This window comes from Thunnus thynnus, chromosome 10, assembly GCF_963924715.1.
Source record: "Thunnus thynnus chromosome 10, fThuThy2.1, whole genome shotgun sequence".
Lineage (NCBI taxonomy): Eukaryota > Metazoa > Chordata > Actinopteri > Scombriformes > Scombridae > Thunnus > Thunnus thynnus.
In genome coordinates, this window is record NC_089526.1 from 9634193 (window position 1) to 9694617 (window position 60425).

The 60425-nt window shown below is 36.4% G+C and overlaps 4 protein-coding genes and 1 pseudogene across 6 annotated transcripts; all 5 read left to right on the forward strand.

Annotated features, from left to right (window-relative positions):
* Positions 1–503: 503 nt before the first annotated feature.
* Positions 504–23665, forward strand: LOC137191044 (sialic acid-binding Ig-like lectin 5). Of its 3 annotated transcripts, none has more exons than XM_067600852.1 (9): positions 504–781; positions 1645–1711; positions 1951–2298; positions 2435–2746; positions 16937–17194; positions 18757–19059; positions 19765–19843; positions 20614–20713; positions 20815–23665. In XM_067600852.1, exons 2-9 carry the CDS (start codon positions 1666–1668, stop codon positions 21235–21237), a joined length of 1869 nt encoding a protein of 622 aa, XP_067456953.1. In that variant the 5' UTR covers positions 504–781; positions 1645–1665; the 3' UTR covers positions 21238–23665. The 3 variants fall into 3 exon arrangements, with proteins under 3 accessions (XP_067456953.1, XP_067456952.1, XP_067456954.1); XM_067600851.1 differs by lacking the exons at positions 504–781; positions 1645–1711; positions 1951–2298; positions 2435–2746 and adding exons at positions 13912–13944; positions 14807–14873; positions 15113–15460; positions 15597–15908; XM_067600853.1 differs by lacking the exons at positions 504–781; positions 1645–1711; positions 1951–2298; positions 2435–2746; positions 16937–17194 and adding exons at positions 13912–13944; positions 14807–14873; positions 15113–15460; positions 15597–15908.
* A 7693-nt stretch (positions 23666–31358) lies between these two features.
* LOC137191045 (free fatty acid receptor 2-like) lies at positions 31359–32889 on the forward strand. Its single transcript, XM_067600854.1, has one exon. It carries the CDS (start codon positions 31374–31376, stop codon positions 32289–32291), a length of 918 nt encoding a protein of 305 aa, XP_067456955.1. The 5' UTR covers positions 31359–31373; the 3' UTR covers positions 32292–32889.
* A 3192-nt stretch (positions 32890–36081) lies between these two features.
* LOC137191046 (free fatty acid receptor 2-like) lies at positions 36082–37030 on the forward strand. The gene has a single exon (XM_067600855.1). It carries the CDS (start codon positions 36087–36089, stop codon positions 36996–36998), a length of 912 nt encoding a protein of 303 aa, XP_067456956.1. The 5' UTR covers positions 36082–36086; the 3' UTR covers positions 36999–37030.
* Positions 37031–45907: 8877 nt separating this feature from the next.
* On the forward strand, positions 45908–46850 carry LOC137190572 (free fatty acid receptor 2-like). Its single transcript, XM_067600121.1, has one exon. The coding sequence runs from the start codon at positions 45908–45910 to the stop codon at positions 46784–46786; it is 879 nt and encodes a 292-aa protein (XP_067456222.1). The 3' UTR covers positions 46787–46850.
* Positions 46851–52325: 5475 nt separating this feature from the next.
* LOC137190658 (free fatty acid receptor 2-like) lies at positions 52326–53105 on the forward strand (annotated as a pseudogene).
* The last annotated feature ends 7320 nt before the right edge of the window (positions 53106–60425 follow it).

Here is a 60425-nt window from a genome sequence, read left to right on the forward strand (position 1 = left end):
CAGAGCTTTATAAGAATATATTTATTTTATGGCACACACACACACACGCACGCCCAAACACACAGGCTTTAAATGGATGTAAAACAGATTAGTTCAGCAATTTATAATTATTTTCAACATTGACTAATTTGTCAGTGATTTTTCAATTAATGGACTAACTATTTTTGAATGAAGTGATTATTTGTTTAAACTATATGTCAGAAAATAGAATGTAAAAATAGTGAAAAATGCCCTTTACAATTGATTGCTTTACAGCTGAAAATTTAAAAGATATTCAGTTTACAATGATAGAAAAATGAGAAAAGGAGAAAAGCCTCATACTTGAGCAGAGAATGCACCTGAAATGACTTGAAGAATCAGTCAATTACAAACTTAATGATTTAATTTTCGATCAGCACTAAAACACAATTCAGAAAGGAAAATTAAGTTTTCATAAACATTTATAGAAATTTAATTTCATAGAATATCTCTATGTGTACAATTAGACTGATTATCAGTCAGTTTTAATGTGGTAGAAACATCATCAATTATTTCAACTCCACAAAAAAAGCCAAGACATTTTTCTTGCACGCTATTATTAAATGACTACAGTAACTTTGACAGCATATTTAAGAAAAACTCTGCGATACAGTTCAGCTCTGGGGTGTAATATGAGCTGCAGAGATCAAGGTAAGATATAGTGATTTGAGAGTTCCTCATTTTCAAGTCTAGTTGTGCAGGCTTTTTTAAAACATAACTTCACTTCTGAGGAACTTGACTTCTTTGCAGACATCAAGAAAACGTAAGTCATGACTTCAATATGGCAAAACTAACTATTAACACTGAACATGAAGACAATATGATTTTCTCTAGACATAAACTTTAATTCATAACTTTAAATATACTCCTCTGAGTATATTATTTACCTAAAACAAAGACAGGCTTCAAAACAGTTTGAGTGTAATGTTCATCAAATGTCTCTCACTTTGTTGCATATCACTTCCCATTTTCCTCTCTTTTGTCATTTCATGCTCTGCATCTTGTTAAGTATAACAGATGTTTTTCCGTATGTCATGAATGTTTTTTTCCATTCTATTTTATAAATATTACATATTAAAATAGCTGAACATTTATCTCTATGTTAGGATTAGATGGCAACATTGGCCTTCTCTCGAAACTCACCATGACCACAGTTACTAAATTAATCCGTCAATATGTCACATCAGCACTTGTAAACTAATATTTACAGTGTTCATTTTAAAAGCAATAATGTACCAGTGTTTTCTACAGTGAGTGAACAATTAGTTTGCTGTATCGTTAAGTTTTCAAGATCTGCATAACCACTAAATTTAAATTCATGACATTCAGTTGAGAATTTTGAGAATCCAATAAAATGCTCTGTGGAAAAACTTTATTATGGTGGATATTTATTTCCTTTAAAGCTATTGAAGATCAGTAATATATAAATAAAATTTTTTTTCTGTGACCAACTTGCTGTCATTCATTTTCACACAGAGCAGCACAGCAAACATCTATACATTAACCAATGTTTCAAAATGTGACATTTCATACTGAGCTTTAAATTAACCCTGCTCTAAGATTCAGAGGAAGTTAAACAGATGAAAAGGTTCATATATTTGGCTCATTTCATCCCTGTGTCTCCAGACTCCATCTCTCCAAACAAAGATGGTTCGAGCTCTGAATCTCCTTCTCACTGGCTGTCTGCTGCAAGGTGGGTTGAAATTCATTCACATCTAAAATTGGCAGCTATTTTATAAGAAACTGAATTTAATGATTTTTTTTACTGTTATTTCTGCTTCTAAAAATCACTCTGAAATCAAAGCAAGGTATAGCTTCATTCATTAACTTGTGTTGTTGTTGATAAACTGTATTGCCAAGATTTCAGAAGGCAGCAGTAGAGCACTAAAACTGCCTTGCTGTGATAAAGTATTTCCTTGTTTTGTTTTTCAGGTGCCCTGTGTAGGAAATTGGAGGTGTTCATGCCAGATGCTATAGATGTTCTGAGTGGATCCTGTGTGACCATCCCCTGCTCCTTTGAAATACAGGACAAATTTGATAACGACTTAGACAGCACATGTAAAGCTATATGGTATAAGAATAAAATAATCATATTTGATAGCAGCACTCCACCACAACATACCATCAAGGGAAAATTGACAGGAAATTTACTAAAGAAAGACTGCAGCACAACCCTCAATAACATGCATCCTAATTACAATGGCAACTATGAATTTAGACTGGAGTGTAACAATGGTTTGAGATTTACTTTTCCGAAACAACTGAAAATTAATGTCACAGGTAGGTTTGATACCAATCTACTCATGTAGAGCTGCTTTGACCTCATTGTATTTACTGCAGCTTGCAAATCAAATGGTGAGGCTTAAAAACATATATGTAGTGACTAATGTCGTGTTCAAATGTGCCTTCGTATCAGATGTTCCTCCCACACTAACTCTGACTCCGCCCACACTGAAAGGGAAGGAGGGAACCTCAGTGAATTTGACATGCCGTGCTCCAGCTCCCTGTCTGTCTCATCCTCCAACTCTGACATGGACCCCCAGCCTGGGTCACAGTCGGGAGACACTGCAGGAGAAGGAGGACAAAACTAAAGTCATGACCTCTGTTCTGACCTTCACTGCCTCTCACCTCCATCATGGAAAGGAAATCTCCTGCACTGCTGCATACAACAAACAAGATGGCAGCACTGGACCATCTGTAAGCAGAAGTGTAACAGCTGATATTTCATGTGAGTTGTTTCCTCCTTTGTCAAATTGTTACATTACAACTGACTTGATCTATTGATTCAGTTTAAAGTCTAATTCATCAGTTATAAACAGGAACCTCCAAGCACATAATACCATGCAGTAAACTGTAATCCAGGGTCTAAAGAAAGTGTACTCATTGTAAAGAATTGTTCCTTCCAGACTGTTACATTAATGATTACACTAATGATTTTATGTGAACACAGTAATTTAATGTTATAATGTAAAAGTCCCGCACTCCAGCTCTAAAAGTTCTAAAGTCAGTGGCTCGTTTTTCTGCAAGGCTGAAAATAATCTTGGAGTTGGACAATCCAACAACAGTCAAAATGATGTTCAATGTATGTATCATGTATCTGAATATATTTCTATCTGAATAGGACCTTGCTTGAATTTACCACTATTATGCACTTTCTTGGCCATTTTAGGTCACCTACCTATCGATTTTTATTTTATTTTTGGACTTAATGAGTTGACAAGAACAACATTATTAGCTTTGGTCTTTGTGAGGCTAAACCATTTCCATAGCAGACACAAATTGAGTATAGACCCTGTATTAATGACATGCATGCAAATTTACAGGTGGGAGGACGTGCAGAAACATACAAGCAATAAGTCTAGCTGTTGTTGTTTACTGTAACCCCTGTGAAATTCTAGTATCATGTTGGTTAACATGACTTGACTCTAAAGCTTTACTAGGACAAATGCTGTATAGGGACAGATATCAGAAAATGCAATGTAACACTAACCAATAACGTGAATTATTCATATAACATACTATTCATTATCCGTGTTTCAGATTTGCCCCAAAGCATCACAGTGTCAGTCAGTCCCTCTGGTTCAGCACCAGAGGACAGCAATGTGACACTGACATGCAGTAGTAATTCATGGGGACTGGAAGTTTTTTAAAGATTAAAGCTCCTAAAGCTTCTTTTTTCTGCAAGGCTGAAAATGATCTTGGAACTGGACGATCCAACAACAGTCAAACAGTTTTTCCATGTATGTATCACATGATTCAAAAGTTTTGTTACGTAATGCCAGGCTTATTTATTCATTATGTAAATTGATTTACAAATTCTACAATTAATATATAAATATGTCCATTAAATGTTTTATTTAGTTTTTTTTTTATAGATCTCTTAATTTGATATACTTAATCATAGATTAATTTATAAATTATATAAATCAATCTCTTACAAGTTACAAGGGCTACAATGGGAATCATCATTCCACTCAAAATCAAGATCACAATTTTCTCCCACCATTCTTAAGGACAGTATTTTTCTAAGACAATATAAATAAATATAAGTAATAAATATAATAAATAAATAATAATACATATAAATATGATCATTGGCCACCGGTAAAGGACACGCTGCTTTTTACTTAAAACAGACAGCTCAACTTATCGTTAACTCTTTAGAACACTTTTCTATTGTGTTTAAAAAATAAGAAAAATTGTAACTAATAAACAGCACACCTGTGGCCAGACATAGCTTGTGCTCCAAAACATGGAAGCCTAGTCCAGATATGAAGAGAGACTGTTTTCACCGTAGGGCTGGGACGTATATCGAATTAATTTGATTCATTCATGTTGTTTTTGCACAATGTGTAAAATGTCTACAATGTGACGAGTTATTGCTATATACAAAAAGGTTATTTTTAGTCAAACGTAGATGGTAGCTGGCTACATTAGCTGTTTTAAGTCACAACATTCCTGTAAACTGTGACGTGATTAGTTACACTACATCACGTAGGTCTATTGGAGGACTTGCAGTATCTACACGACATAACCATTTTAGTACATGACACACTCAGTTTGCAGGACTGTCGTGATTCAAGGTGGCTAGTTGTCTCTGGCTATCTCGTAGGGAATTTAATGCTCACATCTACAAGAGGGACAGACTGAAAATGACTCTTCACACTGGTTTATCTCAGTTTGTGTTTGTTGAGGAGTTATCATCTCTGGTAACAAGAGTTGAAACACTGGGAGTCAACTGACCAGTTTCCAGTTTCTTCTTAGCAGACTGCAGATATCAGGCTGATGTCTAGAAACACAAACAGTAGCAGATCAATTAGTGAGTGGACTTTTCTGCCCTGTCTGTGCTGAAACTGATTATTAAAGTTGATGCCAGTGCTCTACTTAGTTGAAGCATCTGGTACTGACAGTCTATATCTGTATGGGATAACCTGTATTTTATGTATAATGATGACAGCCTTGCAGGTGGTGCAGGTCTTTCATTATTCCTGCACAACTATGTGAAAAAATATGATGTTTCAATCCTGTATTTTGTAGGCAAACAAAAATCAAGAAACAAAACTTGATTAAAATTATGAAGTGTGAACCCAAGCTTAAAAAAAACAACAAAAGTCAAGATTTTATAGTTTGGCCATATTGCCCAGCCCATATTTCACAGTATTTCACTGCACTGAGTAGCATTTCTTTAGCAAAGCATTAATCCCTTGTTTTGCAATGGTGACCAGAACCATATCTGTGGCTGAGTTTAGGTGATGAGTCATAGCCTCTGTAGTCCTTTTATGCTAAGTGGGATGTTTAAGACTTAGAGCGACATGCATTTTCTGCCTACATTTTCCTAGACTTTTTAAGACATTTCAGGTGGTTGTACAAATTTGTGATGGTACTTTTGGTTGAAAAGTAATGTTCTTTCCTTGCTAATACAAACAGAATTGTTGTCACATAAAATGAGATAACATAGAAGCCTGAATCAAAATTGTGATAATATTTCAATTTATAGTGTGGCCTACTAGTTACAAGTTAACCCACTTGTAAAACTAACCTAACCCTGGCTACAAATAGTGTCTTAATTCCTGGTGTACAGGGTTATGGTATGAGCACAATGATGCCCCCCAGGGTGTCCCAACAAGAAAATTATGGACTTGGAGAAAACAGCCCTTTGCTTTGACTAATAACACCCTCACCTGTAACTACTAGTACGCCTTGTAATTTATTTTTGTAAACTTGATTAAACATGACTTCACTTGTCTCTTAACTTGTCTTTTATACTTTCATTGCAGTTGCTCCAAAGATCCTACCCTCATCTGGTTGTACCAAACCTACAGGCCAGATCATCTGTTCCTGTGAGAGTATGGGAAACCCCTCTCCCAAGTTACATTGGTATTTGGATGGGTTACCTGTCAATAACTCTGACAAGTTTACTATCAGCATTAATCTTGTGAATGGCACAGCTCTGGTGAAAAGCATCATTATTGTGAATAAACCACAGAAGAAAGATCTTTCCAACTTGGTCTGTCGTAGCACCAACTCTCTGGGATCTGCCAGTCAGAAATGTTGTGTCCACAGTGCTGAGTATCATGAAGGTGTGTGTTTAGCAGTTGTTTGAAATATGACTGAAACCAAATTACAGTAGAGAGACTTTTGATTAATATGTAAATGAGCCCACATAGATGTTTCTTGGATTTTTTTTTTCTTTAAAGGTGCAGTGTGTAGGATTTAGTGGCATATAGCAGTGAGGTTGCAGGTTAGAACAAACTGAATAAGCCGACCCCCATCCCCCTCCCCTTCCAAACATGTAGGAGAATCTAGGGTGGCCATGAAACTTGCAAAAAACTTAAAAGGCCCTATCTAGAGCCAGTGCTTGGTTTGTCCATTCTGGGCTACTGTAGCAACATGGCAGTGCAACATGACGGGCTCTGTGGAAGAGGACCCGCTCCCTATGTAGATATAAAGGGCTCATTCTAAGCTAATGAAAACACAATTCTTATTTTCAGGTGATTATACACTAAGTAAAACACACTTATGAGTATTATATTCCATTTCTGCCAAGTTCTACTCACTGCACCTTTAATACCAACAACTTACACATATGGTATACCTCTTTCCTGATAAAAGAAAGAGGTATATATAAGGAAGTAGTAATAAAAAAATACTTTTTTTATTGCCAAGCTTAATACTTTATATAATATGTCTAAACATCAACCAGTAAAATGAATAATCTTCAACCCAGCAGTATTTTGTGTATTATTTTATATGTGTGTTTAGTGTTTTCAGACAATTTCCACAACAGGGATTTGTAGTGTAAACACAACAGTTAATGATGGATATGATCTATATTATTTTGTGTCTTCTGACAAATCATTATGGACCTTATTTTACAGTCCTTCCCTGGGCTGTTGCTGGTGTATCTCTGACTGGGAATGTCTTCTGCATCATCTACATGATGTTGCTTTGGTATGTTAATACAAACAATTTTATGATATCAATATACATTTATGATATTAAAGCTATATAGTACATGTTTTAGGAATGAGAATTTTACATGACTTTCTCTGTCTTCTTAAAAGCAAAGCAAGAAAGAATGTGAAGCCAAATGAAGAGGACAGAACTTACATGTCATTGGATAGAAGAGACATGTCTCCAGAGTATGATGTTATAGGCCAAACTCCACGCTGATGATGGCTTCTGGCTGAAACAGTTTCTGTCATTTCTGTTCACAATAAAAAACAATAAGTAGATGGATCAGTGAGTGCCAGTGTTTTGTTTTGTTTCATCTTCACCACTACTGTGCACCTGATACTCTACTCAAGATTTGGAGCTGTGAGCTGTGCGCCGCTTTGTAATAGGCCAAACTTCAAAATGACTGTTCTGATTTCTCTTTGTCATTCTCTTTTATACTACATCCAAAAATACTATTTAAAATTTCCACTTGTTTAGATCAGCTTTTCATGATGATTATTCGCAACATGGTGTGGGTAAAATGACATGAACAAGTACACAATGCAAGGCAAAACAGCACTGCAATAGATACTTCAATTCAGGAGGTTTCAGTGAAATTACTGTTGAAACTGAATTGCAGAAGTTTACTGTATGGTAATCTTTAGTCACAAGTGTATGTGTCCACATTATTGTGTAGTGCAGGTCTGTGCTATCGTTAAGTTTGTATTAATACCTGCCTTAAATGTTCTTATGGATGCTCTTCAATCATGTTCATGTGTTTTCATGAGTTGTTGTTGTTGTATTTCCAAACTTTTAAAGATGAATGTTATGTTTCTTTAGTTGTTGCATTTTTATGTCTAGCAAATTAGTAAATTGTGGCGTGACCTCTATTTCTGTTATTCTGTGATTCTGCTGTTAATTATCTAGGGTAAATTGGTTGAGCATTTGACAATGTTACTGTGTACAATGTGTCACAATAAATGTTAATTCTGCTGGCCATCATGGCTTCTCAAGCTATTATTTCCTGCTGTTTGTTTTCAAAGATCACCTGGACAATTTAAGACTACAGCTCTCAGATGAGTTTTGAAAAGTCTTCATTACCACCTAATAAGTCCATTTGTTGTTGTTTCACAACTGCTAGATGTCACATGGCCGATGTCAGTAATTGCAATATATTTCTCAGGTCTCAAAGGGCATGAGGACCTATCTTTTTGTTATATTATAATTATTTTCAGGTACTGTACATGTATTCATATCTATAACTGAGATTGTATGGTGTATTGTGTAAACTCAGGCATGTTGGCAGTAATTGACTTGGTACCAGCACTAGTAGTTACTTGATAGGCTTTGGTCTTTGTGCTCATGCTAAATGCTCATATCAACTCCTACTTAGAATTATAACATGAAGACATTGCCATCTAGATAGAAGTGAATGGTTATTTCCTCCTTTATCAGCATTGTTAGAATAAGCTCACAGAGGTGAGAGGGAAGAGGCTGAGAGAGCTGTTGAAATATTCTTTTGAAAAATTTAGAGGATTACTTTGGATTATATCAGGCCTACCTGGACGAAGATCCAGTTTAAGAAGCAAGCACAAGTATAACAAATAAGAAAAAATACCTATGAAAATGTAAAAAAGAGAATTATGTATCTAAGAAAACATAGTTTCTTTGTTTTCAATTCTGGTCAGGGCAGTTATTTGCAATTATTTATTATATTTATTATATGGTTGGCTTCTCCCACCAAGTAAAGCAAAAATGCCATGAAAAAAATTACATCCTAGCAAGAATGAAAATAATTTACCCTAATGTTACGAAAAACTGTGCTTCTCAAAAACACCAAATTTCTATGAGAGCATGTTAATACATCAAGTAAAACGTGACATCTGATTGAATAAATCTGCTGTGAGGTTCTTGCTAAGTTATTATGAATATCTGACCTATGTAACGACTCAGAACCTCAGAACCCAAAAGCACGATACCAGAGACAGGAGCAGAGTCCAAAATACTTTAATCAGTCCAAAAAAACAAGCAGGGTCACAAACCAGGCAGACAACTCCAAGGGACTAAGGCAATTCTCAAGAACGGGAAACAGGCAGGATCTAAGGTAACAGGCAAGCAAACAGGTAGGTATAGAAATGCTGGAAGGCTAGGTAAACACGCTAGACAATCTGGCGAGGGGCATGTGAATATGGACCAGTATATAGGGAATGACTGATGAGCCAAATGGGATCCAGGTGAGGAGATGGGTGGGGAAACTCAGGTGAGGGGAATGAGGTTATCTGCAGGGCAGATGGGTGTGGCAGGATCTGCAATGACAGGAGATTTAGAGATCAGGCAGGTGAGCAACATGAATTGTCCCTAAGACGGTGAACCCGTGACAACCTAGTCGAATTGATATAAGGGTTGGGCAGCTGGGCGATGCCATCGTGTATCGCTTATGGCTGACAGTCATCGACCACTGAGCCTCCACCATCGTAACATTGTGATAGAGGTCCGTCCTCTAACTCTTATTGGCTTTTGATTCACAAAGATTTCATTGCACTTACAGTAACGCAATGAGTGTAGTTAGTTGTGGTCAAGTCGGCCTTGTTAACTTTCTCTTCTCTGCTCCTCTCAGAGAACAGACACTCACACATGCACAGAGCACTCAGCCCTGTTCGCAGTGAAACGGAGGAGAGGAGAGAAACCTAGCCCGACCATAAATGAAAGCAAAATGCAGCAGACGCCCACCCTGAGCTGAAATGAGACAAGTGCACATAAAGGTAACTAACATGTATAAACAGTGTCTACTGTGTTTTGCTCTCATTTATCGTCATCCTCTGTTTCACCGCGGGTGCGGCTGAGCGCTCTGTGTGTGTGTGGGTGTGTGTCCTCTGAGCGGAGCAGAAGAGAGACAACGAACCACGTGAAGTACTCGAGTTGACAACAACTACACTCGTTATGTTACTGTAAGTGTAATAAAAGCTTTGCAAATAAAAAGCCAATAAGAGTAATTTATTTTTAATGTGATGGAAACAAATTAGCATCATCAGTTATTCAATTCTAAAACAAAGCCAAAGAGTTTTAACTGTATGATCATGAACAGAGATATAAGTGCAGTAAGAACCAAAAATGTCGTGGTGCTGTTTCGTCATTTGTGGTAATGATTTACACATACTTTCCACTTTTGCAAGTTCCTCATTTTCAAGTCAGTTTTAGCAGGTTGTTTGAAAATACAGCCACACAACTTCTCTTTGCATCTTTGATGCATCTGCCCAACGAACCTGATGAAAACATACCTACACCATACCTTAAATATGGCACAACTTCATTAGAATTTCACAAACATGTCATATGGGCCTAAACACTGCTTCACTGGACCTTAGATTTACAATAATGAGATTGCCAGGTGCAAAGTAAATGGACAAAGTACCCAATGATTGGGGATGGATTTTCATATTTAGCAGTAACTAACTTAGTACTTACTTGATAGGTTTTCCTCTTTGTGCTCTTGCTAAATGGTCATGTTATTTTACATTAAATCTCTAGCAAGGCTGCATTAGGATTTGTCTTGGAGAACTCAAGGCATTTGCAACTGCACATGTCCAACTGTGTACATTTAGTGCAATCAGTTGTCTATTTATTCCAACTATCTTGAGTCTATGTATGGCTGCTATACTATAAAATGGCATTATTTTAAAATCTCACGTATCAATCATTGTTTTTCTTTTACCATGCAATTGCAGAAGTATAATTCTTGCATTTCTAGATCAGGGTGATGTGGCAATCATTTTTGCCAACACTTGGTGCTGTTATTGGTGTTGGATACAGTATATGACAAGCAGACCTTGGCACAAGCATAGTAAACAAATAGTCCCAGTGCACTCCAACTTCAGGCCCTCATTAGCCTTTTTAATAGCAATTACTCATCAGTGTTAAGCGTGTGGTGTGCCGCAAGAAAAAACACAACCCAAAAAAGGAAAATATAAAATAGAACAGCTCTGTAGTAACCCACTGTCTCTACTTTGGAAGTAATCTTTTGCAGTAATTCAAATAATTACTGAATTTAAACTCTATTTTTTCTTTCTCTCCTTATCCTAAAGGAGGCTTTCTCTCCTTATCCTAAAGGAGGCTTGAAAATATTCAGATGTATTTGAGAAGTTTCCATTTTGAGTAAAGAACAAGAAAAAGAAGTGACATCCTTCTACTACTGTTTGTTTACGTAGCCTCCAGGTCTGCTGGAAGTCTGCCAAAGGGCTGTTTTCGGGAGCTGGCCGATTAGAACAGAGTGGGCTCATTGAGAAGGGACCCTTACAGAGACAGGAGCTAAAACAGCCTGTTTCAGACAGAGGCTGAACTGAGGGGCTGCACTAAGGGCCAGTAGATAAATAAGAAGCTTTTTGAACTGTAAATCATGCAATGATATACCAGTAGAGCCCCAGAATATCAGGACATTTGTGTGAAGTCCCCTTTAAAGCGAAACTCCACTGATTTTACACATCAGAGTCTGTTTAGCCTACAGGTCTTCTATGTAAAAGAATATGTTTAAAGCCTACAGAGTGCAGAGAAGCAGGGTGGACAGCCATCACCTACTCTGTGGAGGTAGGCTACAAAGGCTTCATTGGAACATCTACACAGTGCCTCCTGAAGACTTTGGGAGTGACTGGGATCAAGGTAAAGTTGGCAATCAGGGAGCTGACCAAGGAAGCAGAGCAAGCAAGCCTCTGTCTTGAGCTGAGAAGAAAACATAGGGCATGGGGAAGACAATGATCTCTGAAATTATTAGCAAAGGAACTTTGTCTGTCACTCATTTAAGGGGTTACTGCTATCATAGAGAGAAAAACAGAAAACACTGTAAACCTCACCAGCATAATCACCTCTCAGAGGACATAAAAGGAAAACATATCAACTTCTACTTAGAGTTATAACATGAAGACATTGCTATGTGGACAGGAGTGAATGATTATTTTCTCCTTTATCAGCATTGTAAGAATAACCTCACAGAGGTAGTGGGGAAGAGGCTGAGAGAGCTGGAGCTATGGCGACCAGGTCTCAGGGATTTTAAAAACCTAAAGGGATTACCTTGGATTATTTCAGACCTACCTGGACAGGGTGAAGAAGCCAGTTCGACAAGCAAGCACAAGTTTAACAAATAAAAGAAAATATCTATGAAAATGTAACATGGAGAATATGTATCTTAAAGAAAACATGGTTTCTTTGTTGTCAGTTCCTGGTCAGGACAGTATTTTGCAATTATTTATTATATTTATTATTATACGGTAGGCTTCTTACAGCCAAGTGAGCAAAACTGTTATGAAAAAATGACATCCTACCAATAATGAAAATAATTTACCATAATTTTACAAAAAACACATTCAATATCATTCATTATTCATAGTGTATATTGAATGTGTGTCATTCTTAAAAACACCAGATTTCTGTGAGAACATGTTAAAGTGAAAAGTGACATCTGATTGAACAAATCTGCTGCGAGGTTCTTGCTAAGTTCTAGAAGTGAAATTGATATTAAACATTATTAATTTAATTGATTTACTGCCAAATTTGCTTGAAGGAGGCCACCAAAGGCCACTTCTATCAGAATGTTTTCCTTGAGCTTGACTTCTGTTTTGGGTGTGCACAACACTGAATACTAAAGACACTTAAAAGGAGAATTGGTTTCTGTAAGTGGAACTGCCAATTCAGTTTTAACATTCACTAATAAAGACATGTGATGGCAAATCTTGATGTGTACTACTAATCCATTTGATTATCTGTTCTTAATGTGATGGAAACAAAGTAGCATCATCAGTTATTCAATTCTAAAACAAAGCCAAACAGTTTTAACTGTGTGATTATGAACAGAGATATAAGTGCGGTAAGAACCACACGTGTTGTGGTTCTGTTTAGTAATATCTAGCAAAAATTCTCACATACTTTCCACTTTTGCAAGTTCCTCATTTTCAAGTCAGTTGTCAAAGGTTATTTGAAAATACAGCCACACAACTTCTCTTTGCATCTTCGATCCATCTGCTCAACAAACCTGATGAAAATGTAGGCTACATCATAACGTAAATATGACACAACTTCATTAGAATTTAACAGTTTCTATATAGGCCAAAACACTGAAAAATAATAAATTCAGAGCAGTATAAGAATATATTTATTTTATGGCACACACACACACACATGCACGCCCAAACACACAAGAAATTTTGAGCAATAGAGTTTAAGAGAATGACTGGTTCAAATGTGCCTTCCTACCAGCTGATCCTCCCACATTCAATTTTCACTCAGGCTTTAAATGGATGTAAAACAGATTAGTTCAGCAATTTATAATTATTTTCAACATTGACTAATTTGTCAGTGATTTTTCAATTAATGGAGTAACTATTTTTGAATGAAGTGATTATTTGTTTAAACTATATGTCAGAAAATAGAATGTAAAAATAGTGAAAAATGCCCTTTACAATTGATTGCTTTACAGTTGAAAATTTAAAAGATATTCAGTGTACAAAAATAGAAAAATGAGAAAAGGAGAAAAGCCTCATACTTGAGCAGAGAATGCACCTGAAATGACTTGAAGAATCAGTCAATTACAAACTTAATGATTTAATTTTCGATCAGCACTAAAACACAATTCAGAAAGGAAAATTAAGTTTTCATAAACATTTATAGAAATTTAATTTCATAGAATATCTCTATGTGTACAATTAGACTGATTATCAGTCAGTTTTAATGTGGTAGAAACATCATCAATTATTTCAACTCTACAAAAAAAGCCAAAACATTTTTCTTGCATGCTATTATTAAATGACTACAGTAACTTTGACAGCATATTTAAGAAAAACTCTGTGATACAGTTCAGCTCTGGGGTGTAATATGAGCTGCAGAGATCAAGGTAAGATATAGTGATTCAAGAGTTCCTCATTTTCAAGTCTAGTTGTGCAGGCTTTTTTTAAAACATAACTTCACTTCTGAGGAACTTGACTTCTTTGCAGACATCAAGAAAACGTAAGTCATGACTTCAATATGGCAAAACTAACTATTAACACTGAACATGAAGACAATATGATTTTCTCTAGACATAAACTTTAATTCATAACTTTAAATATACTCCTCTGAGTATATTATTTACCTAAAACAAAGACAGGCTTCAAAACAGTTTGAGTGTAATGTTCATCAAATGTCTCTCACTTTGTTGCATATCACTTCCCATTTTCCTCTCTTTTGTCATTTCATGCTCTGCATCTTGTTAAGTATAACAGATGTTTTTCCGTATGTCATGAATGTTTTTTTCCATTCTATTTTATAAATATTACATATTAAAATAGCTGAACATTTATCTCTATGTTAGGATTAGATGGCAACATTGGCCTTCTCTCGAAACTCACCATGACCACAGTTACTAAATTAATCCGTCAATATGTCACATCAGCACTTGTAAACTAATATTTACAGTGTTCATTTTAAAAGCAATAATGTACCAGTGTTTTCTCCAGTGAGTGAACAATTAGTTTGCTGTATCATTAAGTTTTCAAGATCTGCATAACCACTAAATTTAATTCATGACATTCAGTTGAGAATTTTGAGAGTCCAATAAAATGCTCTGTGGAAAAACTTTATTATGGTGGATATTTATTTCCTTTAAAGCTATTGAAGATCAGTAATATATAAATAAAATTTTTTTTCTGTGACCAACTTGCTGTCATTCATTTTCACACAGAGCAGCACAGCAAACATCTATACACTAACCAATGTTTCAAAATGTGACATTTCATACTGAGCTTTAAATTAACCCTGCTCTAAGATTCAGAGGAAGTTAAACAGATGAAAAGGTTCATATATTTGGTTCATTTCATCCCTGTGTCTCCAGACTCCATCTCTCCAAACAAAGATGGTTCGAGCTCTGAATCTCCTTCTCACTGGCTGTCTGCTGCAAGGTGGGTTGAAATTCATTCACATCTAAAATTGGCAGCTATTTTATAAGAAACTGAATTTAATGATTTTTTTTACTGTTATTTCTGCTTCTAAAAATCACTCTGAAATCAAAGCAAGGTATAGCTTCATTCATTAACTTGTGTTGTTGTTGATAAACTGTATTGCCAAGATTTCCGAAGGCAGCAGTAGAGCACTAAAACTGCCTTACTGTGATAATGTATTTCCTTGTTTTGTTTTTCAGGTGCCCTGTGTAGGGACTTTAAGGTGTTCATGCCAGAAACTGTAAAGGTTCTGAGTGGATCCTGTGTGATCATCCCCTGCTCCTTTGACATAAAGGATGAATATGACAAAAACTTAGACCACACATGTAAAGCTATATGGTATAAGAACAAAGAAATCATATTTGATAGCAGCACTCCACAACAAGATACCATCAAGGGAAAATTGACAGGAAATTTACTAAAGAAAGACTGCAGCACAATGCTCAATATCATGCATCCTGATTACAAGGACAACTATGAATTTAGACTGGAGTGTAACAATGGTTTGAGATTTACTTTTCCGAAACAACTGAAAATTCATGTCACAGGTAGGTTTGATACCAATCTACTCTTGTAGAGCTGCTTTGACCTCATTGTATTTACTGCAGCTTGCAAATCAAATGGTGAAGCTTAAAAAAATGTATGTAGTGACTAATGTAGTGTTCAAATGTGCCTTCATATCAGCTGATCCTCCCACACTAACTCTGACTCCGTCCAGACTGGAAGGGAAGGAGGGAACCTCAGTGAATTTGACATGCTCTGCTCCAGCCCCCTGTCTGTCTCATCCACCAGCTCTGACATGGACCCCCAGCCTGGGTCACAGTCAGGAGACACTGCAGGAGAATGAGAACAAAACTAAAATCATGACCTCTGTTCTGACCTTCACTGCCTCTCACCTCCATCATGGAAAGGAAATCTCCTGCACTGCTGCATACAACAAACAAGATGGCAGCACTGGACCATCTGTAAGCAGAAATGTAACAGCTGATATTTCATGTGAGTTGTTTCCTCCTTTGTCAAATTGTTACATTACAACTGACTTGATCTATTGATTCAGTTTAAAGTCTAATTCATCAGTTTTAAACAGGAACCAGGAACCAAGCACATAATACCCAGCAGTAAACTGTAATCCAGGGTCTAAAGAAAGTGTACTCATTGTAAAGAATTGTTCCTTCCAGACTGTTACATTACTAATGATTTTATGTGGACACAGTAATTTAATGTTATATATATGTATATATATGTATATATATGTGTATATATATTTATATATATATATATATATATATATATATATATTTTAATCCTTGTTGGTAGACATAAAATGCATCACTAACGGTGTGCCAGCGTGGCAAAGTCACTACACACACCAGATTTAAAAACTTGAAATACAGAGATATTTACCTGATGGTGATAGGCTTAATCAGCATTTTGTGAACTTGTTTGATAAGGGCTTGAATGTAACAGACGTTCATATGTAAAAGTCCCGCAATCCAGCTCTAAAAGTTCTAAAGTCAGTGGCTCGTTTTTCTGCAAGGCTGAAATAATCATGGAGTTGGACAATCCAACAACAGTCAAAATGATGTTCAATGTATGTATCATGTATCTGAATATATTTCTATCTGAATAGGACCTTGCCTGAATTTACCACTATTATGCACTTTGTTGGCCATTTTAGGTCACCTACCTATCGATTTTTATTTTATTTTTGAACTTAATGAGTTGACAAGAACAACATTATTAGCTTTGGTCTTTGTGAGGCTAAACCATTTCCATAGCAGACACTAATTGAGTATAGGCCCTGTATTAATGACATGCATGTAAATTTACAGGTGGGAGGACATGCAGAAACATACAAGCAATAAGTCTAGCTGTTGTTGTTTACTGTAACCCTTGTGAAATTCTAGTATCATGTTGGTTAACATGACTTGACTATATAGGGACAGATATCAGAAAATGCAATGTAACACTAACCAATAACATGAATTATTCATATAACATACTATTCATTATCCGTGTTTCAGATTTGCCCCAAAACATCACAGTGTCAGTCAGTCCCTCTCGTTCAGTACCAGAGGACAGCAATGTGACACTGACATGCAGTAGTAATGCCAACCCAGCAGTGAGGAACTATACCTGGTATAGTGCTGACGGAGGCCAGGAGATTTTCATGGGGACTGGAAGTTTTTTAAAGATTAAAGCTCCTAAAGCTTCTTTTTTCTGCAAGGCTGAAAATGATCTTGGAGCTGGACGATCCAACAACAGTCAAATAGATATTCAATGTATGTATCACATGATTCAAAAGTTTTATTTTACGTAAAGCCAGGCTTATTTATTTGTTATGTAAATTGACTTACAAATTCTACAATTAATATATAAATATGTCCATTAAATGTTTTATTTAGTTTTTTTTATAGATCTCTTGATTTGATATACTTACAAGTTACAAGGGCTACAATGGGAATCACCATTCCACTCAAAATCAAGATCAAAATTTTCTCCCACGATTCTTAAGGAAAATATTTTTCTAAGAAAATATAAATAAATATAAATAATAAATATAATAAATAAATAATACTAAATATAAATATGATCATTGGCCACCAGTAAAGGACACGCTGCTTTTTACTTAAAACAGACAGCTCAACTTCTCGTTAACTCTTTAGAACCCTTTTCAGTTTGTAGGACTGTTGTGATTCAAAGTGGCTAGTTGTCTCTGGCTATCTTGTAGTGAATTTAACGGTCGCATCTACAAGAGGGACAGACTGAAAATGACTCTTCACACTGGTTTATCTCAGTTTGTGTTTGTTGAGGAGGTATCATCTCTGGTTACAAGAGTTGAAGCACTGGGAGTCAACTGACCAGTTTCCAGTTTCTTCTTAGCAGACTGCAGATCAATTAGTGAGTGGGCTTTTCTGCCCTGTCTGTGCTGAAACTGATTATTATACTTTATGCCCATGCTCTACTTAGTTGAAGCATCTGGTACTGACAGTCTATAGCTGTATGGGATAACCTGTATTTTATGTATAATGATGATAGCCTTGCAGGTGGTGCAGGTCTTTTATTATTCCTGCACAACTATGTGAAAAAATATGATGTTTCAATCCTTTATTTTGTAGACAAACAAAAATCAAGAAACAAAACTTGATTAAAATTATGAAGTGTGACCCCAAGCTTAAAAAAAAAAAAACAAAAATCAAGATTTTATAGTTTGGCCATATTGCCCAGCCCATATTTCACAGTATTTCACTGCACTGAGTAGCATTTCTTTAGCAAAGCATTAATCCCTTGTTTTGCAATGGTGACCAGAACCATATCTGTGGCTGAGTTTAGGTGATGAGTCATAGCCTCTGTAGTCCTTTTATGCTAAGTGGGATGTTTAAGACATGTATTTTCTGCCTACATTTTCCTAGACTTTTTAAGACATTTCAGGTGGCTGTACAAATTTGTGATGGTACTTTTGGTTGAAAAGTAACGTTCTTTCCTTGCTAATACAAACAGAATTGTTGTCACATAAAATGAGATAATATAGAAGCCTGAATCAAAATTGTGATAATATTTCAATTAATAGTGTAACCTACTAGTTACAAGTTAACCCACTTGTAAAACTAACCTAACCCTGTCTACAAACAGTGTCTTAATTCCTGGTGTACAGGGTTATGGTATTAGCACAATGATGCCCCCCAGGGTGTCCCAACAAGAAAATTATGGACTTGGAGAAAACAGCCCTTTGCTTTGACACCCTCACCTGTAACTACCAGTACGCCTTGTAATTTATTTTTGTAAACTTGATTAAACATGACTTCACTTGACTCTTAACTTGTCTTTTATACTTTCATTGCAGTTGCTCCAAAGATCCTACCCTCATCTGATTGTGCCAAACCTACAGGCCAGATCAACTGTTCCTGTGAGAGTATGGGAAACCCCTCTCCCAAGTTACATTGGTATTTGGATGGGTTACCTGTCAATACCTCTGACAAGTTTACTATCAGCATTAATCTTGTGAATGGCACAGCTCTGGTGAGAAGCATCATTATTGTGAATAAATCACAGAAGAAAGATCTTTCCAACTTGGTCTGCCGTAGCACCAACTCTCTGGGATCTGCCAGTCAGAAATTTTGTGTCCACAGTGCTGAGCATCATGAAGGTGTGTGTTTAGCAGTTGTTTGAAATATGACTGAAACCAAATTACAGTAGAGAGACTTTTGATTAATATGTAAATGAGCCAACACAAATGTTTCTTGGATTTTTTTTCTTTAAAGGTGCAGTGTGTAGGATTTAGTGGCATATAGCAGTGAGGTTGCAGATTAGAACAAACTGAATACGCCGACCCCCATCCCCCTCCCCTTCCAAACATGTAGGAGAATCTAGAGTGGCCACGAAACTTGCAAAAAACTTAAAAGGCCCTATCTAGAGCCAGTGTTTTGTTTGTCCATTCTGGGCTACTGTAGAAACATGGCAGTGCAACAGAGATATAAAGTAGATATAAAGGGCTCATTCTAAGCTAACGTAAACACAATTCTTATTTACAGGTGATTATACACTAAGTAAAACATACTAGAGTATTATATTCCATTTCTGCCAAGTCCTTTCTGCTAGTTGGTTCTAAGTTCTACTCACTGCACCTTTAATACCAACAACTTACACATATGGTATGCATCTTTCCTGATAAATGAAAGAGGTATATATAAGGAAGTAGTAATAAAAAAATACTTTTTTTATTGTTTTAATATGACCTCAAGTAACAACTCACCAAGCTTAATGCTTTATACAATATGTCAAAACATTAACCAGTAAAATGAATTATTTATACATCCTAAACTGCCATTGTACCTTGTATGTTTATATTCAGGTCCATTGATGTTGCCAGTCTTCATCACTACAGTTGTTGCTCTACTAGTAATAGTATGTGCTCTGCTGTTTGTTATCAGGTAGGGTAACATCTTGAGATAACTAAATGTTCACATGACAGTTTTTGTGTTACTCTTTGACATATTTTTAATTCTGAGTTTAAATACTGTCTATGCAGTGTTTTTTGGGGTCCACATCCATCAGAACAAATTTAACAATTTACATTTTTGAGCTATTGTATATCACTTCTTTGAATGGTTAATTTCATCAAATCGTCACGGCAAAATCAACATTTATTAACACTGATAATGTATAATTGTGTTTAGCCAAATGATGTCAAGACTATCAAGAGAACTTTGCCTTTATATTAAGTAAATTACCACTCCCAACACTGGTGGGTAAATTAGGTTTCATGTAAATCAGCACTATTCATCAACCCCCTATATAAGGAATGCCCATCATAACCCTGTTGGTTAATTTCAACTTTTGACCACTGCTCCTCTTTGCAGATGCAGTTTGTGTTTGCCATATGTTGTTTTGATTTTCCAGACTATCTCCTGCTACCATATTAGAGGATTTGGGAGTTGTTGTTTTTTTAAACCAATGCACATGCAACTTGACAACACATGATTCAGTCTCTTAAAAGCTGTCAAGTTGTCTCATTTCACTTCAAAAATTCAAATATTAAAGTACTGACTAACAACCTAATGACCCACCTTTGTACCAGTGTTTGTAATCAATTTTAACTTTCTTAGTGATGTCATACTGTTGACTTATAAATGAGCTGTGGGAAATATGAGGATGAATCAAATAAACTCATGTATGTTGAATATTCTACTGTATTTTTCAGGGCTCAGAGGATTCGCCATAAACTTCCAAACTTTCAGTGCAAAGGTGACACCAGCACAGTTGCTGTGAGCCAACTTCTAACAAGTGAAGAGGGAAATGAGGTACTTTGACTTAGAACTAGGCAGTTATCTACTTTGGGTAATTAAATTAAATAGGGGTTAGCAGAATGTCTGTACCACTGACGTATTCTCTTTAATTGTAGGTACCCAACACAGCAGATGAGGACATTTATGCCAACGTCAGTGTACTGGGACAGTCAAATACAACCATCTCTGAGACAAACAGCACTAACTTGCCACGCTCAGAGATAAAAAATGCAGACGGAGACGATGAAAGCTCAGTGGAGAAGGAGAAAGAAGAAGAACGCAGCAGTGTGATTTACTCCAGTGTGAACTGGAAGAGGGAGAAGAAGAAGGGGAAAGACTCTGGGGACATGGATCAGCCTGGGAGGTCCTATCTGGAGGAGGAGAGGTGCATGGCGGGAGACATGTGCAGAGATTTTGTAAGCAACGCAGTGGAGATGGGAAACTTATATGATGAGGTGGTGCCAAAAATTGTGAAAAAGGAAGCGGAATGTGAATATGCCGAGGTTAAATTTAAAGACAAGAATGCTATGCACAAATAGTTTCCAGGTCTATATTGTTGTGCTTAACTCTGAAAAATAATTTTCAGAATGTCTTGCTCTCTTGTATGCATGGATTTTTCTTCTGTTTTTTTGTTGTTGTAGTTTTTAACCAAACTACAACATGGTATCCATTCTTTTTCTTGACTGATTTCAGATTTTTGGCTGGAGTGACTCAGGCACCGAGTAACTGATGAACAAAAGCATTTAAAAAGTCTTGCAGGAAAAACATGCAACTCATGTAGGTGTTATATCAGGTTAGTTCAGGGCAGCTGCTCTGCACGTGCGCTTGATTTTACTGTAAATTTCAGCAACAGGATGGAGATAAGCCTCTTGAATTTACACCCACAATGCTGTCAAAGCTTTCACTCACAATTTCCACTGAAGCCTCCATAATCATCGACTAGGAAAGAGGCAGAAAAAAGGTGCATATAGGTATGAGGGAAAGCACACAATAAAACTACCCCAAATAACAATCACTCAGAGTGAAAAATTAGACATCCACAGATAGAAACAGATGAAAGAGCAGACATAATTAAAAGATAGGTAATTAGAATAGTCATAATTAGAATTAAAATAAGTTGTTTTTTTTTCAAATCAAACATCCCAAGATATGAGTGGAAAGTATTGTTCTTGCAACTGCATTTATAACCTTTTTTTTTTTTTGACTAGAACATAGCTTAACCATGTTATGCAATATGCTACTTCAGCACACTTTTACAGTAAATATTACTGGGACCACTACAGAAAATTGCAGATGAACATTTAATATCCAGAAATTCACTTTATAGACACCACTGACTATCCATTTCACAAATTTGCCACAATTTTACACATTGACCATATCCAGTCCAGCCATATACTAGGTTTTGACCTAGTCTTGTTTGTCACATAAGTGGAAAACTCACATGATAATTTAAACAATAATAAACATTTTTAGCTATTTCTAATATGTTAATGCAAAATACTATAAAACAAATATTCACATTTATTTTACTTATATAAACTGGTGTTCAGCATGTGTAAATGAAGAGAGAGTTAGTTAGTTTTTGCTTGTGCAAAAGTAAAAGGTTCCTGGTTCCTTGCATAGTGTTTTAAATGTACGGTACAATAACTGGTGGAGTGTTTAGCATTTCCCTTTTTTAGGCTTTCTCTGTGGTTTTCTGTCGTCAGGCTCACTGCTTTAAGTCAGTTCAGCAAGTTTCCTGTTTGAGACTAAATAGAAGAGGGGGTTGTAGGGGGCATTAGGCGGTGATAAAGTGGTGGACTTGAGCATGTTAGCTGATCGATGAGCCATCACAGACACATTAATTCAGCAGCTCATCTGGCAAGATATGAACTCTTGTCCATAACACTCCAAGAAAAACATGATTTTTTTCTTAAATACATAAGTTTTAATGTACATGCAGTGACTTAATAATATATGACCCATATGGGTCACTGTTAGAAATCTGCTCAGCATTTTCAACATTTCAACACTCTTGTGCCACTGTAAAAGAGCATTGTGAAGAAATGATGCAATACAAAATTATCATATTCTAACTATAGAAACATTGTTACAGCTGCGGTGTTTCCAATATTAAAAGGTCAAAAGGTCAATTACTGAATGGTGTATAGCTTCTTACTTTCTTCATGGGGATTTCTTATCTGCTTAGACTGATAAGCTTGTTTACTGGTAGTATTACGCTTTATCTGTTTGTATCTCTGGTTCTGTTGCTGAGTAACATTTGAAACATAAAAATGTTATCACAGGATGTGTCTAATATGTCTAATACAAGTGTCATCTTAAAAGGTTACACCAACCTTTTGTGAATTTGGCCTAGAAAAGAAAGAAATATCCATACTGTAGATTTAAAAACAGCTTCAAACTTGCATTACTCACTCTCATAATCAAAATACCATATCATATCACTGTAATATACAACAGAATACAGCAATTACTGCTGCTTTTTAACAATTATTAAAATTATTATCATAACCTTGTTGTATATTTCTTCTTCTTCTTGTTTTATTTGTTTCTGTGTCAACACATGGATGAGCTTAATTTTTTTTCTCACAAAGTCATTATTGTGTAACCATGAAGATATACATTTTTGCGATATTAGATTTTAAAAATTAGTATGGCTTTCTTGATATTGTAAAAAGTTTTGCAATACATTTTCTATTAACATTATTTGCAATTTAGTGTATCTGCATATGAGAAAAAAAAGGGTGATGTATGGTACATCACCCTTTTACAATACTGTACAATACTGTATCTGTGGCTTTCACTACAATAATATCTCAGTCTTCTTTATTATTACTGAAGTCAATTACTAATCAAACGCAGGAATTATTTTATTATAAAATTTTGCATCTTTCACAATGTTCAATGTTCACAATTGGACATGGGTGTTACACCAGCAACAAGCACACACTGGAAAATTCAATATGGTACATTAAAGCAATATTTTAACTTGGTTTCAGAGGAGTCCATTTTTTCTCCAGTTGCATTGGTATGAATTCCATCTGAGATTGTAATGAAATTGGTGAAAACATACACAGATCCACATACTGCAATGTAATTCTGAACAAAATAAATAGAGAAAGTCATCAATTTAGTACTTAGTACAACTTGCGTGAGATGTGGGGGACATTGTCGACGTTGTCATAACCCAGCTCCTAGGCCATGACAAATATGGGAATGGACACAATGGATGGCAAAAAAGTAAAGATATTTATTATAACAAAGTAAACAACTGAAGCAGTAATTTGCAAATATGGAGCGTGTCAGTCAATAACATCAGTCGTGTAAGTGTGGGTGTGTGAGTAATGAAGTGTAAGGTGTTGTGGAGCAAAAACAAAACCAGAATCAAACAAAACAAAAGGCCTGCGGCTGCTGGCTGGTAAGAGAGTCAAGGTGAAAGAGAGCCCGAACAACGCTGGGAATTGGCATTTTATCCTTTATGGCAGCATTAGGCACAGGTGCTCCAAATTCGGCTGGCTGCCACACCCACACTCTCCCAGGTACCTTTATAGACAAAAATATGATAAACACATTACCACACCAGCATCAACACTCCTGAGACAGGTCAGGCAGGGAACGTCACAACGTGCAAACACGTGTAATACTGTAATACGTGTAATATACTTTCCTCAAAAAATGGAAATGGTATGTACAACACAAATACAACAGCTGTTGTCAGGCTCTGATACTATCCATAAAAGTGTATGACTCATAATAGATTACGGTAGATTGCAGGAAACTCAGTTTGTGGTTTTCACAGTAATATCTCTCCGTGCGTCAGTGTGTCAAGTTGTGTATCACGTATTTATGTTCTCATTCATTTCTAAAAACAATGTCACAAAACAGAACAACCACAACTAACACTTGTTGTCTGTTATAATACCCCTGTCACCTCACCCTACTCCTCCTCTCACCCTACAAAGGCATCTCAGTGCTCCAGCAGGTGAGATGCTGGAAAATAATTCTATCCACAACAATCACTGCTGTGGAAGGACGCTGTGTTGCGGTACCATGTCAGACACAACCTCATTCTCAGGTCATCTGGTACTAGTACCATAACCTAAAGTATCCTGTGGTGTATGACGGATATTCGCCCACACTTTGTGGAAACCCAGTTCAGAGGATGCACCTCAGTACTGGGTAAAGCTGCAGAGGGAAACTGCACCCTTATGATTGATAATGTGCAGATAACAACCTTCTAATGTATGTGTGGATCAACCCAGAATCTACAGCAAATCACATCAATTCCATCATCAAACTGTAACTATCTTATCAACAGATATGCTGTTATTGCAGCCTAATGCCTGGGACACACAGCCTGCGTGAGCAGCGTGTCTTGAGGTTTGTTTGTGGGAGTGTATTTGGCTCATCTGGGGAACACTGTGTCGTCTAGAGGGATTTTCTTTACTTGGAGCAGTGACAGCAGGGCTTAACTGGCGGAATAATCAATATAATCAATAAAAAACCCTGTCCTGCATGAGGAGTGTATGTGGCTGACACAGAAGTAGTCCAAACCAGATCCCACCATGTCTGTCAGTAAGAAAGCCGCTTTCACCTCACATATTATCATTTATTTTTCACAACTGAGCACACGCTTCTTAGCCTTTTTCTGTCTAAACTAAATATAAATAAAGTTTTATAATGAAATGATATGAGACATTCCAGACCCGGCATTATGGGCGGGCATCCAGGAATTTGGCCCTCCCAGGAGAAATCAGCGTTAACACCATTTTAATGCACCGGCTTACCCATTGACGTGAAAGGGCCCACAAGGAAAAAAACAAGGAGGAAAAAAATAATTCCTGCCTCATGCGTATTTTTTTTTTTTTTTTGTCCATTTGTGGTGTTTGGATTTAGAGCGAAGTGAGACATCTGTCCTCGTGTTTTGTACAAGCGACAACCTCTGGGGCTGAAAAATGAAGCTAACGTGGAAGTGCCAAAAACTGCAGTTCCTTGTATGGCCACTTGAGGCTAGCTCAAGACAAAGTGAGTCTGTCCCATTGACTGTATATAAAGATGGACGTCATGACAGCTCCCAAAAAGTGAAGCTGTGAACTGGAAACAGGAAGAGCGCCAGGCTTTGAAGCAAATTTGACATAGCGGCCAAACTATGTAATTACAACGTCCCGTGATGCCCACAGGCCCAAAACAACTTTTTCCCATAGACTAACATTGTGAAAGAGACGTCTGGAAATCAGTGGATACATTTTTTTGAGCGTCAAAGCCCCCACGAAATGACTTGTCTCACTATCAGAATTTCATCCAAACAGTTCAATCACATTTCAAAAGCCTAGAAGAGCTGCAACTTTCATAGGAATGAATGGGGTCCCGCATCCAACGCTGTATCCAGTTCTCTTTATATATCCATGATTGAAGCCAAATTTTTTTCATTTTTCATTTCATTTTTCTGCAAAACCAGGAGGAAGATGTTTTAAAGGTAGGAACAGACTTTAATACCTGAGGTTATTGATTGATTCGTGCAATATTCTTATGCTTGTGCCACTTGTGAGTTGTGAGTGGAGAGAAGGATGCATGCAGGCTTCACTTGCCAGTGTTGTATGAGTTTTGTTTTTGGACAATGGTGCTCCCTTTTATAGTGGCCATTTAGACTTTATGGCACTTGAACTTATTAGGCTTACTTTCATCTGTTAATGTGAGTGTGTGTGTGTGTGTGTGTGTGTGTTTTTCTTTCTGTATGGTGTATGTATGCTTCACTATCAGCTTATAATGATTATATGACTAATATTTAGTTCTGCAACAGTCATAAAATTAAACTGCAGTCATGAGTGATTATTGATGCATTATTGTAAAATAAATAAAGCGTGGCCAATGTTTGTGCGGGTTGGATAGGGCAATAATTGAGTCGAGAGGGGGGGGGCTCAGTTTCTTTCCTTACTATTAACGGCCATTATCCAAGTCAAACTCTTTGTAGAAAGATAGGGCTGGCACTAGCAGCACCACAGCAGCAGTGCTGTCTGTGTGTGGACACCACACATGTGTGAGCCACAGCACTTCTGCTCAGGTAAACACAGGTTAGGGAAAGATCATGGTTTGGGTTAAAATGATCACTCTCGCGAGATCTTTCATGGGTAACCATCTAGACATGACCATAATCAAGAGCACTGACACCCAACCAGAGATAACATAACTAAGCTAACTAACACAATAACATCTACACTATGAAATTAAGCACACACAGCAAGAGACCTGTTGCCATGTGTACCCAACCACAAACATTCATAATGTTGGCAAAACATGGAAAGCAGATAGACGCAGATGTGAAGCAAAATAATACCATAGTTAAAAAATACGCTTTACCTCCCATTCTAATAAAAACTGGGTGCCAAGTAATGGTGAACCATCTAAGGAAAACATTAATAACCGTCAATTTTTTATTTTAATTCTAATTGCTTAATAGAGTACTTTATTGACAACAGCTTAACATATACGTCTCAAGTTGGGGTCAAAGAACATATGCAAATACATTACACAACACCAACACGTGAGCATGTGCAGCACATGCAAATCTAAGATAAACAAAAGGGAAAATACATAAGCACAATATTGCCAACCTATTATGAATTTATAGATAATCAGCCAAATTATTATTTGGTATTACTCCGCCATGAGGGTAAATAACAGCAAAGACACAATTCATGTCTAGTATGCAAGAAATTAAATTATTTTTGACGTAACTGCTGTCACTAACAAAGCTCTGTCCTATAAACAAGACTGTATAGCTTCTGTTTATAATCAGTGTTTGAGAGTGTGAACCTAAACAAAAATGCAACACAGAATACAGTGAAATTCTTCAGTCAAGGGAAAACAAACCGCAGCTGTAGTTGCACACTATATGTTACAGCTCCCATGCTACAAGAGACAACAGTTTAGATTAAACTGATCTTGCAAGAAATACAGCTGTGGAAACTAGGAAGTAGGTTTTCTGGGGTGGTGTATTCTAATAATATTGAAATAGGCTCATTATCTCTCTAGATCATTTTAAGATCAGAAAAGATGGAACTGTAATGAAAGCACAAAGAAACTACTGTAGTTTCCTGTAGCAGCAGAAGAAACAGCAAACAAATGGAGGATAGAGAAACAGATTGCATGCAATAAATTATGTTACATAGTGAGAACATAAATACCATTATAAAAATTTAATTTTTAAAAAAATATTTTATTTCCTCTATTGGATTGTACTCAGTAGCAGACAGGAAACATGGGGAGACACTAAATACCACTGGGTGAAAAGCCCTGTAAAGACTTAATAGCCTTCAATCATTTTTTAGGAAGATACATTTCATGTTTTTAGTTTGATGACAGTGTATCTTTGACTTTACTTTATTAGTTTTTAAAATCATAAACCCAAGAGGCCAGAGAGGTTTAATTACTTGTTAAGTAGCGAGACTGTTTCACTTCTATTTCTCTAGATCCCCCCATAATCCTACCTGAGTCCTCCTGCCACCTGATGAGGGAGGTTCTGAGGTGTGTCTGCCGGGCTGAGGCATCCCCTAATGCCTCTATATACTGGACTGTGGATGACAATGACACTCTCCCATCCTCCGTCACCTCCGTCTCCACCAATGAAATGAAAAATATAGTCTCTGGGAAAGTAACAGTGACAGTATTTTTGTGTATCATCTTTCCTAATAAAGCTGTTTTCCTTTTACAGCTTCTTTGCTGTGGTTGTTGACTTTGATGCTACTGGGAATTGCTTTGTTGCTTGGATGTGCAATGTTCATTTACAGAAATTATTTCAGAAACAGGTTAGTACACTTTATACCTTGTCACAGATTATGGTTGTGTTGTGATGGTTAATCCTTTTATTGTTATTATTTTTACCCACTGACAACCGCCGACCTTTATGTGGAACACTGATATCCTTTTAAGGCATTGAAGCTGTAATTGTGTGTTTATAGTTGACGATAATTTAATTCAAATTTGCTGAATTCAAAACATGTTTGTATATTTTTTTAAGGCCACAAAGTCTATTGGACAATGCACAACAAGACCAGAGATACAGAAGTCCACACAGATAAAGAAAATTATTTTATCTCTCATTCTCAGCACAAATTCTTGGCATTATGTGTTGAAATGATATTCAATATGTAGTGAAAAAAAACGTTATGACCTTTTAGTAGCCTCTTTTCATTTTTGTCTCTCTTCTTAGAACTTAAATATAGTTTTTGACAACATGGGCCATATATTGATACGTTGAAAGTGATTTAATTTGCCTACATTCAAGGAGATACAGAAGGTACCTAATTGGCTCTCTGCTAATTTTCAACTCTCTCTTTTGCTATTAGATCACAAGAAGACAACACTCAATCAAGCGCATGCTGACCTGAGAGAAATGCAGAGGAGGACAGCCTTTCCTGTGTTTATGACAATGATTTTGTGGAAGAAATGCGCAAAGGTTGTGTTATTCTGGTACTGACTGCAGTAAAAGTGACAAAAAATGTGTAAAAAATTATGCAGTGGTTCACACTGTTCACAAGAGACCACACGTGAAGTTTTTTTCCTGTTGTTGCTTTTGCTCTTCGGTCATTTAGAAATATGACCGCCCACAGAATATGTCTTGCAAAGCAGATGTTTATCTAAACTGCTGATCAGACGAAATCTGCTGCTGCTGCTCTCACAAGGTAGGCTCTTTACAGTAGTCGCCAATTAAGTGCATAGCTTACATCAAATGTATTGGGGCATTATTTATATAATGGAACAGTTCTGTCAGACTTGCGCATAGCTAGTTCAATACTAAAATACATACAAAGTAGCACCAGTGACAGTTTTAAACATTTTTTCTTGTTAACTGATTCTTATGTGAAAAGTGATGACAGGAAGGAAACCAATACTCAAGCTGTCCCCAAGCAACACAAAGCGGATTTAAGCTATGACCCATGTATTGCTATTTTCTGTTCAAAGTGATGTTGCTCACTTTTTAGTAGCAGTGCCATATTCGACTTGAACTCAGAAAGAGGATGTCCTAAAAATTGAATGTCTGTGTGGAAACATTCACTCACTGGCCTTATTAGGTACACCTGTGCAACCTAATGCAATCCAATACAACAGCTCTGCCATAAATTCTACATTTACAAAGATGATACATTTTCAGTTTTTCTTGACATTGTTATTGAGGTCGTAGTGGGTGGTGCTGGTGTACTGGAGTGCATTATATTGAAAAATGTTCATAATATTTTGCCCTCCTCATATATGTTAATCAAGTGGACAAAATATTAGGAACACCATTTAATATAATGCAATTTAGTATACCAGCACCACCAACTACGACCTGAATAATTAACATTGAGTAGAATTATCACCTTTCTGACAATGTCAACAAAAACTAAAAATGTATAAGCTTCGTAAATATAGAATTTATGGCAGAGCTGTTGTATTGTATTGCATTATATTGCACAGGTGCACCTAAGAAAGTGGCTGGTGAGTGTTATTTTATTTATCTGGAATGATGACTTATTCTCTAAGCTTGTGGTGTAGGCACTATTTTAAATAAATGCAGGCTCAGGGCCTGATTAAAATTCCAAATCTAATCATGTTCATAGTTTATTCCAGCAGAGATCTAGTGGGTATACCATATATATATAATATATAAAGTCAGTATGTCTGCGAGTGTCTAAAGTCAACATGAGCCACAGTTTTGCATTTTAGTTAATATTAACAAACTGGTGTTAGCTGGCTGCTGACGGAAGAGCACTGGTGTGTCACACAGAGCTTGAATATGACTCATTGTTTCCGGCTTACAACATTTTATGTCAGCTCATATTTGAACTCACAAGTTATTAAAAGGTTGTCTTTGGTAAAAGGGACAGTCAGGCAAACACAGTTGGTTTTCTTACATTTTTGAAAATTTCTTCAGTTAAGTAAGTAAATATGTTTACCTTACATTTATCAAACTTAACATTGCAATATCTATTTTGCTATTGAAATTCTACACCTGGAGTGATGTTTTTATTTTCATTTTTAAAGGTATCTTGTTTTGAGAGGTGACAATGGTTCATTTCTCTTGAGATTCTGATCATGGACATGAAAAAAACATTTTCCTAACTATTTTTATCCATACTCAAACAAAATAGAAGAGGGCTACAAACTTAGGTGTTATCAGTATTGACAAGATCGCTGAGATAAACTTATGAAGATACTGATTTGACTTTAAAATCAGAAATGTCTTTGACTACTTTGGAGATATGTTCACATAATTTTATTTATAGATGGAGGATTTTGGAAGCATTTTCTTTTTCTTGACTGTTCTTTTTTCTCTTGTAGTTATAGACGGTACTGATACAGCACCCATAAAAAATAATAACATAGTTGTTGTGTAGTCTGTATAGTGTCTGGTCCTTATTATCTACTGTATTACTTGTCAATTAATACTTCTCCCAATCCTCTTGCAATTCTGTTTTTATGTTTTTGGTTTTTGGTGGTAGGGCTGTAATTTATGTTATTTACATGTTAATTTCTGGAATTATGTTAGGTGATTTTAAATGTTAAATCAGGTCAAAGGTTGTTGTCACTTTTGTAAATATAGAAAAGAATCAATGTTTTTGAGCAGTGGTCTACCACCTGTGTCCCTAAATTATGTTTGTTGTTTGTTTACTTGCTTTGGTTTAGGGTCAGAATGGAGCTGGTGGTGAGGAGTGAAGTCATTCTCTCAGTTTACATAATTGCCTTCCTGATAGGCCTGCCAGCCAACCTCCTGGCTCTCTATGCCTTCAGTGTAAAGATCCACTCCAAGCCACATCCAACAAACATCCTGCTACTCAATCTGATCGTCTCTGATCTGCTCTTCCTTATCATCCTTCCCCTCAAGATGCATGAGGCAGCATCGGGCATGATGTGGAAACTACCCAATTTCCTGTGCTCCATCACCTCCTTCACCTTCTTTTCCACAATCTACACCAGCTCTTTGTTGCTGATGGCAGTGAGTGTGGTTCGATACATAGCTGTAGCTTTTCCTATCACCTATCGTCAGCTGCAGAAACCTATGTATACAATAGTGATCAGCGCTATTATTTGGATTATCTCAGCAGCACACTGCAGCATCACTTTCATCACCCAACACCACCCTTCCCTGTCCAGCAACAACACCAGTGTGTGTTATGAGAACTTTACAGAGAAGCAGTTGAAGGTCCTCCTCCCAGTACGTTTGGAGTTTTTCTTTGTGCTCTGCCTTATACCTCTCCTAATTTGTATTTACTGCTACTTGAGCTGCATCTGGATCCTGTACAGCCGCCCTATGATATCCCGGATGCAGAAGCAGAAGGCCATCGGCATGGCCTTGGGGACTCTAGCTGTGTTTCTCATTTGTGTGTTGCCATATAACATCTCACATGTACTGGGCTTCTTTCAGGGTGAGAGCCCAAAATGGAGGTACTACACCCTGCTGCTTAGCACCTTCAACACCTGTATTGATCCCATAATCTTCTACTTTTCCTCCTCTGCCTTCCGCTGCACTGGTGAAAAGTCAGTTTTCGGGAATTGTAGAGTAACTGTTTCAGGATCACATACGGAGGGCACAATCTCTGGCAAAGAGTAAAACATGATTTCAGTACTATACAGTATACCCAACTTCAATGTTTTTTTTGTATTGTATACTGTATTACAGACCTTATTGCCATATTTAACAGTTAATTTATACAGCGTCTCACATGTAGGTTTACTGGTTATTGGGTAACAAAAATGCTTTTATGGGTGATTAAATCCTACTCAAAGGGACTGTGCTGCTTTCTACCCCAAACCACTGTAGACCATCTTATGACAAAACCACAAGACACATTAGGTGCATATGCAAATCCAAAACTTATTGTTCTGTATAAGTCCTTTTATTTTTGAATGGGAATTTGCATCCTTGACACATTATTTCCTGTTGGTGAGCCAGCCACTGTTCTGCACTCATGCACTCTATAGGCACACGTGTAGAATTTACCTGCAAAACAAAGCATAGGTAAACTGTAAAGTGGTATGTTGTTCACCTCAAAGCTGATCTCTACATATTCTATGTTAAGTACAAGATAATACCGCAATAACAAACGACTATACAGAATTATTTTTTTCTTTTTATTAGTTCTCTAGTGTACACAATTCTTACTGATGTGTGAGTTTGAAAATATATACTGGGGATTTTAATGAGTTAAAATCTTGTGGAACAGCAAATGACATCGACTTGAAGAATTACTGTCAATAAAATTTCATGAAAAATTAAACTGTTCATCTGACAACAGTGTATTTATTTATAAGGAATAGACAGAGCTGCTGTAACAATTTTAAACAATTTCAAAGTTTTTCTCAGTTTGCAATAATTGTGTAATATGCATATGAGAACTACCTTCAGCAAGATACAATAATTACGCCTACCAAACTAATTTTTATGAACTAACCTGCAAAGAAGGTCATAAGCAATGTATAAAACACCCAGTTCAGAATTGACCAACCATTTTATAAAGAAATGGGCAAAAGGCAAAAGACCATGTAGTTTAAAAAAAATCACAATGTTTTATTGGATAGCTTCTAATAAATAAATCAATAATCAAAATCAGGCCAATACAGGTCCACCCTGTTACACCCCTCCCTGCTGAAATGGTCATTGTCTCAATGACCACAGTATGATGACACACTGGCAATAAAGATCATGGTATCGCTGGGAAGGCACTCCTCTGGTTGTCCTCATGGACTGTCTGGGTTCCAGGGTTCTAGAGCTCTGGAAAACCCAACCCATGGGGGAAAGAGAGCCCTACTTGTGGTCTGTGGTTGGGGTCTAAAGACAGGCCCACCTGTTGATTTGGGGCTTCACACCCTTGACTAGGACCTAGTGCTCCCTGCTGTAATAGTGAAGGAACGGGTGTCATCAAATTATGATACAAAACTTTTTCAAAATTTGAGATTTATGTGGAACACTGATATCCTTTTAAGGCATTGAAGCTGTAATTGTGTGTTTATAGTTGACGATAATTCAATTCAAATTTGCTGAATTCAAAACATGTTTGTATATTTTTTTAAGGCCACAAAGTTTATTGGACTATGCACAACAAGAGCAAAGATATGAAAGTCCACACAGATAAAGACAATTATTTTATCTCTCATTCTCAGCACAAATTCTTGGCATTATGTGTTGAAATGATATTCAGTATGTAGTGAAAAATAAAGATTACGACATGTAAGTAGCCTCTTTTCATTTTTGTCTCTCTTCTTAGAACTTAAATATAGTTTTTGACAACATGGGCCATATATTGATGCACTGAAGTGATTTAATTTGCCTACATTCAAGGAGATACACAAGGCGTCTAATTAGCTCTCTGCTAATTTTCAACTCTCTCTTTTGATATTAGATCACAAGAGGACAACACTCAATCAAGCCTGCACAGACCTGAGAGAAATGCAGAGGAGGACAGCCTTTCCTGTGTTTATGACAATGATTCTGTGGAAGAAATGCATAGACCAACTCAGCAGTACTAGAATAACACAAACCTCCAAAGAGATGGCAAAATACAGTCACTGGATAAGGTGCTGACTGCAGTAAAAGTGGCTGAAGAAAAAAATATGAAATGGTTCACACTGTTCACAAGAGAAATTTTCCAGCCACACACATGAAGTTTGTTTTTCCTGTTGTTGCTTTTGTTCCTCGGTTATTTAGAAATATGACCTCCCACAGGATATGCCTTGCAAAACAGATGTTTATCTAAACTGCTGATCAGACAAAATCTGCTGCTGCTGCTCTCACAAGGTAGGCTCCTTACAGTAGTCCCCAATTAAGTGCATGGCTTACATCAAATGTATTGGCGCATTATTTTTATAATGGAACCGTTCTGTCAGACTTGCACATAGCTAGTTCAGTACTAAAAAACATACAAAGTAGCACCAGTGACAGTTTTAAACATTTTTTCTTGTTAACTGATTCTTATATGAGAAGTGATGACAGGAAGGAAACCAATACTCAAGCTGTCCCCAAGCAACACAAAGCAGATGTAAGCTATGAGCTATGTATTGCTATTTTCTGTTCAAAGTGATGTTGCTCACTTTTTAGTAGCAGTGCCATATTGGACTTGAACTCAGAAAAGGATGTCCTAAAAATTGAATGCCTGTGTGGAAACATAATTTGTTTATTTGAAATGATGACTTTTTCTTTAAGCTTGAGGCGTAGGTGTTACTTTAAGTAAATGCAGGCTCATGGCCTGATTAAAACTCCAAGTCTACTTATCATGTTCATAGATTTTCCCAGCAGAGATCTAATGGGAGGAGGTCCTTCACTAACATGTCCAATATTAAAGTCAACATTTAGGTGAAAATTCTCTGAAGTCAATATGAGCCACAGTTTTGCATTTTAGTTAATATTAACAAACTGTTGTTAGCTGGCTGCAGAGCTTGAATATGACTCGTTTCCGGCTTACAATATTTTATATCATCTCATCTTTGAACTCAGGTTATAAAGAGGTTGTCTTTGGTAAAAGGGACAGTCAGGCAAACACACAGTTGGTTTTCTTACATTTTTGAAAATTTCTTCAGTTAGGTAAGTAAATATGTATACCTTACATTTATCAAACTATTGAAATTCTACATCTGGAGTGATTTTTTTATTTTCATTTTTAAAGCCATAGATGGTGTCTTGCTTTGAGAGGTGACAGTGGTTCATTTCTTTTGGGATTCTGATCATAGACATGAAAAAACATTTTCCTAACTATTTTTATCAAAACAAAATAGAAGCGGATTACAAACTGAAATGTTATCAGTATGGACAATATTGCTGAGATAAACCTATGAAGATACTGATTCGACTTCTTTAAAATCAGAAATGTCTTTGACTACACTGAAGGTATATTCATATAATTTTATTTATAGATGGAAAATCAGCATTTTCTTTTTCTCAACTTCTCTTTTTTGTCTTGTAGTTATAGGTGGTACTGATACAGCACCCAAGGAAAATAATAACTGAGTTGTTGTGTAGTCTGTATAGTGTCTTGTCCTTATTATCTACTGTATTACTTGCCAATTAATACTTCTCCCAATCCTCTTGCAATTCTGTTTTTATGTTTTTGGTGGTAGGGCTGTAATTTATGTTATTTACATGTTAATTTCTGGAATTATGTTAGGTGGTTTTAGATGTTAAACTGTTTTTTTTGTACATATTCCCTTGTAACCTATGTTCATTTAGTATCAGAAACAAAGTAGTTTCCACATGATGTATACAGACATCAATGACTAATCAGATCAAAGATCGCTGACACTGTTGTAAAAATATAAAATAATCAATGTTCTTTTAGCAGTTGTCTACAACCTGTGTCTCTTAATTCCTACATTCTGTTTGTTGTTTGTTTACTTGCTTTGGTTTAGGGTCAGAATGGAGCTGGTGGTGAGGAGTGAAGTCATTCTCTCAGTTTACATAATTGCCTTCCTGATAGGCCTGCCAGCCAACCTCCTGGCTCTCTATGCCTTCAGTGTAAAGATCCACTCCAAGCCACATCCAACAAACATCCTGCTACTCAATCTGACCGTCTCTGATCTGCTCTTCTTGATCATCCTTCCCCTCAAGATGTATGAGGCAGCATCGGGCATGATGTGGAAACTACCCAATTTCCTGTGCTCCATCACCTCCTTCACCTTCTTTTCCACAATCTACACCAGCTCTTTGTTGCTGATGGCAGTGAGTGTGGTTCGATACATAGCTGTAGCTTTTCCTATCACCTATCGTCAGCTGCAGAAACCTGTGTATACAATAGTGATCTGCGCTATTATTTGGATTATCTCAGCAGCACACTGCAGCATCACTTTCATCGCCCAACACCACCCTTCCCTGTCCAGCAACAACACCAGTGTGTGTTATGAGAACTTTACAGAGAAGCAGTTGAAGGTCCTCCTCTCAGTACGTTTGGAGTTTTTCTTTGTGCTCTGCCTTATACCTCTCCTAATTTGTATTTACTGCTACTTGAGCTGCATCTTCATCCTGTACAGTCGCCCCAGGATATCCCGGATGCAGAAGCAGAAGGCCATCGGCATGGCCTTGGGGACTCTAGCTGTGTTTCTCATTTGTGTGTTGCCATATAACATCTCACATGTAATGGGCTTCTTTCAGGGTGAGAGCCCAAAATGGAGGTACTACACCCTGCTGCTTAGCACCTTCAACACCTGTATTGATCCCATAATCTTCTACTTTTCCTCCTCTGCCTTCCGCTGCACTGGTAAAAAGTCCGTTTTCAGAAATTGTAGATTACTTGTTTCAGGATTACATACGCAAGGCACAATCTCTAGCTAAGAGTAAAACATGATATCAATACTATACAGTATACCCAGCTTCAATGTTTTTATTGTATTGTATACTGTATTACAGATACAATACAATATAGCCATATTTAACGGTTAATTAAATGCTTTCTACCCCAAATCACTGTAGAACATCTTATGATAAAACCACAAGATGCATTAAGTGCATATGCAATATGTATATGTGTCCTCTATTCTTGAATGGGAATTGGCACCCTTGGCAAATTATTTCCTGTTTATTTTAACGTGGGCCAGCCACTGTTCTGCACTCATGTATCCTGTGGGCAAACATGTAAAATATACCTGCAAAACAAAGCATAGGTAAGCTGTAAAGTAGTATGGTGTTCACGTAAAAGCTCATCTGTACATATACTATGTTATGTACAATTAAATGTATTTGTTTTTAGGTCTCTAGTGTACACAATTCTTACTGATGTGTGAGTTTGAAAATATATAATGGGGATTTTAATGAGTTCAATTCTTGTGAAACATCAAACGACACCTTTGACAACTTGAAGAATTTCTGTGAATAGAATTTCATGAAAAATTAAACTGTTCATCTGACAACAGTTTATTGATTTGTTTAGAAAGATTAGACAGAGCTGCTGTAACAATTTTAAACAATTTTAAATTTATTCTCAGTTTGCAATAATTGTGTGTGAGAACAACCATCAGCAAGATACAATAATTACACTGAAATCTACCAAACAAATTTTTATGAACTAACCCGCTAAGAAGGTCATGAGCAGTGTCATTCAGCCTAGTATGTAGGACCAAGAGAAGCACCAGTCACCAAAGTGCTTGCCCGGGAAGTTCACTGTCACCCCAGTGTAAATGCCCATTGCAAGCAAAACAAAGAGAGCTGGCATGGCAGACAGAGAGACACACATATTTAAATGAATATGTGTAATAGTGAAGATCACCTCAGGCAAAGGTTACAGAGTTTCTTTAGCAGGCCTAGTGGACTTCCTCTGAGATTTACATGATATGCAAATTCACTGAATAATAATACATCATTCATAGCATGTGTGACATAGAAAACAAAACTGTTACATAGTGTGGATAACGTATCAGTGTGGTTTATTCAAATCCTATTTGACCCACTTGGAACAAAGAACATGATCCTAGCAGCAAATGAGTGGTTGAACCTCTCAAAGGCTGAGAAGTGGGCAAAGGAGAGGATTCCTGCGATGATGCCAACAAAGCACAACATGGCAGAGAGGATCATGAAAGCATGAGTGGTATTCTAGTGGGCTGACAAGGAGTAAAACAAGAGAAAGAAAGCATGCTATGAAGATATGTGCATGATGATAATTGAGAAATGATAAAACCTTTATATGATCTAAATGGTTTCAATTCAAAATGAATTCAGCCATTTAACAAACTCACTAGAAATGAATAAATCTAATTCTACTGAGCCTTTAAAAACGACCTCTGGCATTTTATTCAACATAACCTTTGTCCTTGTACATGTACATTGTTCCAGTGCACTGCTGGACTACAGCCAACTGTCATCAACTGGTCTGGTTGCGCAGATAGAAATTATGTGCAATTACAGTATTTAAGCACAATTTTAAGGTATTGGTACTTTTATTTACATTTTTGATGATGTTAAAAACATTTTGTCCACTTAATTTCGGAGCAAATTCTCTAAATTTGACACCACAATTTTTTATCTGACAACAACAGCAACTATGCCAAACAGAGGCATGCCAAAAGATTTTCTATGCAAAACATGATACAGTGCAGTAACTACCAACCACTATAGTGAGTGGGTAGGCCTATTGCCAACTACATCAGCTGCCCAATTAGTATGTATGTACTGTATATTTTTTGTTTGTTTCAACACTTCATGACATTTATTCTCTGAGTGAAATAGTCAAACACAAGATGCCTTTTTGGTTGTGCATTATGTCAATACTTTAGGAAGTGTACCATTTTATGTACATTACCCATCATTCAGCATGACATACAGTACTATAATTTAATCTGTAAACTTAAATCAGGAAACTTTTGAATCATGACAAGAATTTAAAATAATATTCTGTGAGTCTGAACAGCCCTTTTCTACACAGTGTTTGTAATTATGGACCAACTAGGCCCTGCTGGATTGAAGAAGATATTATACAGTACATGCAGGTTAACTCTGAAACTATGTGAGACAGATCAGAATCAGGACTTTTGATAATCAATCACGTAATATTCTTTTACTTATACTTAAGTAAAATGTTGTTGTTGTCACATCCTGCCTTGACTTTGTTTGTTTTTTGGACTTTTTGTGTTTTTTTTTGGGTTCCCTGTATCGTAGGGTATTTCGTTTTTGGTTATCAGCCTCATCAGCCCTGCCCTGCTCCTTGTGTTTCCCCAGCCAATCGGCTCCCTGTCTGTTCACTCCCCTCTCCTGAGTTCTCCACCCATCCTTCCCACCTGCACCTAATCTCCTCGTTAGTTTGGTTTGTATTTAAGGTCTGGTTTTGAGTTCAGTCTCTGTCGAGCCGTCTGTGTTTGTTCTGCATTTGTTCTTGTGGTTATGGTCAGTTTCCTATGTTCCTGTGATTTTTGAATTAATTCATTAAATATTCTGCATTGTTGCCTGCCTGCTGTCTCTTGCATTTGGGTACACCTGCTCCACTCACCATCCTGACAGTTGTTTTTTTTAACTCATAAGTACTTTTACTTCAATTAACTGGCCTGCAGAGGTTAGGCAGAAACAATTTGGAAATAAAGTTGCAACAGCCTACTTCAGTTTAGTGGTCTGCTCAGCAGAAGTTAGACAGAAACTAGTTGGAAATTACTTGCTAATTTACTTGCCAAATTACTTGCCTAATTTCCATGAAATTTGCGGACCTGTAAAATAAAGTGTTTCCGCTCACCTTTGAACTCATACGTTATAAAAAGGTTGTATTTGGTAAAAGGTACCGCCAGGCTGTTTTTCTTACATTTTTGAAAATTTCTTCAGTTATGTAAGTAAATATGTTTACCTTACATTTATCAAACTTAATATTGCAGATCAGTTTTACTATTAAAATTCTACATCTGGAGGGATGTTTTTATTTTCATTAATACCTCTCCCAATTCTCTTGAAATTCTGTTCTTATGTTTTTGGTGGTAGGGCTGTAATTTACGTTATTTAAATGTTAATTTATCTGGTATTAAATGTTAAGATGTTTTTTTCTTTATATTCCCTTATAACCTTTGTTCGTTTAGTATCAGAATCAAAGTAAATGTTTCTCCTTTGGGTAGTTTCTACATGATGCATATAGACATTTATTTATTTGTTTGTTTATTTGATAGGGACAGAGCACATTAATGAACATCAGTATACGATACAGGATGTAAACATACCAGAGTTATCAAAAAATGGTAATTTACATCCGTAGTCCCTAGGCAGGTAACAAAAACAGAAACAGTTTAAGTAACAACACTCAAACACAAATATACACATACAGAACATAAAAAGGCAAAATACATTGTACACATGTCCCGTTAAAAATGATCACAGTTCTGTTTTGCCTTGAGCCACTGTTTGAGATGAGACTTAAAGGTAGGATATGTGGGTCACTCCCTTATTGTAAGTAGTAGGCCATTCCAATATTTACTTCCCTTTACTGATTTCAGTTTATCCAAATGTGGTGTGTCAAAATGGCACCACACAGTCCTGTCTAGTGGTGGCCTTGGTGTTATTGCCACTGTCAGCCCTCTATGTAATGATGTAATTTAAAGGAGGTGGGGGAAGCCCATGCAAAGCCTTACACATAAAACAAGCATAAGCTGTCAAAACTCAATAAATGATATTTTTCCAGGATGTTACAATGATGGAATGAGAGTGGTTTTTTTTTATAGCTTTCTTGAAGGGTAATTCTACTGGTTTAAGTGTTGTTACACCTGTAAGTGACCAGTTAGTAAAACAGTACTCTGTGTGAAAAAATAATTGAGTGGAAAAAGAAATAGCCTGATTTCCTTAAAGTTTTGTAAATTAAATTTTTACTGTGTTTGACACCTTTTTCACATGACTTTTAAAGATTAATGTGGAGTCCAATGTGACCCCAAGATACTTGAACTCATTTATAATGTCAAGTTCCTCTCCTCTCAAGAACACATTAGAATGTGTCACTTTTACTGGTTGTTTTGTAAACATCGTACACACAGTATTTTTTGGTGTTGAAATTGAGACATGATTTAGTAAGCCAGTCTTGGACATGGGTCACTGTAAGAATTAATTAGGCTTCTTAGATATCTTTTGCACATGCAAAAATTACAGCATCATCTGCATACATTGGAATATTGACATTTTGACATGCATTGGTCTAAGAATAGAGCCTCATGGGACCCCTACAGGACAGTCAAGGTAAGGAGATTTGGTGCCATCAACACAAACACATTGCTTCCTACAGGATAGCTTCTTCAGAAAAATTAAAATGTGTTAATTTACATAAAATAATCTGGTGGTCAAGAGTAACAAATGCCCTCTTTAAATCAAGAAAGACAGCACATACATAGGAACTCTTATCCAATTTTTTTTTTTTCTAAAAAGACACAGTTTGCTGATTCTGTGGAATGATGGGCACGGAACCCAAATTGCATGGGGTGTAGCCTTTAGAGAGATGTTCAGTCAATAGCTTTTCCACCCACTTCTCAGTGACCTCAGATATAACCGGGAGGATGCTGATTGACCGATAGTTAGCTCTGTCTGTTTTTTCCCCAGATTTAAAGATTGGGATAACCGTGGCCACCTTCCATGCTGAAGGAATAACTGTTAACCAAATAATTGGGCATACCAGAGAATCTTTGTGTAATTTCAGAAAGTTAGTGTCAAGCCTGTAGGCATCCCTCGCTTTAGAGCTTTTCAGTGCACTGATAATCTGGGCCACTTCTGGTTCTGTTATTTCTTCTATTTTAAAAATAGGCATCATGAAAAAAAAGTATTGAGATTGGTAGCTAGGATCATTCTTTATTGATATTTTGCCTTTTTTTATATTCCCTTTTGTGCCTTCAGTATACTCCATAAAGAATTTGCTTTGGCCTTTCGTATAGTCTGTATTACTTTGTTTCTCATTGATGTGAACTTTTGTCAGTCTGTAATCAGACCATACTTCAAAGATTTTTTTAAGCAGTTGGTCTCTATCTTTCATCAGTTTTCTACATTCAACATTCAGCAAGGGCAGAGTGTTCCCCTTTCTTTTATTTTGGCTCCCCTTCTAGTGAAGGATGCCATCACTTCATAAATTGTTGCAAGAAACACAAAGCCACTCTCTATGTTCCCACTTGAGGGGACTTCACCCCAGTCAAGCTCTTTTAGAGCTGCCTCAAGGTTTTGCTGTTGACTCTTTTTGATTGTGTAGGATATAGTTTTAAATGAATCTGAAAAATGTTGCTTTGTAAGCTTCCTTGAGAGAAAAAAATGCACTTAGTGATCATATCAGGTCAATTCGTGAATAATGTGTCTATTCTTGTGTTTTACGATGGGTTATTATAGTAGGCTGTAGACTAGACCAACTAAACTAGACCAGCTGCCAAATTATTTGCCTTAGCAATACAATTATTTTTCCAGGCTGTATTACAGCTGTGCATGTACTGAACACTTCATGACATTTATTGTCTGAGTGAAATAACTCAAATAATGAGTGGAAAAAAATGTTTAATATAGTAGTTAATATAGTAGTTAATATTAACAAACTAGTGTTTGCTCTCTGCTTATTGAATGGGTGGAGCACTATTGTGTCACACAGAGCTTGAATATGACTCTCTGTTTCAGACTTACAACAGCTCATCTTTAAACTCACAAGTTATAAAAAGGTTGTCTTTGGTAAAAGGCACAGCCACGCAAACAGAGTTGGTTTTCTTACATTTTTGAAAATTTCTTCAGCTAGGTAAGTAAATATGTGTACCTTACATTTGCCAACTTAACATTGCAGATCCATTTTGCTATTGAATTCTACATCTGGAGTGATATTTTAATTTTCATTTTTAAAGCCATAGGATGGTGTCTTGTTTTGAGAGCTGACAATGATTCTTTTCTCTTGGGATTCTTATCATGGACATGAAAAAACATATTCCTAACTATTTTTATCCATACTCAAACAAAATAGAAGGGGGCTACAAACTGAGGTGTTATCGGTATCGACAAGATTGTTTAGATAAACCTATGAAGATACTGATTTGATGTCTTCAAAAACTGCACCCAAAGAAGATACTGGAGCACACAATTCGTTTAGCAATTTATGAAGGTTAATAAGGATGGGAGGTAATCAATCAATAAACCAATACATTTTGAATGAGTGCTGTCAATGTATTGGTTTATTGATTGATTACCTCCCATCCTTATTGATCAATGAGAGACTGTTCTGTGTATGGAGGAGGGTATGTAACTTTTTCAATCTATGCCATTACTGTTTGACTCTGATGAAGACACAGTGCGCGTCAAAATATCGTTTGCACCTTAATACATTGCTTAAGTGAATCGTGTGCTCCAGTACCTTCTTTGTGTGCAGTCTTTGAGAAGTGGACCATTGAACTGTTTGTTAAATTGAAGATATATTCACATAATTTTATTTAGACATGCACTGTAAAACCTTACTGTGATTTTTACAGTAATTAACTGGCAGCAATTGACAAGTAACTTACTGTAATTCATTTTACAGTAAGTTATTTGTCAGTTGCTGCCAGTTATTTACTGTAATTTATTTCACAGTAAGTTACTTGTCAATTTCTGCCAGTTAATTACTGTAAATAAAAACACAGTACACTTACTGTAATTTATTTTACATTAAGTTTATAAACACAGTAAACTTACTGTAAAATAAATTACAGTAAGTGTACTGTGTTTTTATTTACAGTAGCAATTGCAAAATGAAACAGTAATTTAATGGCACTTTATCTACCTTTACAGTAGCTGTACGTAACTGTGGTGCACAGGGATTGTGCACCATGTTTACAGAAATCTAATGGCCTTCTTCCATATGGCAGAAATACCCACACTGAATAGTGCACTGCTGCAATTATATCTGTGATGCACAGTGCAAAAAGTCTTCCCTCAAACAGGACAGCAGAACAAAAGAAGTTGTTTACCCTTAATGACATAAACTGTAGTAAAAGAGCCTGTTGCCTGCAGTTCTACGTCTGCCAGTTCACTTCAGCTGTTTCCTCTTTTACCAATTCTCCTTTGCAATATGTAAAACTGATCTGCTGACCAAACAGCACAAAACATTTTGCATAGACCAATGTCTACTGACCAATACTGCAGTCTGTTTCCTGTACATTTCCTGTACATGCTTCATAATAAAAGCCACACAGTGGTACACCAGTGAGAAGCTTTTAATGTGAAGTAGCAACAGCAGGAAATATTCGGACATCAACTTAACACAGTAACTAAGAATATAGTAAATAAGAATGAAGTAAATAAATGTTTTCTTTTCAGTGTTTGCCATAAAAGAAGCAGGGACCATATGCAACTTTCTGTCCTCTAAATATCATTCTATAACAAAGTTTTCAAATGTACATATTACAAACATTGGCAAATATTACAATGACAACGTTAAAAATACAATATGTAAAAAGCTTGTTTAAATCTGTAACCACAGTTAAACAAATCCTCACGAAAAAAAAATACTGATGTCATTTAATAAGCCCACTACAAGTTCAAAAAACAAAAAACAAATCACTGAACTATATATATATATATATATATATATAAGCCCATCTATGATACCGTCTGACAAATTTACACCGAGCAAAAACAGACAAGAACATGAGTACTCTTTAAAAGAAAATCCTTTAAAGTAAAAAAAAAGATAATGTAGTGAACCGAAGAGCTGTTAAATCCCAAACCAGCTGAAGTGAAGTAATTTACTTTGGCGCCCAGACTGACTCAGTGACGCTGTTCAAATTTGAGATCATGTGATGTTTTTCTTTGCCTCAACCAATCAGCTCACAACTTCACTGACAGCCTGTCATGACATAGACTGTATAAAAGGTTATGACCTGATAAACGTTGAGACAAATTTAAAACCTGAAAGTAACAGCCTGCAGAAGCATGAACAAACAAGGTCATCTTGAAGTATTTGAATTCATATGAGAAGAATAATTATTTCAAACTAAAGTTTAAATTATTTAATCTGCACCATGAATTTGAGGGTTGCGGCTGAGGTTGAGACTGTGATTTTCTACAGTAACATATGGTTACTGTGATTTTCTACAATACTAAAATAGTTACTGTGATTTTCTACAGTAACATAATGGTTACTGTGATTTTCTACAGTACTAAAATAGTTACTATGATTTTTTTTTACAGTATCATATGGTTACTGTGATTCTCTACAGTAGTGTGTTCACTACTGTTATTTCTACAGTATCATCATGATTACTGTGTTTTTAGGCTTAATATACTACGTACTATACTGTAAAAATATTCACAGTAATTAACTGTGCAAAAACACAGAAAATTTTCTTTTTCTCAAGTGCTCTATTTTCTCTTGCTGTTTTTGTAGTTATAAATGGTATAAACAGTGTAGTTATCTACTGTATTACTTGTCAATTAATACTTCTCCCAATCCTTTTACAATTCTGTTTTTATGTTTTTGGTGGTGGGGCTGTAATTTATGTTATTCACATGTTAATTTCTGGAACTATCTTATGTGGTTTTAAATGTTAAAATGTTTGGGTTTTTTTATATTCCCTTATAACCTCTGTTTGTTTAGTATCAGAAGCAAAGTAAATGTTTCTCCTTTGGGTAGTTTCCACATGATGCATATAGACATCAATGACTAATCAGGTCAAAGGTTGTTGTCACTGTTGTAAATATAGAAAAGAATCAATGTTTTTTTAGCAGTTGTCTACCACCTGTGTCTCTTACTTCCTAAATTCTGTTTGTTGTTTGTTTACCTTCTTTGGCTTAGGGTCATAATGGAGCCAGTGGTGAGGAGTGAAGTCATTCTCTCAGTTTATGTAATTTCCTTCCTGATAGGCCTGCCAGCCAACCTCCTGGCTCTCTATGCTTTCAGTGTAAAGATCCACTCCAAGCCACATCCAACAAACATCCTGCTACTCAATCTGACCGTCTCTGATCTGCTCTTCTTGATCATCCTTCCCTTAAAGATATATGAGGCAGCGTCAGGTATGATGTGGAAACTACCCAACTTCCTGTGCTCCATCACCTCCTTCACCTTCTTTTCCACAATCTACACCAGCTCCTTGCTGCTGATGGCAATAAGTGTAGTTCGCTATATAGGTGTAGCTTTTCCTATCACCTATCATCAGCGTAAAAAACCTGTGTATGCGATAGTGATCAGCGCTATTATTTGGATTATCTCAGCAGCACACTGCAGCATCACTTTCATCACCCAACACCACCCTTCCCTGTCCAGCAACAACACCAGTGTGTGTTATGAGAACTTTACAGAGAAGCAGTTGAAGGTCCTCCTCCCATTACGTTTGGAGTTGTTCTTTGTGCTCTGCCTTATACCTCTCCTAATTTGTATTTACTGCTACTTGAACTGCATCTTGATCCTGTACAGTCAGCCCAGGATATCCCAGATGCAGAAGCAGAAGGCCATCGGCATGGCCTTGGGGACTCTAGCTGTGTTTCTCATTTGTGTGTTGCCATATAACATCTCACATGTACTGGGCTTCTTTCAGGGTGAGAGCCCAAAATGGAGGTACTACACCCTGCTGCTTTGCACCTTCAACACCTGTATTGATCCCATAATCTTCTACTTTTCCACCTCTGCCTTCCGCTGCACTGGTGAAAAGTCAGTTTTCAGGAATTGTAGAGTCACTGTTTAAGGATCACATAGACAAGGCACAAGCTCTAGCAAAGAGTAAAACATGATTTCAAGACTATACAGTATACCCAGCTTCAATGTTTTTATTGTATTGTATACTGTATTAAAGACCTTATATGGCCATATTTAACAGTTAATTTATACAACAATGTTTCACATCTAGGTTTGCTGGCTATTGTGTAAAAAAAGATGCTCTTAAGGGTGATTCAATCCTGGTCAAAGGGACTGGGCTGCTTTCTACCCCAAACTACTGTAAACCATCTTATGACAAAACCACAAGACACATTAGGTGCATATGCAATTCCAAATTGTATTATTGTATATAGATCCTCTATTTTGGAATGGGAATTTGAACCCCTGACACATTATTTCCTGTTTATTTTAACCAGCCACTCTTCTGCACTTATGCATTCTGTAGGCAAACATGTAAAATATACTTGCAAAAAAAGCAGGTACGAAAAGTACAAGATAATAGCACAATAACAAATGATTGTACAGAATGGTTTTCTTTTTATTAGTTCTCTAGTTTACATAATTCTTATTGATGTGTGAATTTGAAAATATATACTGGGGATTTTAGTGAGTTCAAATCTTGTGAAACAGCAAACGGCACCAACTTGAAGAATTACTGTAAATTAAATTTCAAGACAACATTGTATTGATTTGTATATAAATAATAGACAGAGCTGCTGCAACAATTTTAAACAATTTTAAAGTTTTTCTCAGTTTGCGATAATTGTATAATATGCATATGAGAACTACCATCAGCAACATACAATAATTACACTGAAATCTACCAAACCAAAATGAACTAATCTGCAAAGGTTACGAACAATGCCACCCAGCCTAGTGTGTAGGACCAAGAGAAGCACCAGTCACCAAAGTGCTTGCCCAGGAAGTTCACTGTCACCCCAGTGTAAAAAGTCATTGCAAGCAAAACAAAGAGAGCTGGCATGGCAGACAGAGAGAAAGTTTCTTTCGAGTTTTGCCACGCCTAGTGGACTTTCTCTGAGATTTACATGATATGCAAATTCACTGCATTCATAGCATGTGTAATGTTAAACACAAAACTGTAACATAATTTGGATAATGTATCCACGTGGTTTATTCAAATCCTATTTGACCCACTTCGAACAAAGAACATGATCCTATCAGCAAATGAGCTGCTGAACCTCTCAAAGGCTGAGAAGTAGGCAAAGGAGAGGATTCCTGTGATGATGCCAGTAAAGCACAACATGGCAGAGAGGATCATTAAAGAGTGGCATTCCAGTAGGCTGAGAAGGAGTAAAACAAAAGAAAGAGAGCATGCTATGAAGATATGTGCATGCTGATAAATGAAAAATGATAAACCTTTATTTGATCTAAAGGGTTTCAGTTCAAAATGTACTTAGCCATTTAACAAAGTCACTAGAAATTAGACATTTTGTGCATTTACAGTATTTAAGCACAATTTGAATGTACCGGTGCTTTGATTTACATTTTATATGATGTTAAAAACATTTTGTCCACTTAATTTCAGAGGAACTTCTCTAAATTTGACACTTCTGTTTATCTCACAGCAACAGCAACTGTGCCAAATAAGATTTTCCATGCAAAACACGAAGCAGTGCAGTAACTACCAACCACTATATTGAGTGAGTAGGCCTATTGCCAACTAGACCAGCTACCAAATTATTTGCCTTACCAATAAAAAGGTTTTTCCAGGGTGTATTACAGCATGTATTTACTGTGTATTTTGTATTTGTTCCAACACCTCATGACATTTATTCTTTGAGCGAAATAGTCAAACGCAAGATGCCTATTTGGTTGCGCATTATGTCAAAGGCAAATACTTTAAGAAGTGCATAATTTTATGTACATTTACCCGTCATTCAGCATGACATATGGCTTGAATTATGGACCAACTAGGCCTTGCTCAATTGGAGAAGATACTATACAGTATGTACAGGTTAACACACTGAGACTCTCTGAGGTACAGATCAGAATCAGGACATTTAATAATCAATCACATAATGTTCTTTTGATTTATACTTACATAAAATGATGTTTTTTTTAACTCTTGAGTGCTTTTACTTTGTAGTATGTCCATTCTCAACTTATTGTTTTTTTGTCACATAGGTTATGTCAGCGTGAAATTTTAGCATTACTATTTTTACCCCTTGTTGTTAATGTGTCTAATATGCATTAATTATTATTTTATATTATTATTTTTTATGCTGCTTAAATAACAAGTTTTCTCTCATTAATTGAGTGAAAAAAAATCTTTTCAGGGCATGGTGAGTATTTTTTCATAACCATGTCTAGATAAGGTGACCCATCAATAGAGACATGTCTTCAATTATTATAAGGAACCAAACTGGGTAATGGTGGGACTACAACAAGAACACAAATCAAAATTGTTGTTTTTAAATATTACAGCCAAAATGTGCTGAGGGATCCAAATTCAAAACGGAATACATATGCTCAAAGCCAAGAGGGTAAATAAACGTGAGGACACAATTCCTATCAAGTATGAAATAAATTAACCATTGTGCCTCACTTTAAAATACTATCACTACAGCATATTAGGGACCTTAAAGGTCCCCATCAAAACTGCCATAAAAATATTATATATTCATATTTTTCCACTTTCATTGAGTTAATTTTTTTAACCAACTTCAGTCCTTATCATAACTACCAAATATTCATTAATTTTCAGAATTTCAACCCGTTAAATGCCAGTTTTTGTAATTATACCACTAATCTTTTACAAATGAAAAACACAAAAATTCAAATACTTTCATTATACTAAAGACAAGTGGAATTTTGTTTTCTTTTCTTTTTTTTTATTATCACAGTCTGGGATATGTCAGTGATCAGCAACAACAATGATATTTATGCATTATTATTTTTTATGCAGTATAAGATTAAAATAAAGATGCTGCCCTGTTAACTTGCAGTCTATGTAAAGTGTCCTATTACCCTTCAAATTTTTTACCTTCTAATAGCATATTACCTTATTTTGCTCTAGCAATAAGGCATAAATACAACATTTATCTATTTACAGAAATTAATGAGCAAGTGGGTGAGTGTGTGTGTGTGTGTGTGTGTGTGTGTGTGTGTGTGTGTGTGTGTGTGTCACAGGTAAGAAATGCATAGCTCCAGAGATGGTTGTATTTATGGTTTAGGATGCCTTGTTTGGTATTTGTCTGCAGATTTTATGTCTGTAAGGAGTATGGGTGTGTATGAGCATCTATGTAATCAAGGGGCTTTGAACTTACTTTTATCTCTGTATGTCAAATCATATGAATCAGTATTGAAAAGACATATAAATCAGAGCAAATAAAAAAATGCCATGAGAATCATTCGCCCTCTTCTTTCACACACACATAGAGACACACACACACACACACATGTAGACACACCTTCAAGGTGTGTGTGTGTGTGAGAGAGAGGGGGGGGGGGAGTAATGTGACCTGCAGCCCATATAAATTACATCTCTTTAGCTGTAAACACACACGCACTAGTTTCTCCATACACACACAAACAACACCCTTGGACATCCGTATCAATACAGACACACCATTTTCAGATGAATAAATCTGCTACAATATCCTGCAAATCTCGATAATGCATGAAATGCCCCTGGTAGTATGTATCTGTTCTTCAGGGCAAACAGAAGAAAATTAATCAGTCAGATGGAAAATAGAACTTTGACGCCAGGGCTTCAGTTTGAAAGCCTTATAAAATAGAATGCATGACTTTATGCTCTTATGGCCCTGGGATCAACCATCTACATTGAAATAAAATTTAATGATATAGTGAAAGGGAAATAAAGTTAGGCAACACTTATGTGATTAGATTACTTTCAGAAACACATTTAAATATTGAATATTAATAATAATAATAATAATAACTTTATTTATATAGCACCTTTTAAAAACAAAGTTTACAAAGTGCTTTGACAGACAAAGCAAAAGCAGTACAATGCAAAGCAAAGACATGAGCCAGAAGACAATAACAGATCTGACCTTAAAAAGATGGCAGCCAAAGGCAAAGAAAGACAATAAAGAGATGATAAAAAGTTTAAAAGAAAGATCAAAAGTTAAAAAAAGAAGTTTAAAAGAAAGATGATCTAAAGACAACATTACATAAAAGCAAGTCTGTAAAAATGGGCTTTAAGAAGTGATGTAAAAGATGTCACTGATTCTGTGAGACTTATCTCCTCAGGCAGGCTGTTCCAAAGTCGAGGGCCCCTGATGGAAAAAGCACGGTCACCTTTAGATTTAAGCCTCGACTTTGGAACAGCCAGAAGGGCCTCACCTGAGGATCTAAGGCTGCGGGCTGGCTCGTACGGGGTCAGCATATCTGTTATGTAGCTTGGAGCCAGACCCAGACATGCTTTAAAAGTGATCAGTAAAATCTTAAAATCAATTCTAAAATGAACAGGGAACCAATGGAGAGAAGCCAGAATCGGGGTGATGTGATGTTGTCTGTTAAAACCAGTAAGAAGCCTAGCTGCTGCGTTCTGAACTAGTTGGAGGTGGAACAGGGATTTTTGTGTTATACTGGAAAGGAGGGAGTTGCAGTAATCTAGTCTGGAGAAAATGAAAGCGTGGATGATTTTTTCAAGGTTGGAATGGTGGAGCATTGGCTTAATTCTGGAAATGGTTCTGATTTGGAGGAAGCAGGACTGGACAACTTTGTTAATGTGTGGTTTGAAACTTAGACCCGAATCGAACAGTACTCCAAGATTTCGGGCGGTGGGCTTCATGTAGGTGGATAGGAGACCAAGACTGATGGGGTTATTTGGATTAGGGGGACTGAGCAGTATGACTTCTGTTTCTAAATTGTTGAGTTGAAGGAAATTTTGTGCCTTCCAACAGTTGACATCGCTGAGACAATCTACAGCAGCAGCTAGGCTTCTTGGGTCACCGGGTCTCAGGGGAAGGTATATCTGTGTGTCGTCTGCGTAGCAATGAAAAGAAACGTTGTATTGTTGAATGATTTGGCCAAGTGGAAGCATGTAGATGGAAAATAAAATTGGACCTAAAATCGAACCTTGCGGTACACCACTGGTAATGTGGGCTGTGGAAGAAGTGAAATAACCAGTGGTGACTGAGACGGTTCTTTCTAAAAGTAAGAATAAAACCAATCAGCATGTTTAAAAATAGAAGGAAAAAATAAATTTTTGAGGGAACTGTTGATAATCGATAAAATACTGGGGCCAACTGTGTCAATAGCTTCTTTGAGAAATTTTGTGGGGATAGCATCAAGACTGCACGTGGTGGGCTTCATATGGGCTATGATATCAGATAAAAATGACAGTGATATAGGATTAAAATGACTAAAATGGCAATTAATGTCCCTGCTGGTATGTAAAACATGGGCTGGGGGTGGGATTTGTTGTCTTATTTCCATGACCTTATCACTAAAACTCACAGATTGTTGTCACTGTTGTAAAGACAGAAAAGAATCAATGTTTTTTTAGCATTTGTCTACCACCTGTCTCTTACTTCCTAAATTCTGTTTGTTGTTACTTGCTTTGGTTTAGGGTCATAATGGAGTTAGTGGTGATGATCAAGGTCATTCTTTCAGTTTACATAATTTCCTGATAGGCCTGCCAGCCAACCTCCTGGCTCTCTATACCTTCAGTGTCGAGATCCACTCCAAGCCACATCCAACAAACATCCTGCTACTCAATCTGATCATCTCTGATCTGCTCCTCTTGATATCCTTACCCTCAAGATGTATGAGGCAGCATCAGACATGATGTGGAATCTACCCAACTTCCTGTGCTCCATCACCTCCTTCACCTTCTTTTCCACAATCTCCACCAGTGTACTTTGCTACATAGCTGTAGCTTTTCCAGTCACCTATCATCAGCTGCAGAAACCTGTGTACGTGATAGTGATCAGCGCTATTATTTGGATTATCTCAGCAGCACATCGCAGCATCACTTTCATTACCCAACACCTCCCTTCCCTGTCCAGTAACAACACCAGTGTGTGTTATGAGAACTTTTCAGAGAAGCAGTTGAAGGTCCTCCTCCCAGTATGTTTGGAGTTTTTCTTTGTGCTCTGCTTTATACTACTTCTAATTTCAAGTTACTGCTACTTGTGCTGCATCTTGATCCTGTACAGTCACCCCAGGATATCCCAGATGCAGAAGCAGAAAGCCATCGGCATGGCCTTGGGGACACAGCTGTGTTTCTCATTTGTGTGTTGCCATATAACATCTCACATGTACTGGGCTTCTTTCAGGGTGAGAGCCCAAAATGGAGGTACTACACCCTGCTGCTTAGCACCTTCAACACCTGTATGATGATAAATGAAAAATGATAAACCTTTATTTGATCTGAATAGTTTCAATTCAAAATGAACTTAGCCATTTTACAAACTCACTAGAAATTAATCAATCTAATTTAAGCCTTTAAAAATGACCTCTGGTATTTTATTCAACATAACCTTTGTCCCGTACATATATATTGTTCCAGTGCACTGCTGGACAATTGTCATCAACTGGTCGGGTTGCGCAGATAGATATTATGTGCATTTACAGTATTTAACCACAATTTTAAGGTACTGGTACTTTGATTTACATTTTGTATGATGTTAAAAACATTTTGTCCACTTAATTTCAGAGGAACTTCTCTAAATTTGACACCACTTCTGCTTATCTGATAACAACAGCAACTGTGCCAAACAAGATTTTCTATGCAAAACATGAAGCAGTGCAGTAACTACCAACCACTATATTGAGTGGCTTGGCCTATTGCCAACTGGACCAACTGCCAAATTAGTTGCCTTAGCAATAAAAAAAAATTTTCAGGCTGTATTACAGCAGTGTGCTGTATGTACTGTACATTTTGTATTTGTTCCAAGACTTCATGACATTTATTCTCTGAGTGAAATGGTCAAACACAAGATGCCTTGCATGATGTCAAAGGCAAATAATTTAGGAAGTGTATAATTTTATGTACATTTACCCATCATTCAGCATGACATCCAGTACCATAGGTTAATTTGTGAAACTTTTGAATCGTGACAAGAATTTAAAATAATGTTCTGTGAGTCAGAACAGCCTTTGTCCACACAGTGTTTGTAATTATGGACCGACCAACTAGGCCCTGCTGGATTCAAGAAGATACTATACAGTACATATAGGTTAACACACTGAGACACATAATATTCTTTTATTTATATTGAAGTGAATGTTGTTTTTTTTAACTATTAAGTAATTTTACTTTGTAGTATGTCTGTTCTCAACTTTTATTTTTTTGTTACATAGGTTCTGTCAGCACAAAAGTGAAATTTTAGCATTATTATTTTTATCATACCAGTGTGCCAGTATGCACTACTCATCCTATGACAGTCTCCTCAAGAAGTTCCTGTTTCTGTACTTCAGAAGTAAGGACATTCATAAATGACAATAATGATGTAAAAATTACCATTCCCTCTAATATCGCAAATCATATCGCAATTGCAATATCAGTCAAAATAATCACAATTAGATATTTTTTCAAAATCATTCAGCCCTATATGATACTGTCAAACAAAGGGAAAAAAAGATTATTCTAACAACTTTAAAGGAAAACTAAGTTTGGGGATGAAGCAGTACAACAGTTCACACAGTTTGGTTAAAATGGTTAGATTGTTTTGTAAAGTACTCTTTCAAAGGTCAAAACTAGACTTTCAATCTCACTTTCAAGCCAACTTTGACAAGTCCTTAAACTTTCCAAAAAATGGACGTTAAAATGACAGAGGAAGATCATGTCCTTCAGTTGAAATCTGGAGAACAGCTACAGTTTAGGAACAGAAATAACAAGGTAGCTAGGCAATCAATGGTCTTATCTACTTGTCTAACTCGCAATATTTGTACATCTTGTTTCTTCATTGTGCATGTTGTACAAAATAATTATGTTTCATGATGTGATAATGCTGTGGTTAAGGTCTGGTTAGGTTTTTACCCTATGTCTAGACCACAAGTGTATCAGACTTGGTTTTTAGTCGCATGTCTCACACAACAAACATGTTCTCATGGTAGCCTAACACCTGGGACACACAACCTGCATGAGCGGCACGTGTGCATCACAGAACCAGCCAACTTTTTGTCATATTAGTTCAAATCAGGATGTCTGCCTGTTGTTTTACTTGCTTCCAGATGGAGATTTGGTGTTGTTATTTCCTTATTTGTGGTAAGTTTCCCTCCTGACAGTTAGTTTGTCAGTTTGTTAGTGTGTTTGGCTCATTTGGGGACATTGGTGTCATCTGAATGGACTTTCTTGGAGCAGTGACAGCGAGTGTCTAACTGGCAGAATAATCAATATTATCAAGTTTTGAAGAAAAACATCCTGTGTGACGAATGTATGTGGCTGACACAGAAGTAGCCCCAACCAGACCCCACCATGCCTGTCAGAAAGAAAGCCACTTTCACCTCACATATAATTATTTATTTTTCACACCTTAAGACACGCGTCTTAACCTTTTTCTGTCTAAACTACAGAAAAATGAAATTTATAATAAATTTATAATAAAATGATATGAAACATTTATCTTCAATCATTATTGATGGCCATTATCAAAGTCAAATTCTATGTAGAAAGATAGGGCTGGCGGTAGCAGTGCCACAGCAGCAATGCTGTCTGTGTGGACAGTGCACATGTATTTGGTGCTGTAACAGTCATAAAATTAAACTGCAGTCATGAGTGATTGTTAATGCATTATTTTATGCAAATTAAGCATGGCTGATGTTTGTGCAGTTTGGACAGGGCAATAATTAAGTGGTGGGGTGGGGTGCCCATAAAAACAAAATGCCCAGCCAGTTCCTTTCCTTATTATTGATGGCCATTATTAAAGTTAAACTCTATGCAGAAAGATAGGGCTGGCAGCAACAGCGCCACAGCAGCAACACTGTTGCAGACACCACATGCGTGCAAGCCACAGGAGTTCAGCGAAGCACACGCTCTGCTCAGGTTAACACTTGGTTATGGGTTAGGAAAAGGTCATACTGCCATATTATTTAGTATGCCAAAAAAAGATTTAGTATGTCCCAGTACATAGTATGTCAAATGCAGCATGCATGCTTTTCTGGATATTCTGACCCACAGTCCTCTGTGCAGCTGAAGATATGCACATCAACTGAGCCACCAAGAGTACACAGACCAATGACAGCACATTGCCAGTACAACAACAGAAGCCGTAATGACAGATGGAGGTAGTATGTCCCAATTGTATGCATACTGTATGCAACACTACATACTTTGTAAGGGCAGCTGCAGAATGTACTAAAAGAAAAAAGTAGACATATGTAATTCAGAACGTAGCAGTAGTTTGGGTTAAAACAATCACTCTCGCAAGATCTTTTGTGATCTGTGATTACCATAGACATGACTGCAATCAACAGCACTGACACCAAACCACAGCTAACATAACAAAGCTAGCTAAATAAATACACTGAAATTAAGCACACACAGCAAGAGACCTGTTGCCATGTGTACCCAATCACAAATATTCATAATATTTGCAAAACGTGGAGAGCAGATAGACACAGATTTGAAGCAAAATAATACCGTAGTAAAAAAATAAAGATGCTTTACTTCCCATTTAAATAAAAACTGGGTGCCAAGTGATGGTGAACCGTCTCAGGAAAATGTTAATAACCGTCAAGTCATTATTCCACCTGTCATTAGTCTGTTGAAGTTTGGGGGTAGCCATGGTGATGCCCAGGTATTTTTTTAATTTTACTTGTTTTTTAATACTTAATAAACAACAGTTAACATATGTGTTTCAAGTTGGGGTCAAAGAACACATGCAAATACATTACATTACACCACCGTGAGCACACGCAGCACATGCAAATCTAAGATAGACAATCGAGAAAATACAAACAAAATAAAACCTAATACAAATACAGGGGTAATACATTAGCATAGTATTGCCAACCATTTAAAAATTTATAGATAATCAGCCAAATTATTACCATCAGCCTTATTCTCTCCTTTAAAATAATAAATACTGAGACATAGCCTTAATATGTTTAGATGTTATTTTGTTCTTGTGTGTTGCACATTCAAGTGATTTAAAATAATACAAAATAAATCCTTAACAAAGTAAATGAGGGTTTGATGCCTTTACATTTTGAAGTATGAATATGGTATTTGCCCAAAATTATAATGATATTAACCAAATCAGATTAGATGGCAGATTGTCTAAAAAGAATGTGATGTGGGAAACTCAAACACTGGGACACTATCAGTCTTCACAGATAACCAGACATGGATGTCATTCCAAAATAGTTTCCTCACAGAACATGAAAAAAAAATGCTCTAATGATTCTTTTTCCAAGGTGCAAAAACAGCACAGTTCACATTCAAATGATGCAGATGTTAAAGTTATATAATGTGTTTCTTTCACTTTAGGCGCAACTAGCAAAGATAAATAATAAGTAAAGGTGTTCTTTAGATATGACAAATTAAACTCATAACAATGAGCTTGAATTCTAGCCTCATAACTAATATGACGGGTAATATGACGTCATATTATCTGTGAAGTGTATGCCGCGGTACAGGCCAGTCTTTGCACCTACTCTTGTATAAATGAACATGGTAACACTGTGAACTTACTTTGTTTAGTTTTGTCCCAAAATAAGTAAATAGTGGTCTTTTGGAAATGGTGGAGCAGGGGTTGGCTGTCCAATCATTATCAGCCACTTAGACGTTAGCTTCACTGGGACTGATGTCTAGCTGGTAATTCTCACTTGAAACCATTTACCATATAACTTCTGTTTATAATCTATGTTTGGATTATAAACAGTGAAATTCTTCAGTCAAGGGAAAACAAACTGTAGCTGTGGATGCACACTATAGGTTACAGCTCCCATGCTACAAGAGACAACAGTTTAGATAAAACTGATCTAGCAAGAAATACAGTGAACCTGTGACAACTAGGAAGCAGGTTTTCTGGGATGATGTATCCTATTAATATTGAAATAAAGTCATTATCTCTCCAGATCATTTTATAGAGGATGAAATTGTAATGAAAGCATGAAGAAATTACTGTAGCTTCCTGCAAAAGAAACAGGAAACAAACTGAGGATGACAGACAGATTGTATGCAATAAATTACGTTAGATAGTGAGCACATAAATACATCCCTTAATGCCTCTATATACTGGGCTGTTGATGGAAATGACACTTCCCCACAAAAACAAATTGGACTTTAACTCAGAAAAGGATGTCCTGAATTAAATCTTTGTGGAAACATAATTTATATATTTATATCTCTATATATACTATGTTAAGTACAAGATAATAGCACAATTACAATTGATTGTACGGAATTTACGGAGTTATTGTCTTTTTTTTAGTTCTCTAGTGTAAATAATTCTTACTGATGTGTGAGTTTGAAAATATATAATATGGATTTTAATGAGTGACATTTTCTAAAATTAAAAGCGCAATAAAAACAAAAACAGGATTTTTAAGCCTCTTTCCACTTTTATTCAAATACGAATACAAATACAAATAATATTGCTGCCTCAAAAAATACAGATACAAATACAAATACTGGGCCCTCTGTACATCCCTAGTATCTAATACACATTAATTATATTTTTCATGCTGCTTAAATAACAAGTTTTCTCTCATGAATTGTAAGTGGAAAAATATATCTTTACATTCCTATTACTTCAGAAAATTCACTCTTTCTATTCAACTACTTATCTAATTTAACTACTTAAATATGATTGTCTATGAGGTTAATAGATCAAAAGTTAAACACTTAGGTGATTTTACAAAACAAATTCATAGTTACCAAACATTCATCAACTCTTAACATAAGGGAATTTAACTCTTGTCACTAGAGGGTAGTATTGTTACATGTAGTATAAAGTTAATAATAGTTAATACAATCAAGGCTTAATATCTCCTTAGTAGATAGTTGCACAACTATGAAACTTATACCACTCTTCTTGTATTTACATGACAATTAACATTACAAAACTTACATAATGATTAGATATTTCATTTACATGAAATTCCAGTTTGGCTCAGATTCGCAGGGAGGCTTCACAAAGTCCTCAGGAATGTGGGTTAGAATTTATGGCTTTGGCAAGATAAAAGAGTCTGTGTTCCATGTAAGGTGGAAGTTGTTTTTCTCTGGTCCAAGTGGCCTTAAGGTCAGTTTATGCTTTTAGTTCAGGCCATAATTTTTAGCTGTTTGGTCAGAAATGGTCTCTTAGGAGGTTTGTGTGTGTGTGTGTGTCTGTGTGTGACACAGGTAAGTAATGCATAGCTCCAGAGCTGGCTGTATTTATAAGTTTAGCTATGACTACAGCTACATAAACAAACTGATGGTTTAGGGTGCCGTGTTTGGTTTTTGCCCCACTGTGTCTTTGCAGCACTGCAGGTTGTTATGGCTTGAAGAAGTGCATGTATGGGTGTTTATGGGCATCTATTTAATCAGGGGGCTTTAAACTTACTATTATCTCTGTATTTCAAAGGCATATGAATCAGTATTTAAAAGACACAGAAATCATAGCAAATGACAAAAATGCCATGGTAATCATTTGTCCTCTTCTTTCACACACACATAGACAGAGTGACAGATAGGCACTTGTTCTGTCACTCCAAGCACACACACCTCACAAGTGTGTGTATGTGAGTGTCTGAGAGGGAGAGAGGGAGAAAGGAGTCATTTGAACTGCAGCCCATATAAATTACATCTCTTTAGCTGTGCACACACACACACACACACACACACACACACACACACACAAAACACGATAATGCCAATCCCCTAATACCAATACATACTTGACTGTTAATGGTAATTACAATCTCCCTTCCTTCTTCACCGCCGTCTCCACAAATATGAAAAATATAGTCTCTGGGAAAATAACGGATCCAGCTCAAAGCCAGACTAGTGTATCTTGCATAGTCACAAACTCACTGGGCAGTGACACAAAACAACTGTCCTTAGACAACTTCTCAAAAACACTTAAGTTACTCTACAATCTGTATGATGATGTTTTTAGATCACATCAAAGAGCAGAATGACGGTATTTTTGTGTATCATCTTTCCTAATAAAGCTATTTTCCTTTTTCAGCTTTTTTGCTGTGATTGTTGACTTTAATGCTACTGGGAATTGCTTTGTTGCTTGGATGTGCAATGTTCATTTACAGAAATTATTTCAGAAACAGGTTAGTACACATCATACCTTGTCACAAATCACGGTTGTGTAGTGATGGTTAATCCTTTTATTGTTATCATTTTTACTCACTGAAAACCACCAAGCTTTATGTGGAACACTAGAAAACTATTTACTATCTCATTCTCAGCACAAGTTCTTGGCCTTATGTATTGAAATGATATTCAGTATTAGTGGAAAAAAAAATATTATGACATGAGTAGCCTTTTTAAATTTTGTCTCTCTTCTAAGACCTTAAATATAGTTATTAACAACATGGGCCGTGTAAAGCCATTTAATTTGCAGGGAAATACACAAGGCGCCTAATTGGCTAATTTTCCACTCTCTCTTTTGATATTAGATCACAAGAAGACAACACCCAATCAAGCCTGTGCAGACCTGAGAGAAATGCAGAGGAGGACAGCCTTTCCTGTGTTTATGACAATGATTTTGTGGAAGAAATGCATAGACCAA

What these genes read in the sequence shown, in the direction of transcription:
- LOC137191044 (XM_067600852.1), top strand. Translation starts at nt 1,666, where the DNA reads ATGGTTCGAGCTCTGAATCTCCTTCTCACTGGCTGTCTGCTGCAAG. An exon ending in ACTGAAAATTAATGTCACAG is followed by an intron (nt 2,299 to 2,434) that starts GTAGGTTTGATA and finishes CCTTCGTATCAG; the next exon opens with ATGTTCCTCCCACACTAACT. An exon ending in CAGTCAAATAGATATTCAAT is followed by an intron (nt 17,195 to 18,756) that starts GTATGTATCACA and finishes CTTTCATTGCAG; the next exon opens with TTGCTCCAAAGATCCTACCC.
- LOC137191045 (XM_067600854.1), top strand. Translation starts at nt 31,374, where the DNA reads ATGGAGCTGGTGGTGAGGAGTGAAGTCATTCTCTCAGTTTACATAATT.
- LOC137191046 (XM_067600855.1), top strand. Translation starts at nt 36,087, where the DNA reads ATGGAGCTGGTGGTGAGGAGTGAAGTCATTCTCTCAGTTTACATAATT.
- LOC137190572 (XM_067600121.1), top strand. Translation starts at nt 45,908, where the DNA reads ATGGAGCCAGTGGTGAGGAGTGAAGTCATTCTCTCAGTTTATGTAATT.